We start from the raw sequence: 72,089 nt of genomic DNA, 5'->3' as shown, positions 1-72,089 counted from the left end.
GAAATTCAACAAGGATCTGAAATTCAACAGGGTCCTGTGTGTGGGGAGAAATGGCACCAGGACAGACTGGGGGCCAACCTTCTAGAAAACAAGTCTGTGGAGAAGGACTTGGATGTCCTGGTGGACAACAAGCTGTCCCTGAGCCAGCAGTGTGTCCTGGGGGCAAAGAAGTCCAGTGGAATTCAGGGGTGAATTAGGAAGAGCATTGCCAGCAGGTCAGAGAGGGGATCCTACTCCTCTACTCAGCCCTGGTGAGGCACATCTGGAGTGCTGTGTCCAGTTCTGGGCTCCTCAGGACAGACATGGAACTCCTGGAGCAGACTCAGAAAAGGACAACAAAGATAATTAATGGACTGGAGCATCTCTCTTACAAGGAAAGGCTGAGGGAGATGGGCCTCTTCAGCTTCAAGAAAAGATGACTGAGAGAGGACCTCATCAACGTACAAAAGTATCTAAAGGGAGGGTGTCAAAGGATGAACCAGACTCTTTTCGGTAGTGCTGAGCAACAGAACAAGAGGCAACAGGCAGAAACAGATGCACAGGAAGTTCAACCTGAACATGAGGAAGAACTTCTTTTCTGTCAGGGTGAAGGAGCACTGAACAGATTGCCCAGAGAGGATGTGGAGTCTCCCTCACTGTAGATATTCTAGAACTCTCTGGACACAATCCTGTACCATGTGCTCTGGGGTGACCCTACTGGAGCAGGGAGATTGGACAAGATGACCCACTGTGGTCCCTTTCAACCTGACACATTCTGTGATTCTGTGAATGACTTACTTTCTTCTGCTGTGAACAGAAAGGCTACAAGTTTTACTGGGAGCTTCCAGCTTTCAGAGCTCCTGCTCCTAGGATGCTGCTCAGCGACATCCTTGACACAGCTCTGCTTTCTGCTCAGGCCAGGTAGAAAAACCCACATCCCACTGCTGTCCAGACAGAATAATCCTCACTTCCTTTGCTGGTCCTTTGAAAGGACAGGATCTGCAGTTTTGAACAGACAGGTCCCTCCCCCGGTGGGGTTGCCTGAGTTTCTTCTTCTGTCCAGAGATTTTCCAAAAAAGGACATGTGGGAACAGCTACAGTTTTCTGATGACCTTCTTGCCAATACTGTGCAGCACCCACTGTGGTTAGAGGGATTCCAGGGTGTCTGGCAGAGAGAGTAACCTAGGAAAAAAGAATATGATAGCATGGAGGATTTATGGACCATATTATGTGGAGGAATTAGTATTTTTTTACTACCTGTTTTTTCCTGTGAACTTGTGGGAAAAAGCTTCCCATGTCACTACTTCCTTGGTCTCCTCCTGCTGAATCGATGTTTCTTCTGGCTACAATTTCCTCAGGTTTCTTTTTATTAAACTTTGCTTTTCACCCATGTACTTTGTGCCTTTTGTTGTTCTCTACCCTTGATCCTGGTGCCTGTTGCTTTGCATTAATTTGCATCTCTCACCAGTCCTAATTAATCCTCCCAAGTATCAAATCTCATTACACTCTACTTGTTTCTTCTTCTGGATTACTAATGAGGATGTTAAATAGAACACTTCCTGACACTTATCCCTGTGCCATCGTATCAAACAAACACTCTCCAGTTTGCTATATTTGCTATCATTTTGTTCCAGTCTTTCAGCCAACTTTGAAATGAGAGTGTTCCTTCCAAGCCTGATTTACATTAATTTATCAGAAAGACATTCCATCACTGTGTCAAGTGTTTCACTGCAGTCCAAATCTGGATGGTTTTGCTCTCTTGCAACTGTGTCCTCTAGTGCTTTTTTGGTTTGGATTCTTTCAAAATGAGAATGCCAGTAATATCATCAGGCAACATTTGTTGCTTGCTGCTCTGAATGTTTTGGTCGTCCCTGTAATGTGTCTTTCACTTCTGTGCCAAGACTCAGCCAATCTTTCCAGCAACAAAGCTTATCTGGTAGAATTATCAGGTACAGAGTATTGTTTCTTAAGCATAAACTACTTCCCAAGGGTTGGTGTCTCCATCAGCAAAGTCTGTATTTGTGGATAGACATCTGTATCAGTGGTACTAGATTTAGCATTGCACCCAGACTCATCATATTTTTGGTGATAGCTGTCCCTGCTGAATGATGCAGAGTTCTTTTTAACTGGGCATCATTTTTGCTCTGGTAGGCACTAATAAATAACAAGGGTTTTGAAGTGGAAAGAGAATTGAATAATGTTTGTTTTGCGTTCTGGTGTGAGAAAATGTGATATGTTTTTCACATTCAGCAAGACAAAACACACTCAGGTTTTATTCTCCTGATTAGCAAGAAGACCATGTATAATTAAAACACTGAGAGGTGCCTTCATATTTAGCATGCTGACTCACCATGCAGGGCACTCAGGCTGCCTTGAAACTCACTAAGTTTGTTAAAACATAAACATTGTACCCAAATAATTTGACAATTACTGGTATTGAGAACATCCTTCATTTTACCAATGGAAAATTGCACCTTTTACCGAGAAGGTAATTTTGATAAAATCAACACTTCAGTCTAAGAATTTATCAAGCAAATAAAGGTTGATTATCACTACTAGATAAAAGCTTCAAATAATCAATGATAAAGTACCACTAGTATGAAAATCTCTTGTTCTTTCCATTTACCAAATCACCTCATCTGTTGGTGTAACAATTACAGCATACAAGTTCAAGAGTAGTCTCAATATTGCCATCAGTTAAATGGAGGGGAAAATAGTATTACTGTGGAACATAGAAAAGCTGGTTTTTAATTTTCGTGTTGCCTTGGAACCTTTGAAAAGATTTTCTCTCTAGCACTGCACCTTTTCCTTCAGCTCATCGAGACGATGTTTCGTTTCTAACTAAAGCATGGCCTTGCAATGAGGATGCCTGCCACCTCATCATGAGCCACACGTACCTTTTACACATGAAATGTCCTCATTCTCTGAGCAGGGTTTTCCAAGTACAAAAAATTGCATCCCTACTCGTGATAATGTACGTCTTTGGACTAAAACTTCTGTTTTACTGACTAACATGGCAGGTGTGAGGACAGTACAGGGAGGCTCACACGATGCTGTTTGTTCACAACTGTGCCCTATTTTCTGGTCATACCCTTGGGTTGGTATTGCTTGTCTAAGAGGATCCATGCTTGAACAAGAGAGCAAACTGGAAAAGCCAGAGAAACAGATGGAAAAGAAAAACCTCAAGCTGACGTTTGAAATAAGCACTCATTCAATGAGAAAATGGATTACACGCCCACAGCTCTATAGTTCTGCAGGAGGGAAGAAATAAAAACCGAGTGCAAAGTTCAAGATGAATTCTGCTCCCCCAGCTCATCGTAGGATTTGGAGCTCCACCTCGTGGATGCTGGCCACCAGCAGTGGCCGCTGGGCAAGGATGCTGGGATCTGTCAAACCCCTTAGGTGTCTGCAGCTCAACTGGGCTGTCAGAGGTATGGACACATTTTCTGGTTATATTTTTACTATTGCTTTTCAGCGCTGATCAATGCACTGAAAGTGCCATTCAATCTATCTTAAATGTCCATGTCAGAGTCCCAGTTAGAGAAACCTCTGTGTCTGGGAGGTCTGTCAGGTAGTTCTTTCTGCTCTGTCATGAATCAGGATTGCTGATTGCCTAACAACAATAGTTAGAGGACAAGCACTTGCAATTCTTAAGCTAAGATGTTGCCCTGATCCTTCAGGAGGTAATGGTCAGCTAAGACCTTTTAAAGTACTGCAGTGTCCATATGCCATCTACAAAATACAGTCCACCACACACATCCCAGTGTTGTAGCGTATAAACTGCAGCCTTTACTTCAGAGAGAATCGGGACAAAGTCATGGGAGAAAGTGATGAAGCCTCTGCCAGGCATGTGTGCATCAGGAAGGGTGCAGGCAGAGGTTGGTACTAGGCTGCCAGAGAAACACAGAGTACAGTGGACTGTTTAATGCACATCTTCCACTAGCGTGTCTTGGGAAGCAGTGCCAACCCTGGCAGAGCCCACCCCCCACCCTCACCCACCGGCAATGCCAACAGCCACAGGGAAGCAGCATTGGTGCTGGGGGACTTTCACTGCTGCCAATGGCTGGGGTGCCACAGCAAGGTTCTCTATATTGTCAAGGCTCCTCAAGATGAGGGCAGGACAGCTGTAAAGACAGCACACTGCAGTGCAGGCAGGGGTGGGTGCAGGGGGCCAGGTGATGGTAAACAGTATGTGATATCGCTTTCTTTACATCAACCCACGAGCTTTCCCATTTAATTTCCTCCCTGCCCCATTGAGGAAGGGGACTGAAAGAGCAGCGGTGTCTGTCTCTCTGTCTGCCAGTTGTGGTCAACCCACTACAGTCCATTTTGATGCCATTTCTGGCTCTGGCGGGGGTGGAGGTCACTTTTCTCGCAGGACCCCATATAGTGCAAGGCTTCATGTTTGGGGCTAAACCAGTGTTGGTGCCACACCAGTATTCTGGCTATTGCCAGTTGGTGCCCACACCACATGGAGGCTTCCTCTCCTTCACCCTGCCCCAAAACAAGGAGTCTAGGCATGAGATGAAAATTTGGAGGGGATATGGAGACATTCCAGCTGACCAAGGGGATATCCCATGCTATAGGATGTCACACTCAGCAGAAAAAGCTCAGGGAGAGGAGGAGGAGGAAGAGAGGATGTCAGTGATCATGGCATTTGTCTTCACAAGGAGCCATTCACCAAGCTGAGTCTGTGCTTCTCAGGAAGCAGCTGGACATCTGCCTGCCAGTGGCATGTACTGAAGGAATTCTTTATTTTCCCCTGCTTACTTTTACAGCTTTTGTGTTCTTTATTAAACTCCTTTATCTCAACCCACAAGTCTTTTTGCCTTCCTTGGATTTTTTCTCCCATCCCTCAGCAAAAGTGAAAGCAGTGAAAGGAAGGGTGGAGGCTTGGATGCTGGCTGGAGTCAGCACACTACCACGTCATTAACATCTATAAATTATCACAAAGGTAATGGATCTGTTGACATCTAGGACTTGTCACATTTGCAATTGAAGGCAGGGAAGCCAAGAAGAGATACAAGACCCCTTCCCTGCCTGGACCTGTCTCAGCTTCGGGTTCTGACTCACGAGGGAGCTGATCCCCACAAGCAATGCTGAACCAGGAGCTGTCCGAGGACCAATGGGCAGGGCTTGTGGGCTACCAAAGGACAAGCTATAAAGAGGCAGGAAAACTATCCCTAGGCACGCACACTGGCATTACTGAATTTAGGGTGGAACCTGAGCCCAGCTCCTTGACTTTTTTTGCTGTTAAATTCCATATGGTGTCTGCCAGTTCTCTGAAGAACTATTTCCTTTGTCATTTACAAAAGTAACAGCTTCACATGTCACTGGGTGCTTCATTCTCAAAAAGCCACAAAACAAAAAGAAAAGTGTATGTCTTCAAAGCACTCCACCAATCACCTTTCTTAGACCAAACAGTCACAGAAATTTATTCCTCCTGCCTCGAACAGACATGTTGGGATTTGCCCAGCTATCACTGCTGGGTCCAGGCAAGAGTAGTCTTCCAGTTTTTAAGAAAAGACAAGTCAGGAAGGGCCCAGCGCCATTGGACTGGGGAGACAGGAGAGAGGACCTTGCAGGGCAAACAAAGCTGGCTGTGTGAGCAAAGATAATTCAGCTCCCAACAAGATAAATTAATTCCAGGGACAGCGGAAAACATTCAGCCTCTTCCAGAACGAGAGTGTCTCACCACAGGTAAATATGTGCTTTCTGGGGAATCCAGTCAATCGAGTATCATTAGAAACGATTCTGCATGTGCAGAATCAAAGCACATGCATCTGAAACTGCAGGCCAGTTGTCTCAAATTAGTGTTTCAGTAATCCTGCAACAGCCACCAGATTGGGTGTAGACCCACAGTTATGCTACCATAACATTGCTGGGAAGTTGAATGGAACTACATAAACAGAAATACTTGTTTTGTCTTGAAATTTTACATAATGCTTAACAAACCCTGTTCTCTGAAACATGCCATTACGGACACCCTGCTTTTCTAAGCTGCTTTCCATCAACCCATCTCCTTTGTCCTGCCTCTTCTGGTATTTGCGATATATTTGAAGACTCCATGTTAAGATACATTTAATCAAATTAAAGACCAAACCTTTTTTTAGATAGAAGCAAACACTTCCAACTAGTTCCCCACAGAGGAGATACTTCAGATTTGTATTTTACTGCTCAAATCTTCCAAGTTAAAAACAATCCCATCAAAGATTAATGCCAGCAATATTTATGGAGAAGTTGATCCTGAATCATTTTGTTGGTTGTTTTCACAACAAGGGGATATTTGCAGGTCTCTCTGTATTTTATATATCCCATATGAGATCCTGTTGCTAAGCAGAAAGCAAAATCAATAGAGAAGGCAAGATGTACTAGCTCATCTTTGAATTGCTGTAGACATTTCACTTCCTTGCAACTGTTTCTCTATTAATGGTTTTCTCCCGTAAAAATCTGACTTGACTTTGTGACTAGTATTTTATACCGCATTCTACAGTATATCACGTAAGACGTTATGCTAGTTGGGTGAAAGGTATCATTTGGATAAAAAATTTAAGACAGCCTTCACTGTTAAGTGACCGTCTCTAAAGAATGAATGAAATGGCATAAATTTCCTGGGCACCTGTCCCGGTCCCATCCAGCCCAGCATTCCCCCTGCATGTGCACTCACTGGTTGCCAGAATCTGACTGGCCTGGGGCTGGGACTGCCTAAGGATGTGACCCATTCTCTCTGATGTCACAACCCCCAGAGCCACATCCCCCAGCTGCCAAGCCCCAGACTTTCCTTAGTACTCAGTAGAAAGTGTCTCCAGTGTAGTATATAAACTTGTGTAAACTTGTGGCCATTTCCTCTTTAGTGGCAAAGTTGTGTTTCTTACAAGTGATTCCACTGCTAGAATTGGTGGTTTAACAGAGGTATAGTGACACCAGGCATTGCTGGCTGCAGCTCTCAGGCCAGCAGGAAGTATTTGGTGAACAACCACTCATGGCTAATTCTGTTTGCTCTCAGGTTGAGAATAATTCAAGCAAAAGCCTGGAAAATGGAGAGGTGGGAATGTAGGAGAGGTGGAAAAAAACAGAAAAAAAGGCAATAATATCACTATTTGGAAAAGACAAATTGTACCTGAAGAGTTTTACTGATGGCAATAGAAAGAGGCACAATTGCAGTTCATAGCCTGCTTTTTCATAACCCTGAGAGCAGAGGTGATCAAGAAATAGGAATATTTTATCACCTTTATCTGCACAGATATAAAACCTGACATTTTAAAATTCTGCATATTTGGATTTCACCTCTATTACTATTTTACTTTCAGTGAGGACTTTATTGTCCTCACTAACAAGATTTTCAATAAATCCCTACAGGACAACCAATAAATTCATAAACTCATGACTTATTTTAAGAACAGCTTGTCAGAGACTGAAACAGTTAATGATTTATGCATTCTAGGATTGCCAAGGGACTTTTGCAGGCTTCTGCAGGACTTTTGCATTATACCTCTGATTGCCCATCAAAGCCCATCCCCCTGCTCTGCCAATCTTGAAAGGCGGGAAAAACCATTGGCCAGACGCCTCACGGGAACTCAGCACAGACCCAGGAGATGTTGGAGGCTCGAGGCACAGCCCGTGACACTATCCATGGATATAATAACTCATAGCTTCTTTGAGTGTGGGGGCTGCCCTCCTTCACCCCCAACGGATCGAGGCCACCACTTCAACTGACAGACGTGGAAGCTGCAACTACCAAGTTTCATCATTGGACCCGTGGGTGGTGACTATGGACATCTTTCCGCTCTCAGCTTTTCTTTCCCTTACTCTCCCTTACCCTTATCCTGTCTTTCCTTTCTCTCCCTTATGCATTTTCCCCCCAGGGATTATCCCTATGATAGATAATATAGATGACAACACCCAAAATGCTAACATACCTGTTAAAACAAAATTGTTAAAATAAACCCTACCTATGTATGTTTTCAGATACTGATTATTCAAGGGAATTATTGATAAGAACCTGGGTTACCCCCCTCCCCTTTTTCTGGGGCAGGTCATAACACAGTTGTACTGGGTTGATGAAAACATTTCTGAGAATTCAAAATTACCATTTTGGTTACACATTTATTTTAAAGGCAGTGTTTTTGTAGAAGTCTTTTTAGAAGACTAAATACATGGATTAATTATTTTAAATGGCTCTTGTACAGTGTTCTTCCTCTTCATCTTTCATTTCAAGTAGGATGAAACAGAGGAGAGACTGGAATGAACTAAGAGCATGAATACATGAGAGGAGAGGAGAAATACATGGGAAAACAGATTAAAGCCCTCTCAGATCTACATAAAAACCTATATTTAAAAAATGTCTAGGTGTTCTCTCTTATTTTTTTGAACCTATGGATGAGTACCAAGACATTACAATAAATGATGAATTTAGGTTAAAATTCCAGAAAAGATTTCTTGTGTGAGGAAAGGGTGGTCTTGCTGGAGAAAACTCAGAGCTACGTTACCAGTGCTTCCTACCAAAGCCACTGTTGGGCCCATAATGTGCACACACGAGGGAAAATAATCCTAGAACAGAATAGGATCATAGGACAATTGAGGTTGGAAAGGACCCTTAAGATCATTAAGCCCCACCCAGCCACTACCAAGCCCACCACGAAACCATATCCCTAAACACCCTGTCAAAACGTCTACTGCACCATTTAAATCCTTCCAGGGGTGGTGACTCCAACACCACCCAGGATAACCTGTTCCAGTGCTTGTCAAACCTTTCTAGTCAAGTAGTGGTGGCCATTAGATGGTCAGAGAGGGAAGTGTAGAGAGGGAGGTGATGTCTGTCCCCTGTCTAGTTCCTTCAAGTCATTACTGCAAGAACCACGGGGTGTGTGGAAGCCTGTGGCTTTCACCGCCACCTTCCAAGGGCAATTCTTTGCGTTCCACCTGCCTGTGTGGGATGGTGCACTTCTGAGGCTTTGTCTGTAAGTGTAGAAGACCCTTCGGGAAGATTTTACTATGAGGAAATGAGGGGTTTGTGCCTAAGAAAGCTTTCCTGCCTCAAAAGAGGCAGACACAGTCTTAGAGGTTCTCTCCTCCTGCATTCCAGAAAACTGTCCCTGGAATGAGAAAAGAGAAGTTCCTGCAGACATCTTTCAAGGCCCAGGGGCTGGGGCAATAAAAACCCTGAGAAGAACAGGGTGTATATCTTTTCCTTGGCCTGTTGCAGATTTGCACCAAGATATGAAGTATTCTTGGCTTTGGAAATAAATTCTCCTAAATCCTTCCACTGCCAGGTATTTTAGGGGTACTTACGTGCATTGGACCTTTACATTTTGGTGTAGTTGCATCCCCCTATCCCAGAACAACCCAGAACAACGGTGGTGATGGAGAAGGTTGGGGAGTGGGGTGGTCAGGATGGTGTCTCCCCATGTCATCAGATGCCCTGACAGTGAATGCTGATCTCCTGTAGTTGCTTTCCTGGCCACAGTGACCCCGCTGGAAGCCTGCCTTGAAATACGGTCTGTGACAGAGACTGTCCTGCAGACCATCAAAGCAGTTCTGTGCACCCTGCCCTGGGTGTTGGTGTGTAAGTCTTGAGACACACTCTTGGCCAGGAGGTTGTGGCTTTGCAGGACCTGGTGGCAGCCCTGGAAGGGCTGAAACACATAGAGCTTGGAGCAGGCAGTGTTGGCTGCTCAAGAAGAGCACTGCCAGGAGCTGCAATGGTTTGTGGAATGCTCAGTGTCCCATATGGCTCATGCACAGCAGCTGGCACAGGGTACAGGTATGGTCTCGCCTTCCCGGGTTCCTGCCCTTGTCAAGGGTTCCTCCGAGGTTCCAGAAGCTGGGAGGAGAGTCCACGCGATGTGGACCATGGACTCTTCGCTGCATTTGGGCCTGGCCCAGGAGCTGCTGGGTGGGTGGCAGCCCAGCTCCAACTGTATGTGGGGGATCAGCAGAATCTGCTGCAGAGGGGGGTGCAGGTCACACAGACTTACATCCTGGAGGAGTTCCAACAGTTCTTAGACACTTCTTAACAGAAGCCTGGGGAGTGCTTGGCAGCACAGCTTCTATGAGCCTGGGACACTGGGGCTCTGTTTCCTTAGCAGTGGCTGACAAGGATTTATTGACTCCTGTGACTCCTGACAGAGTTCAGAGGGAGTATCTCCAGCTTCGAAATATGGAGGGCCTTGATGGCCAGGAGGTCTCAGCCCCCGCCCTGTGTCACTGACTGTGAGGTCTTGACAGTGCGTGCAGACCCTGCAGAGCTGATGTTGTCTCTCGGGCCCGGGTACACAAGTGACAAAGGTGCTGGTTTGCCAGGGCAGACAGGCGGAGTTCATGCCCTGACTGCGGGGTATAACCCTGGTGCCAGGTCGCTGACGAGAGCTATCCAAGAGCAGTTCATGAATGGAGTGCCGGGGGATTTGAGGTCCCTGCTCCTGTCGCCGGCCGGAACTGCTGGAGGTACAGGGGGTAGTGGCTCCTGGTTGTGGCTCCTGGACCGGCCGTGCGGGCAGCGGGAGGCGCTGAGCCGGCAGGGCCGAGGAGACCGAGGAGATCGCTCTGTCTGAACTGTCCTGCCGCTGACAGGGGCTCGGGCTGCGAGCAGACGTGTGCCCCTCTGCCGCTTCCTCCGATGCTTCCCGGAGCTGCGATTCCTGGCGCTGCAATTGCCGGCGCAAGCCGAGGCGGGGGGCGGTGGGTCAGCAGTTCCTGGCTTTGGGCATAAATACTGAGCAGGGTTTTGTCAGCTCCTGGGAGAGTATTTGGTTATTGATTTTAGTTAACCTGTGTTTTGTGAGGAGGATTCGTGCTTTGTCCTGGGAACTTCCCAGGGCCAAGTCCCAGAGTTTCTGACCAGGATCCATCCACACCTGGTGCTCCCAGCAGCAGAACTTAAGGCTAAATGCTCTCCCGCATTTTCTGCTTAATGTAACAACCCCAAGATGTCTGACCTCTCTATCTAAATTCTCCTCTTGACTCTAATTTTGTGCTGTGGTTTTTGCCTCAGGAGCTGACGGATGGAGAGTAAACTGCTGAATGCTTCAACATGCAAATTCCTGGGACCAGCCTTAATTTGTCCAATTTATAACTGCCTTGGTTTTGTGGGGATTCCTCTTCCCACCAGCCAACTGACTCAGAAGAAAACAAATCATTGTTCTTCCTGCAGAATTCAGAGTGGCCTCTGGAAATAGGTTTTTTTCTGGTGTGTTTTCTTTTTGAAGGATGTACTCAGTGTGATAGTCAGAGCATGTGATTGCTGAGCTGCAGAGTAAAGGTGAGCTGCCACAAACAGAACTCCTGACTCAAATTCTCAATAACTGGGTCTTGCTATGGAAGCAAAATCTCACATATTTTGTTACCCAAGAGTGGCTGTTCATTTGCTCTTTGCTTTGTTCCTCCTTGTTTGTATTTGTGATTAATAGCAGCATTTTTGATATAAGAAGATGAAGTTCTGAGTAGATAATCTAATAACAGCTGAAGATATAACCTGCAGAGGGAGAACAGGTTACAGGGCAGAGATAAAAAGTCATTAGTACTGTCCTCACACCTGCCATGTTAGTCAGAAAAACAGAAGTTTTAGTCCAAAGACGTACATTATCAAAAGTAGGGATGCAATTTTTTGTACTTGGAAAACCCTGCTCAGAGAATGAGGACACTTCACGTGTAAAAGGTACATGTGGCTCATGAGGAGGTGGCAGGCATCCTCATTGCAAGGCCATGCTTTAGTTAGAAACGAAACATCGTCTCGATGAGCTGAAGGAAAAGGTGCAGTGCTAGAGAGAAAATCTTTTCAAAGGTTCCAAGGCAACACGAAAATTAAAAACCAGCTTTTCTATGTTCCACAGTAATACTATTTTCCCCTCCATTTAACTGATGGCAATATTGAGACTACTCTTGAACTTGTATGCTGTAATTGTTACACCAACAGATGAGGTGATTTGGTAAATGGAAAGAACAAGAGATTTTCATACTAGTGGTACTTTATCATTGATTATTTGAAGCTTTTATCAATAGTGATAATCAACCTTTATTTACTTGATAAATTCTTAGACTGAAGTGTTGATTTTATCAAAATTACCTTCTCAGTAAAAGGTGTAAAATGAAGGATGGTCTCAATACTGGTAATTGTCAATTGTCAAATTATTTGGTGGCAGGACTTGTTGTATTTAACCTCCTCATTAATGATCCAGAAGAAGAAACAAGCAGCATGTAATGAGGTTTGATTCTTGGGAGGATTAGCACTGGTGAGAGCTGCAATTTAATGCAAAACAACAGACACCAGGATCAAGGGTAGAGAACAACAAAAGGCACAAAGCACATGGGTGGAAAACAAAAGAGAAAAAAAAGAGAAACCTGAAGAACTTGCAGCCAGAGGAAATATTTCTTCAGTAAGAGGAAATCTCAGTAACATGGGAAAAACTTTCAGCAGGTGAGCAGCCAAGTGGAATGTCTTGAGCTGGTGTCAGTTAGCTGCGCTGGCTTGCCAGAGGAAAAAATACAGCAGAGAGATGCTAAATACCAGCCTGAGGATTTACATCAGCCAGAATCAAGGATTAAAGAGTTCCCGTGAGGCATTCAGCCTGCTCACCTGCCTGTGGCACCTGCAGCATCGGTGTGGTGATGGAGGTGAACTCCCCCAGAAATGGCCGTGGATTACCAGCACCCACTGAAGTCACAATGTTCGCTCAAATGGGCCTGAACAAATTCCCTCCTGTTCACCAGCCAGTGTAATGCACATCTTTCTCGTTTTTCTGCCTATACTTGACAGCAGCATCTTGCATGCTCTGTCAGTCAGCAGCAGGAAGTCAGGGTGAGGCGAGGCAGCACCCCTGTCCCCAGGCAAAAAAAGATCAGTCTCAGGATTTAAGAGTTAACATTTTATTGAACTTCAGCTGATGGTGAACAGAGGGGCAACAATGGGTTCAATCACAAAATGGGGGTGTGTCACATACAGGGGCTTAACAGATTTTGCATGGAGACAATTGAGAAAGTTATGAAATACTCTCCAAGTAAGAAAGAGGGGTTCACGGCCCTGTTTTATTGTTCCCAAGTGTCCTCCCTTGGTCAATTTCATATCCTTACCCAAAAGAAGCTAGTCATACCTCTCGCCCATCAGGTAAAGAAATAAATGGTAGTAAACTCAGGGAAAGAACTAGACTTCAACTTACCAGAAGTCTACGCAGGAATCAACATTTGTGTCTCTAGAAAGACTGGTTATGACATTATTATTTTAAAACAAACTAACAAAGGGGGAAAGTTTCCATTGCAACACTTTAACCCAATTTCTGTTTAAAACCTATTGAAACACCATGCCTCAACACTTGTCTATGTGTTTTACACTGTGCCTCCAACACCTGTCTATGTGTTTTACAAAACATTTTCCAGAGTTCTGAGTACTACTTGGGCCACTGACAATGTGAACCTAAGACTTTAAAGCAGCCCAGTGAGCTACTTCAACTGACAGCTTAGAGCATACCTATGAATAAAAAAAAGCAAATATTTGGACACAGCTTTTCTCTGTCAAACCCCAGAAAGACTGGAAACCTGTCCTCCTAACCTATGTTTTCTTTCAGACAACTGGAAAGAGCTATTGTCTCCCTTTCATCCATGTTTGTTTGTTTGAGCTTTTTTGTATAGCTTGTAGTGAGATTCATGGTTTCATTTGCATTCAGGACCCAGGTCAGGCTGACACAGGGGGATACAAAAGGCTTCTCTTCCTTTTACTGTTGACAATTGAAATTGAAAACCACTGCACTAACGGGGACCCAAGGGGCAACCTGGTTTCAAGGAGGTAACACCAATGTCCCTGTCATGCAACAAGAAGGCATGCACCTTGCCTGCCCTTCCATCTTCAGGAATGCAATGCCTTTGAGCCCACAAATGTAAGGCAAAACTCCCATTGATCCCCATTACCTGAATGCATATTTTCTTGCAAGTAAACATTTTCTGGTTTACACAACAGGTTGTTTTGATGCCGGAAAGTACTAATAATATCACCAAAATTTTGGAAAAAAACTCCAAAATCAGATTTGTAGACATAATGCTTCCCTTTTCAATTGGCAGCACTTTGAAAAGCCAGACATGATGAGACATGCAGAGGTGGCTCAGTCTTGACCAAATAACGTGTGTTTTCACAGAATAAAGTAAACAATGCTTTACATTAAAATAAACAAAAAAACTGCATGAAATGAAAATTTATGCTATTTAATAATCACAGTAGTTTACAGTTAAATAGAACTGTTCTTTGTTATATTTCTGGCACCCAGGAAAAAAAATCTTTCATGTAGGCAATGGCTTTTTTTGCAATCCCTTCAAAAAATATTTGTTAGCATTGTAAAAATAGGTACCTACATGTTTAATTTTTGATCTTGTCCCAAGACTAGATATATTTCATTTCTACAAAGTATTGATTTCCCTAATATTATTAAAGCTGAAAACTCATGCAATGGAAATGCTCTCATCTTTCTCAATTGAAGTAACAATTTTATAGGAAAAACTGACAGCAAAACTCATCAGTGGTTTTACCCTGAATGTTTGACTTACTGAGAGTAGCAGCTTTGTTTTGTTCCCCATCACTCCTGCTCACACCCACACATCCTCTCACATCCACAGACCAGCACACACTTCCACCCACTGTGAGGCCACGCAGCATTTCTCCAGGGCTTCAGCTAGGTGGGAAGCAGTGTTGTGAATAATTTAATGGCAGTAAATGGACACAGGCAAATACCTTAAGACAACATGTGCAGTAGAGGCTGAAGTTGCACAGGTGAGTTTCTGCCTCTTTAATCCTCCAAATCCTGTTTGGTTTTGTGCAAATTCCTACAGCTTCTGCCACTTAAGGCAAAGAGTTTTCATTAATGAGAAAGGTCAGAAAACAGCCTTACGTTTATCCTGAAGTATTTCAATTTGCTACAGTATTTTTTTCAAATGTAAACAACTTCAAAGTAGAGGTACTGGCTTTCCAACATCTACTGAAAAAATTATTTCAGTAGACAAACCTAAGTCTTGAAGAAAGAAAAGGACCAGAAAAAAGCAGCTCCAGTTATGATATAAGCACCACCAACAGAAGTTAGCATTACTGAAGCTTCTTTAATGCAAAAGTGTAATACTAACATAAATAATCTCAGAGGAACTAATGTTCAGTTTTTAGTAAACAAGCCACAGTTCACAGATGTGTCCTGACCGAAGCAGACAGCTGGTGCCAGGATACTGCCTGCTGTTTATCAAATTCCTGTATTAATCTCCTAATGTGAGACAGCTTGTTGTGGAGCTACTGACATCTGTTCTTCACTTCAGAGCAGCTGGGGATACACTATAAGAAAAGATAAAAAGAAAATTAGGGCATGCAATCATTTTTTCAGAGTTTAGGATTTGGAACCGTAGAATCATTAAGGTTGAAAAAGACCTCCAGGAACACTGAGTCCAGCCTTTGACTGATTACCACCTTGTCAACCAGACTAGAGCACAGAGTGCCATGTCCAGTTGTTTCTTGAAAATCTCCAGGGATGGTGTCTCCACCACCTCCCTGAGCAAACTGTTCCAATGCTGAACCACCCTTTCAGGGAAAGAATTTTTCTGATATCCAAGGTGAACATCCCCCAGTGCAGCTTGAGGCCATTTCCTCTTGTCCTCTAACTAGTGGCCAGGAGAAGGGGACAACGCCCACATGTCTACAACCTCCTATTGGGGAGTTATAGAGAGCAAGAAGGTCACCCTCAAGCCTCCTCTTCTCCAGATTAAGAGTCTAGAGGGAAGTCCTGTTAGGAGAGGCTGAAGGAGCTGGGGTTGTTTAGCCTTGAGACACCTTAAAGTAGGGACAAGCGCAAAGCACATAATATATAGCAGAATCTTCATTCTAATTTCTGATTTCACTGGTCCTTTTTCACCAGGGGTACCCACAAAGGAGTTAGGAAAAGCAGCGCATAAATACATCACCAAAATCCAAATGAGGGGTAAGATGCTCCCTTCAGCAGCTCTGTCAAAGGCTTCCTCAAAATGAGATGGCCAAGTCAGTTTTATTTATGTCCCAATTTCCAATTTTCTCTGTGGAATGTCTTCCCAAAGAGACCTTCTTGAGATTCAGATCAGCATTTACAAATTAATGAACCAGAAGATTAGGACTACAGTTCATACTCTCCCTGCCTATGAGGCAAACAATCAAGATGTTTGTCAATCAACTGAGGCAAAGAAAAGTCAAAGCCCTGATTTATGTATTCCAAATAGCTGTGATTGCTGTTGTTGCAGCTAAGAGACTTAAAGCTTTAGCCCAGTCTTCTAGTTCCCTCTACTCAAAGACAAATGGCTTAAAAGAAAGCATTGAAATTAGTTTGTGCAGTTTGTGTAGGAGAATCCAAACACACCTGTAATCTTTCAGGTTCTGAAGAAGAAGAAATTGACTGCTTTTAAGCACTCAGCTGGTTTCCTAGTTCATGCTGCAATAATCAGTTCTATCACTGAACTGTAGGATGTTGTTAACAAGCCAGATACAAAGTCCTGGCTTTCTGGACACTTACTTGTAGGTGCAGCCAGGAACTCCTTTTCAAAACTTATAGACAAGCTGAATGTAATAATGGAGACAGTTCAGCTAGACCACAGCAACTGCATCACTTATTTGCAGAAAGACTCCTTGGTAGAGAGCCTGGCTTGTAGACTTCGTAAATTAAGTGTCCGAGCCCTGGAAGCTGGATTTTGTGACAGACTATCCAATACAAAAACCATAACATCCTTGCAGAAGCCAATATTAAATTTAATATTGAGTTTACACGAAGACTTCATACAGCAGGGGTGAAGTGCCACTCACTGCACCTACAACTTGCAGAATTCAAATGAAATTTCAGTGAGAGGAAAAAATAGCTGACAAAGCCCAGAACCTGCAGGAGCAAATAAATATGATTCATCAAAAATTAATCACCTGTGAGATGTTTGAAAGTGTACCTGAAGTATTAAATAATGCATTACATTGGGAGCATCAGATGCAATTGCTTTTGAATGAACAGGAGCAAGAGCTAAATAAGTTAAATAGTAAAAGGCAACAGTTAAATAACAAAATAGAATTGCAGTCCAGTGAAGAAGCAGATAAAAGCCAAGCCTTAAGTGAATATGTAAAGGAAGACACATAAAGAACATCTGGTTGTGGATTGGATGTGAGAGCTTCTCTTCACAAAATGAAAGAGAAAACAACTGTGATAAAGCCTGCATTCTATTACTCCATCTGTATTTCAGATATCCAAACTTAAACTTCACCTTAAATTTCACTCTTCTATGATATGTCCATGGACTTATTTTGTTTTATTGTCATACTGTCTACTTTTTATCTTATTTGATTTTAAATCACAAACTTGTGCATTAAAATCTTCTCCTGGAAACAATTACTAAAAAAAAAAAACAAAAAACAAAAAAAACCACCACAAACCAAACAACACAAAAATCACACACACAAAAACCCCAAACCCAAAACCCTGTTTCATTTGGTACATTTAAAATACCTGCATGATGCAGAAGTAGAAAAATCATAGTTAAAAGGCAGATTTAACAGATAAGATCACAAACGAGAAGTGAAGTTTTGAGATTTGTCTCAGAGGGTATGGACCTTTTTGTCTCTTGCAACAAAAACTTTGACCAGTACTTAGAAAGATGTATCCCTGACAACCTGATGGATGTGTGGTGTAAGACAAGACCTTGAGAGGCTCGGAATATTGTGGCTGATGCCAACAAAGACTGAAATCATCTGCATGTTAAGTGTGCCGACAGAGAGACTTTAAAAGAGCCTTTAAAAATCAAGCGTAGAATGTGCAGATGTGCTGGGAGAAGGAGAAAGTGCTTTTCTAGGATTCTGCAGGATGGATTTTATTCAGTCTGTTGAGCTGTTGTTGTTTGACATCATATATGCTCACACATGGGGTTTGAATCTCTCGGTTTGAGATGTTTCACAAGAACTTCTCCCTTTGTGCAGCGAAGTAAAAAGAAGGAGAGTTGTAACTTTGCTACCTGTCTCCTTCATCGAGGGAGAGGAGCTCCTGAAGACAATCCTGTACTCCAGAGAACACCTCGCTGTGAATTTTGTCTCGCAGTCGTCCCAAATCTTTCAGTGGTGTCTCTCCATAACTCGGGTGAAGAGTGAGCTGCCCTTAGGTCATCCATAGCTCCGTATGGCTTTCCTGTCAACCGGTCATTTTAATCTTCTGCGCGTTGGCAACTCGGCATCCCTCAAACGAGGCTGGGATGGCGCAGGGAGCGCTGGAAGGGCGGCGGTCCCCGGTGGCAGCCGCTGCGTGCTTCGGAAATTCCGCCCGGGAGCGTCCCCGGCAACCGCGGAATTTCAGCGTGTTGAGCTCGTGTCCGTCCCGTCCCGTGCTCGGCGTTCGGTCCCGCGAGCGGCAGAATTCCAGAGGTCCGGGTAGCGGCGGCTTTCCGGGAGTTCCGGCTCGTAATGCGAGCGGAGGGGCATCGACCAGATCGCGCCCCGCCGCCGCAGCGGAGCATCTGGTGAGTTTCACTGCAGGTGTGTTAGTTACGCCACGCTTTGCATGTTCTAAGTCAGTGCGTCTTAAGATCGCTGTTAGGTTTATCTTTAAGCGGCTTCTATCATAGAACGGTTTGGGTGAGACCTTCAACGATCACCTCTTTCCAACCGCCCTTCCACGGACAGGGACAACTTCCACTATCCCAGGTTGCTCCAAGCCCCGTCCAAACCGGCCTTGGACAGTGATGGGGCAGCCAATGTTCTGGATAGCCTGTTCCAGTGCTTCACCACCTTCACAAGGAAGAATTTCTTCCTCCTATCCAGTCTAAATTCAATGGCCTTGCTAGTTAGTTAAATGTAATCAGAAGTTTGGCAGGAGAATATGACACAACTTTTTTGGGTAACACACACCAAACATCTTGGATCCTCAACCAAACATCTTAAATCCTCAACCAAACATTTATTCTGCTGTTTTCTTTAATTACGGGACTCCTACAAACCACTCTTATGGCACTAGGATATTTTTTCCTAAGTGAAAAAGCATGCTTTTAGAAAGTATCTGTTTGCGTGCTAATAAACTACTGATACATATTTTAACAGATGAATATTGCATGTTCAAAATCATTAGCATTCACAGGTAGCACTCTTCTGATTTAGGTGTATGCTTTCTTTGTTTTTGTGTGGTTTTGGTTTTTTCTTTTGTCTGTTTGTTTTGTTTTATTTTGTTTTCCCTCTGTGTGACTTCAGAGTAATTTAAAGAAGTTTTAAAACTTCAGAATGATGTGGATGTGACAGAGAATATTTTGATTATGTTAGGAGACTAATTTTTTTTTTTTCACTACAGCTGTTACTTGCTGGGTAGAGTAAGTGAATTGTATTCTGGAGATGAAAAAGCAGATTTTGATGAAGTCTTTCACTTATACCTTTTTTTTTCCCTGCTATTCATTATTATTATTTTAGTAGCTGCCAAATAAACTGAAGTATGTCTCTGCTAGAGATTTTAGTATTTTTATGATATAGAAAGGGGTAATCTTTGATTCTTCTCAAGTAAAAATATATATGGCTAATGATGATCTTCATTTTTCCTCAGTTTATAGACTTCAAAAACTGCTTATTAGACATCACGAGTTCATCCAACTTACTTTCCACAGATGCTAACTGGTGAGCTCTACTTCCATATTTTTAGGTCTAGCTATAGGGTTCCTCTTTTTATGTTTTATTTATTTTCCAAATCCCTGAAATTATATAGTTCAGATCAAAGAAGAACCAAGTATGGTGTGATACATGCAATATAGTCACTAGATAACAAGAGTTACTTGCAGATGTGCAGACTAGCCCTCTGGCTTCTGTTCTTATAACCTGATAAGAGCTTGATCTTTGGTACAATAAAAGTAAGCTTTAATTCATTCTGTTTATCTTAGCTGTGAGAGCTATTGTCCCCATTTAGTCTGACTATACAAAACTGTCAGTTATATAAGAACAGTGAAATTCCACGAATAAGAACATTGCTTAGGAAATCAGACTACTGACTGCTCTTTCAGCAAACTTACAATGCTAGGTAATAAAGAAAATTTCTCTCTGTTACAAAATTCCTCTACAATTTTTTTCAGTTGTGGAAGAAAAGCAAGTGAAAGCTCTTTTTCTGCAATGGCCTATGTTGACTGTAACTCGCTAACCTGTGAAGTTGAATCTAGTTTTTGAGATACAAATAGTCTTTTTGAGGTGTAGAACTCAAAAGCTATTTCACCCGCTCATATGCTTTCCTGAATAACCTTAAAGTCTACTAAAATTGGTGACTTAGGTAAAGGTTGTAGTTGGTAAAATACATCTTTGGGTTCAAAACAAATGATTGATGATCTAGGAATATGTAAAAATGGAAGGAGAAAGCCTTCCCTGAATTTCTGTTAGACTGCAAATCATGCTTTGAAACTTCCCAAGGTGTTCTGCAGTTTTGTCTCTGATTTAAGCTTCTGAGAGCTTTGTGCTTGTAGCATTTCCACTTGCAATATGAATAAGGAAAGAAGAATCTCCTACAATAGGTAGTATGAAGCTTTCATTTACGTTCTGGCAATGCTGTGATGATTAAAGGAAATATCACAGAAATAAGAATTCTTGAGCCTATTTTCTGTTTTATTTGAAAATGTTTAAAAAGACAAACAAAACAATGAAGTGAATAACATAGTAATATTACACCATCTTTCCTGTGTTTTTTGTTTTGTTTTGTTTGGGGTTTTGTTGTTGTTTGTTTGTTTTGTTTTTCTTTGTTTATTTTGTTTTGTTTTTGGTTTTTGGTTTGGTTTTGGTTTTGTTTGTTTTGTTGTTGTTGTTGGTTTTTTTAAGTAGCTGTTTTGCTTCTGTACTAAGAACAAAAGAAGAGTTTTCTGCTCTATATTTTTAAGTTTCCACTAATGGCATTGTGAGTTAAGAAGCTGTGCATGAAATGTTATTTCAAAAAGGTGTTTAATGACTTTTTTTCCTGGTACTTACTCTGTTATGTTGTTCACTGTAATGCTCTAATACATATTTTACATTTCTGTAGCTTCTTTAATTTGCTATTATTTGTGATGTCATGTAACTTCTGTGTTGTTTTTTGTTTGTGTTTTTTTGTTTGGTTGGTTGGTTGCTTGCTTTTTTTTTTTCCTAATTTAGTGCTTTATTTTGGCTTCCCCCCCTCCCTGCTGGTCCAGTTAAATTTGCCACTGAGTAAGTTTTAGTATGTAGGTATTTTGATTGTGCTTTTTTTTTTTTTTCCAAATAGGTAATCAGAGAGTGTAAAGGAACAGCTTTCTTTAAAGCTGATTGTCATACAAACTAATGTAGCTTATTTAAAGATTTAAAGGTGTTTTTTTATTTACTTTACAAAATGGTTTTTTCCTTGCTTTCATTCCATGTGCTCTCCATGCAAGAAATATTAAATACCATCAGGTTTAAAGAAGTCAAATAACCTCCCTGCTGCCCACAAACGAATTAAATAGTTACCCTTTCCCAGATCTTACCCAGTTTTCATTTTGGGTTCTGTTTTTCCTCCCTAACCAGTGCTTTGCTAAGCTTTTGCTGCCTAGCTTTTAGCTACCTTGACCTGATTCTGACACTTCTTGCGTCATCTCTGAATAAGATGACTTGCCTTTCTTTCATCACTCTTTTCCGCAGCCAGGGAAAAACAAAAGTCTTTCAAACCTATAACATAATGTCCACAAACAAGCTTTTATTCAGTTTACAGATGCTCTGGCTCTTCAGGTTCTTCTTATTTCCATATCTTCTTATTGCAGTAGCTAAGAGTAACATTAAATATTTTGATTTTATGTGCCTTGTTGCTGATCTTTTACCCTTTCAATCATGTCAGTTGTTCTGGGTATGGCTGTTGCAGTAAATAATGAAAGCTAATAATGTGCTTATGTTTCTCATGCAGTACATGCAGTTTTTAACACTCCTTATCTCCTACATTTATTAAATATATAAAATACTTTAAGTACATGGCACGCTGTGGGATAATTACTGATGACATACAGTTATTCTAGTCTCATAGATGAAGTCACTCCTCTTTTTAAATTTCTTATTTATTCAATTATAAACTATTTATAGTCTGCAGCTAAAAAAATGAAATTTCATCCTTTATCAGTAGCAATGTCTTTAAAAGCAAGATTTAATCTAAATTACTCTTCCCCTCATTGGCAGCATTTGTGTCCTTTTGGCTACTCAACCTATGTGAGAAAATATATATCATCAGAAAAAGTTCTCAGTCATGAAAAATGTTAATGCTACCTGTATGAAAATCTGGGGGCAAAGTGATATTTTTTTATTTAGAAAGAATTAATTCACTACCAGCATACTGTCATTTTTTTAATTAATATTTAAGACTTCATGTAGACAAAGATATTTTAGTATTTACAGTTCTGTATTTTTAATTAAATTTAAACATGTTTCTTTTTTTATATTTCACATTTACTGCCCTTGAACTCTTGCACTTTTGTGTGGAGCAACTAATTATTACAGTCTTATATAGCTAAAATAATGTGAAAACTGGCATATATCAGACAATGTGAACACTGATTTTTGATTCCTGAAATAACTTTAAGTTGTCCAGTTTGAAGTTATAATTAAACTAGTTATATAAATATGTATTTTTATAATACATAATAATTTTTCACTTTAGATATAGAAGCTTGTTTTGATTCTTTTGTTATTGCTTTTAGTGATCAGGGGCTGATTCTCCTAGCTGCAGAGTAGATTTTCTTTTAACTGAAATAGTAGCAGAAATCAGGATACTAGGTAGTTTATAGGACTAGACCTCTAATTTTTATTGTATTTGTGATCAGTTGCTTGTCTGTAGTTGAAATGTATATATTTGTATCTTCTAAGACAAAGTGTGTAAAAGTGAGATTTGTTCCACATTTGTGCATTTATTTCATGGCAGATACAGTTTTGAGATGACAATCCACGTTAAAAAATGTGCCTTATTGCAGGGACAAACAAAAACTTGCTAGTCATTTTAATTTACATGGAATGATGTTTTTCAAGTGTCCTGGAAGTTCATCAAATCAATAATAAAAATAGTGAAAAGTAATAAAGAACATGTTATGCTTAAACCAACTTTGTTTATCCAAAGTGCATATCTGTTTCAAGTTCCTCCTGCTACATCTCTCATATCTTGCATGATATGCAATTCTGTATGACCCTTTTTTTCAAAGAGCAATAGTATGATGACAACTGCATGGCATAATTTTACTTAAGTGAATGTTTAGAACTTTGGGCCCACAACTGAATAACTGAAGTAAAGGAGCATTAAAACTTCAAGGGACTACTCACTTTTTTTTTCAAAAGCATTAATATTTTTCAGCTTACATGACGCATAGAATAGAAATCCATCAGACATGGACACTGTGGATGATTTGAAAAGGAAACTCCACCAGGCTGAAAAAGAAAATGTTGAATTACTTACTCAACGCAAGCAAGAGGTAAGGACTTTCTTTATTTGCTTTATTTTATCCTTGGAATAAATGTAATTGATTTCATTAAAATAATACTCTCAAGGGTTGAATCAAAAGCACAGCCACTGATTGGAAAATAGCTAGGAAATACCACTGTACAGACTTCTCGTACCTGTTCACAGGAATTGTTAGCACCTGTGCTGTCACTATTAATAGTTAAAGTTAATAGTTAAAGGTGTGTGTAGGTAACTGGAGCACTTCTCAACAGCAAAATGATGCAGAAGAATCTTGTGCAACCTCAGCTTTTGAATTCTCGATGTAGATAAGAGGTGTTTGGGTTGTTTGTTGGAGTGTTTTAATCCAGATAATTCCAGGGACACAATTTACAGAATCACCCCACAGTTCACGGGACAACGGAAACAGTAAAGAGCAAGTCATTGTAGGAGAAGCAGGAATTTCTTAATTTGGATACACACCCCAATAATAAATGGATATGGAACATTAAACTGGGTTTATTGGCTGGATTTAACAAAAAATGGATGAATGAGCACCCACATTATCTGCCCCCTAACAAACTGCTGAGAACAGAATGGTTACCTATAGTAGTAACATTACTTCAGCAGCACAGTTTAAAACAGGATATCAGCTGCCAGTTTGACATTAGCAGGTGTGCAAAGCGTGCCAAGTAGCAACAAACCTGAAGCTGATTGCAACTAGTACTCTACTCAGTGCTCACCTTTTCTTCTATTTGCTAGTGTGAAAGCTGATATTCAAACAAAAAAAAATATTAGTGAAGCATTTTCTTACTGCTACTTCATTTCAATACTAGTTTGCTCTGACAGCAGCAGGGAAAACCTTTGTAACAGGAGTAAATTATTTCCCATGAATGAAGTTCCTGTTAACAAGTATGTTGCTCCTTTGTAGATGTTCTGAAGAAATGTGTTTCACTTTCCACGTTCTTGTGTTGAAAAAGTTTGAATTTCACTTTTCTGGATCCAGTTTTTGGTGACAGTGACTAGACTATCTTTCTTAGTCCTTTTTTGAAGCATTTTCCATCCTTCCTTTGTTTAATATCATCCTGTTTGACAACAGAAAATTATTGGACTGCAGTTTATGTTTGTACATAGTGAGTTACTAGGTGTCTGATACCCCAGTATCCCAACATGACTATTTTTTAAGTGTTAAATAAAGTTACCAGAAAACTGCCTGTGGAATATAATGTTTCTGTTGCTGCATTTTCCCCTCCAAAATCCCAGCAGATGACAGTATTATAACTGTTATTTTCTTAAGATCATGTATTTTTGGAAAAACAGAGGGGTGTGTTAAAGGTAAATGAAATTAATCTAAGAATTTGATTAGTTTACATAACCCCCTCCGAAAATATTTAAAATGTACATAAATGTGCAGTTGCAAGACTGTATTTCAAATTCAAATGTAATAAGATGGCAGCTGTGAATACAATCCAAAATATCTTTAAAAAGTACTCTGTAGGTGTATTTCTGTAACACTTCGTTGCCAGTTTTCTGGAACAAATTTATTTTCTAGAAGTCCCAGTATGAAAAAGAGATAATTAAATTACGTTTGGAACTTGAGAGAGGGGAGGCTATTCGTCGAGGTCTGGAGTATGAATTGTCAGTGGCCAGAAAAGAGGCTCAGATGCAAATGTATGCCGCAGAAGAGGAGCTGTGTGTTGCAAAAAGTGAACTTGTGGAACTGCAAGGTAAGTTCCAAAAAAGCAAAGATGAACCAGAGGCTGTCAGCCTCAAGCTGGTAAAACAAATTTTCTAGTTCCTGCTGTTTTTCTTGGATCTCCTATGTCTTTTCTATCTGCATTTGTAAACTCACAAGAGTTTACAAAACTCTTGCTATCTCGTGTGACAGCAACATGATCTGCTAAATCCGTCAGCTCTTTTTCTCTCTTGTCCCTTACCTTCTCTTATTTCTTCCTTCAGTGCTGTCTGTTTACAAACTTATAATCACAGTGTCCATCTCCACATCCTGTGTCCAGCAATTTTTCCTTTTCCATTTCAGGGGGAAAAGTACTACTACTACTACTACTACTACTACTACTACTACTACTAATCCAGTAGTCCTGTTCTTTTTTTTTCAAACTATTTCCAATAACTTTTTTTTTCCAGGAGTTCCCATCATGATGCTTTTTTCTTTCATCTTTTCCAATGCTTCTAGCTTTTTGTTCTCATGTCTGGTTTCCACTCATCATCTTTGTTATTTACTGTTGTGACAGTAGTATATGGAAAGGAAGGTTTTTACGTAAACATTTTTTCCCTACTAGTTTTGCATTCAGAAACTGAGATTTTCTTAATCTTTCTTAAACAGAGAGATTTCTCATTCTTTCAAGGCAGTGAGGTGTATTTTTAGTTACCTAAGTAAATATAATGTCTGAAGAGTTTGAAGCACTCCTCTTTGAGATTTTAACCTTCCAAGGACGGAAAGAGTCTCTGAAACTTGCAAGTACTTATAGTGCCAGATATTGAGACAGTTGGAAAGCTGAACTTTTGCTCTTTTGGACAACACAAAAAAAAAAAATCTAAAAAATCTTATGGATTACAAACTGGAAGAAATCATTTTTCTGTCCATTTGGAAATTTCCCTGTGGTTGCAAGCTGAAGATGTGAACAACAATTTTCTCATACTTGGGAAAGTCAAGTTTACTTCTATGCATGCTCACTAGCTTGTTTGCCAATTTAGAAGGCAGTAGTAAGTGTGTATTTTAAAATACTTTAAATCTGATTTTGTGATTCACTTTGTGATTTGGAAAACTAATTTGCTACTGCATCAGGCAAAGATGGCGAGTGTCTGTGGTGGGAGTGGTTCTGCAGGGCAACCTGTGCAGAAGGATGAAGGTCTGGGTCTGCGTGGGACTGGTCCTGGTCAACTCCACAATATCAAAACTCACTCACCGCTGTGCGCCAAACTGCCCACCAGAGCGTGCACAGAGCCTGTACAAAGGGTGGCAAATGCCAACGGGAAGACAAAAAAAGAAACAACAGGAGAGACAGGCAGAGCAGATGCCTGAGAAATGACTGCCCATACAGGCACCAAGAGGCAGGACTCAAAAGGGTCTGATGCTGATGGAGGAACTACAGCACAGTGACCCCAGTGTGCTGGGTTGCTATAAGGTGTGGTGAAGGGACTGGAGAACAAAAAGGGGGTAGGAGAGGTTTTGCAGAGGCAAGGCAGTGTTTCTTGAATGCATGTGTTTCTCTCAATACTGGAGTCAGTAATTAGAAGTCTGCTAAGTGATAGTAAAGATTACAGTGGTTAAAATTTCTCAAACTTTTTTTTATTATGACAAGTGCCAAGGAAGCCAAGTTATCATTTGTTGATTCTCGGTTCTTTTTTGGTTTATAACTTATTGCTTCTTTTCCCCTGATCTCTTGGAGCCTTCCTCACCTTGTGTGATACTGTGATGTGATCCCAGCTTAGCTCCTTGGACAGAGCACTCATCTGGGCCTTGTCCTCTTTAGGATTTCCTCTGAATTGTTTTTCTGTCAATCTCACTGAGGCTTGACTTTCTGACATCTGACAGTTCTTTCCCATCTCTGTATCCACTAATTCTCTGTGTTATCCTAATATGTCACTTCTGTTTATTTTATCCTTCTCCAGCTAGAAAGAAATTTCAGAAAAATGGGATGAATTTGAAATAAAAATCTGTTAGAAAGTGGTGATCATCTAAGTGTTAATGTAGCTAGTTTTACCCAGAAAAATGAAAAGATAATGCAAAATATTTTCATCCAAAAGCCAGTTTGTGAAATTTAGGAAAGTTCCAGGTAAAACTGCTTATAGGTAAGGAAGTTTTCCGTGGCATTTAAGTTTTCACAGAGGGGTATATTCAATATTTCCCTATCTTGGGGCATTTGCTGGGCTGAAGATTTACATTTCCTGAACAGCAGTAAGTTTCCTTGAAAAACCTAAGCCTTTACTCACTAGCCCAACCTGCCCTAGGTTTTCCTACATCTTTTTCATGAGGCAGGTGTCTGTCTTTACTGTCACTTAAAAGGAGCTTAAAATTAATTGATGCAGACTAATATCTATATCAAATAGACATTTGGAAATAAGCTGGCGAAATGTTGCAGAAGTCTGCAATTAAGTTCTCCAAGGTATAGAGGCCTCACCTGGAAGAGTTAACTCAAGTTTTTACACTTTTCCAGGAGGAGAAGGATTTCAATTTGTAAAAATCACCAAAACAGCCCTATGTCCTTGTGTGAAAGATGCTATTAGAAACACAAAATTTGATTGTTTCTTTATAGTGAAGGTCATGCTCTCCAGTGCTGGAAGTGTTTATGTTCCAGTATTCCACAGGATATCAAAATACACAAAAGAACTGATGATCATTATCCATTTTTTTCTGATCATGCTTTGCAATGCTACTTGTCTTTTATTCTTTTTCTGTAAACAATAGTACTCAGTGGCAAAAATCAGCAGAAAGTGGCAGAGGCTGAGAAATCATTTTATAAGGCTCAGCAGAAATGGGAAGAAGAACACCAAAAATGTGCAAAGGAGAAGGACGATATTCGTAGAGTTTACCACCATGAAATTCTATTCCTTGTCAAAGAAAAAAGTGAAGCAGAAAGGACTGCTCAGGTATGATGTGTTCATAGTTGGAAAGTTGCATGAGATAGTGGCTGGAACCTTTTTGGTGCAAAGCATGGGGTCGTTCTGGTTTAACAAAAAAGAAATAAATCCCCCAAATAGCTGAATACTGCAGAATAGTTCTCAAGAACACTAAGGTTACACTTAGTGTGCTATAGTATTTCATGCTTTGCTGAAATGTGTTGTGGCTCTTTGTCATGGTAAACACCTAAACAAAGTTATTAGTGCACAGTGGTAGTGTTAGTGAAAAACACAGGGTGCACTCCAAAGGAAAATATGATTCACTAAGTGTCAACCCCTAACCTGCTTTCCATAGTAAAACCATCCAATTTTCCACTTTGCTTTTACTCCCTTGCCCATCACTCTACTCACAGTTATCTACAGTTCCAAAATTCCAGGAAATGAAAAATACATACAGAAATGTTAAACTGGACTTGACTGCATTAGTTGTTGTTTAAAAGCTTAATTCATTTAAACTTGGCAGATAAATATCAGAAATATCTGGGTTTATAAATTACTACTTTGAATGTATTCCAGTCGTTTGTGTTGTGTATTTAAGGCTTGATTTAAATTTCCTTAAAAGCTGGAGAAAGTAGATTTAATTATGGTCTTGATATGTACAGAAAAACAGGATTCTAAGCATGTATGCAAATCCTGGTTGGAAAAGCTGCACTTCATAAGCTGTAATTAAAGTTACCCTATTGAAATATGTCCCTAAAACACATTTATCATACTAGGAAATATTCAATATTTCACATACTCAGAAAAGTAATACCCTCTGCTTTCAGACAGGTTCATAGTGGGCTCTATCGGGTGTGCTTAGCACATCATCAGGTATGGGATAAAAGGTGTTGGGAGTTCGATAGTAAGGGCAATAGCATCACCTTGTGGTTAGGCAGAATATAATATTCCTTCACAAAAGCACTGTTTTTCCTTAAAATGCATGTGAAATTGTGTCCTTTACACACAGGGGTTTTTTTGTTTGTGTTTTTTTTGTTTGTTTCTTTGGGTTTTTTTTTGTTTTGTTTCTTTTTTTTGTTTTGTTTTGTTCATTTTGGGGTTTTTTTGTGTTTTTTTTTTGTTTGGTTTGGTTTGGTTTGGGTTTTTTCTTCCCCTCCCCCCCCCCCCCCCCCAAAAGAGTCGTGTTTTTCATGAGCAGATGTGTGCAGGTGACTACTGAGAGAGCCTTACACAGTCATACCACATCTGAAAAGTCCAGGCTTCAAGATTCTGAAATCCTACAACTCATGCTGACTTGTTTAACAAGCTTGATGTATTCATGACAATTTTAGTCTGCTAATGTTAATTACATTTCCAGCAGAAAATGTTTCTCAGCCTTGAGTATTTTAATTACTTTACAGCAAACTATGTATTATTTATTTCATTTTTTCCAGCTCACTCTTGTTAATTTCTAGAAGATAAACCTGAAGCAATAAATATTTCTTTATCTTTCCAGTATGGATAGAGTGGAAGTAGTTGTATATTTCTGTAAAAATGATCAAGTATTTTTTGCATGGTGGGAAGAAACTTGTTCACTGGCTTGCCAGTGGTTTGCCTCACAGGCAAAGCCAGAGGATTATCTTAAACTTAGTCTGTACAGTTATGGACTATGGGCATTTTGTCACAGTGACTCCACAGAGCTTCTGAGTTCAATAATGTTAGTAGTTATCCCATACTCTAACTTGATTCAACTTCTGAGTGCAGAAATTGAAGTGAGGACAGCTTAGTTTTATTATTCTCCTGTGAATTTCATGGTTCATGTAGATAATTTTTTAAAGTAATTCCATTTCTAAACAGAAGAAAATTCTTTTCAGAATAGCAGAAATTAAAATTATTTAGTCTGTGAGAGTAACTGTTTCTGAAAAAATATCTGATTTTATTTGAGGTTCTAGCAATTAAAATCAGAACAAAATAGAATTTCTGTCCCTACACATCACTTCATCAAATGCACTTAACCGTTTACATCATTGCCATCAATCTGGGAAAGAGAAGAGATTGGAGGAGCTGCCTTGTAATTTTTTAGAGAAACATTTCTTGTGGGAAATGTTTCTCTAATTTTAATATTATCACAGAAGGTCATATTTACCATCATTATCTGATGGTGAAAAAAGAGCGTGTCTGATGTTGGGTAGACAGTTCTAATGACATGTGCTAATGTATTAGATTTTAACAAGCTGTTCTGATGCAGTCTCTACTCCTCTTTTGAACTCTCTACTACACTATCTTTTTTAGAAAAACTCTCTCAATGCCTTATTATTAGCATTATCTTTTTTTTTTAGGACCTGAATGATGCACTGCAAAATATGCACAGGAAATTGAGGGATATGGAGGCAGAACACAATGGCTGCAGTGACATGCTGAGGCGCCAGGCCTTCGAGCTGGAATTCAGAGCTGACCGACACCAACGACTCATGAAAGAGCTTGAAGTAAGGCTTTGTCACTACTGCTATTAGTCTCAGTAAGCATTAGCACCTTGAACAACTTCATTTCTTGAGGGGTGGAACCTTCTAGTTAGGCTGTGAATGCCGTGTGCCTGATTAACAAAAAGTCAAACATCCGTTTCACATAAAAGGGATTTCACAGGTGGATGCTATTTACACTATGAATTTGGCTTGAGACTGGTGTTTGAACAGAAGGTGTGGAAAGTATTTTCACATATAAAGTGAAAATACTCTCAGCAATGTGGGAGTAGTGTTATTGCAAGATTTGTGAATTTTCACTACTGAGAATATTAAGCAAATAAAACTTGTGGGATGAGGCAAAGTTTAAGCCTTCTGACAGACCTTGCTATGGAGTAGGTTTGGTAATCTCTGTACTGTTTTTGATTTTCTCTTAAGTGGTATGTCTGTTTTCAAAGTCTTTTCTTTTGTGTGTATGTCTGAGATTATACAAAATTTAAATGTATTGCCAAGAGTTTTTATTTTAATGTCTGTTAATGTTTCTCTCACTTAAGTGCTTCTAATCAATGCTGTCTCACACCCTTGCTAGTTTGTTTTACTTTTCCAAAATCAATGTCTTCACTTGTATTTATGTAACACTAAATGTGCTCTTGTTAAACAACTTTTAATATTAACTTTTTTTTCTTGATCTCTGTGGTGTCACTTGAAACCAAGAGTCATTTTGGGGTGAATTTTTCTTTTCAGTTCAGTCATCAGTCAAAGTGAAAAGACTTTTTTGGGTAGAAAATAGTACAGTTAAAATTACATGTGAATTTCCATTATAGCAGTTCTGTAGTTACTGCTTTTGTTAAAAATATTTTTCCAAATGAAATTCTGTGTCCAGGCCTTTATCTGGATATATATATATGTGGTGATTGCTTTTGTGTTCATTGTAACTTGAAAGAAATTTTTCCAGTTTGGAGAACCTTTTTTTAAAAACAGTTTATTAATAATACAGACAAATTCTTGAACTGTTTGTAGGCAATCCAAATTTCCAAATACATTCTTAGCATAGTCATTTGCATTTTTGTACTTTTCTAAATGTTGTAAGAATGGACAAGAAAGATGTAACAGTTTAATTCAGAGAATCTCATTTTGCTTAAACTATGTACGCATGTACAGGTTTATGTACATTTGTACAATGAGATGTAGTGAATAACTAAAGTATTCAGAATATTTGTTAAAAAAGAACTTCCTGATAATTGCTAGTCAAAACCATAATTGAACAGTTATAGGTGAAGGAACTGAGCAGTAAAAAAAACCCAAACTTGATTATTGCTTTAAAATATTACAGAATTTACAGATGTTCGTGGTAGGAAAACTGTAACTAGGTTAGATCTGCAAAGCAATCTGTTCTGGGCACCTAAGCTGGATATTAGGTGCCAAAGCCGACGTATTTTTGAGATATTCTATATTTTCTTGTCACCATATTGTAGTTGCTCTATTGATACCCATTGTATTTTGGCACTCAGAGGGTGTAGATATGTTGCCTCAGTTGACAATTTTAGCAAAAAGCAAACGGTAGGGGAGTAGATATATTCTTGATCTGGCATGTCTGCTTTCTGACTCATGCTGCAGTTTTGATTATAAAAAATGCATCAAGAACATAATGCTACATCAATTTCTTTGAATAACAAGAAAATATTATTTTAATATTCTGGATATGTAGAAATTATTTTTATATGTATTTCTTGGTATGAACTTTCACAGTTCCAAAGTGCAATTAGTTCAACAGTAATACAACAGGTTGCTGTATGGAGTCACAATACACTGAATGAACAGAGTCATCTTTGTCACTTTACCATCTCTCTGGGTTGAAATACTTTCCAAATGTACTTTTAGGCAGCTACAGAAAAAACTAGAAAACTGGAAGGAGATACTGAAGCAGCGAGAGCAGCACATTTGGAATGCAAGTACACTACACGGATAATGCAGGTAAACTTTTTATTAAATATTTTGTAGAAGTTTACAGGAAAACTGTTGTTGAAGTTGTAAAGGTACGATCTTCCAAACATATTAAGACCACTTACTTGCTTCAGTGAAAACACTGAGTAGATTTTTTGCAACAAGTGTCAAAATTGTAGTAACTAGCATGTGAAAGTAGAGAATAGAAAAACGTCTTATTTTCAGGGAACTTTAAAATTAGTAAAATAGGTAAAAAAAAAGAAGTCACATTAATTAGTTTGAGAATTCTCAGCAACATATATTTCAGTGAGGGGAAAGGAAATGTTTCCCAATAGTTAACATTTTATTACTGTTTAAATATCCTGCCCTGTGTCTTTTAAATGGGCACTTAGAGCAATTTGGAGATACAACCAACTTCTCTAGGAGTGAGAGCTTAATACCTACTGAAACTGCAGTTCCAAATATAACTTTTCCAAGTACATTTCAGAATCAAAGCAGTTACCAGTAAAGTTTGATTATATCAAAAAATTTAGTATATATACCTGAATTTAAATTTTTGTACTATTAAACTGTATCCCTCAGGGTTTGACCTGCCGAGTTATTAATATAATAAATAAGAACAGTCCGACTCCTAGCTGGGTTGCAGCCAAAGGGGCTTTATTTCAAATGATAGTGCCTTTTTATCCCCTTGGGAACACGTGACCAAGTAACCAATGGGAATACAGACTCCCGTGCATGTCCTGGACTTCTTCTCCCGGGATGCCTCGCTCACATCCCCTGGACATGCCTTCTACATCTCCCCCTACAATTATTTAAGAGGGTCATGAAAACAGTGGAAAAACAACAGTGCAAATAACAGAACTATAAACTGTTATAGTTCTATAAACTATAACTACCATAACATTGCAGGTAAGAACTTTCCTATCAAATTGGGGAATTTCTCTAAATTATAAACTACCATAACATTGCAGCGACCCAGCACACCGCTTGCTTTGGCTTCTTAACAACTTATATCTCTATTGAAAACATTTCTTTAACCTTTTTAAACTTTCTTATATTACCTTAAACCTTTATTCTCCTAAGGAATATAATGCAACCTGGAAAAACAGCTTTACTAACTTAAGGACCTTAGCTCAACTGTGTCATACCTATAACTTATAACCTTTATTAGTCTCAGGGTTTATATAAACTTGGGAAATTCAACTCTTATTTCAAAAACAAGGTAAACATAGCAAACTAAATTCTCTTAATGTGACCATGTGGCTAAGGTAGTGTTATTCTTGTAAAGCATTTGATGTCTAAGGCGTTTGGTGATTAAGGTGCTTTACACAGTCATACAGCTCTTTTATCCATTCAATCACACTTTCACTGATGGCCGTCATTCCACTCATCACACACACACTCATGGGTTTTGTATAGACTCTGCATTTTGCCACACTGGTCATCTTCAAATATAAACCTGAAATTTAAACATTATTACCAAATGGTAAACATAACTGTGTTTATAAACTCTGCATTACTCTGATTCTTGCTGCTGTGATTGTGTGCCTAGGTAGGGTCTGACACATCTGGAAGGAATCCATTTTAGTTCTTTTCCTGTAGATACATGCATAACCCCTCCCCCATGGCACAAGGTCCACCAGTCCTGCCTACTACCCTGAAATTAGATCCTTTATCGCGACTGGTGGTCTAGGAGAGGAGAAAGCCTGAAGTCTGTGTTGTTTTTCGTGCCTACTTTTTTCAGCACTATCACAATTTAAAAAATTTATAACATATGTGGCTTTCCACAAACACTCTTGTGAACTACAGACGGATTCCCCCTTTTTCTGTTTTGGTAACATGTCTTTTAGGGTCAATGTGCCCTTTCTACAATGGCTTGTCCAGTGGGGGAGTGTGAAATGCCTGTAGTGTGAGAAATTCCCCAATTTGATAGGAAAGTTCTTTACCTTTTCTGATATGAAGGCAGGTCCATTGTTGGTCTTGATTTGTTTTGGGGTTCCCAGGCTAGCAAAACAACTAAACCAGTGTCTCATTACATCCTTGGCTTTTTCCCCAGTGTGTGCTGTGACAGTTATGTATTGTGAGTGGGTGTCAACTGTGACATGTACATATTTCAATGAACCAAATTCGGTGATGTGTGTGATATCTGTTTGCCATATTTCATTTGCCGTTAACCCTCTGGGGTTAACGCCTTCCTGAGATGGCATGGAGGTTATCTGTTGGCAGTCTGGACATGACATGATTATGTCTCGAGCTTGATTGAGTGTTATTTGAAATTGTCTCTTCAGTGAATGTGTATTCTGGTGGAAAAATGAGTGAGACAATTTTCCTTGCTCTAAGACTCTGGGCATGGTGTTAAACATAGCTGCTGCATCAGCCTCCCAGTTCCCTTCTGCTATGGACCATGCCATTTCTGTGTGTGATCTTGTGTGCATAATGCACAAGTCAAACCTCCTGTGATTAACAAGAAACCATACTGAACACATTTCAAACAACAGGTGAGGGTTTGCAACATCTTGAAGGAATGAACTTTCAAGACGGGACACTAACCCTGCTGCATAACAGGAATCTGTAACAATATTAACTGGTTGTTCTGAAAACTTTCCCAAGGCAATACGTATGACAGCCAGTTCCAGAACCTGTACAGAGCCTCGGTTCATGGTGTGTACCTCTCGTTCCCATTGTCCTGCATCAGGGTTTACCCATGCCACTGAAACTTTTCAGGTCCGCCCAGATGCATCTGTAAAGACCATGAGGCCTTTTACGGGTTCATGTTTGTATCTGGTTGTGGCTTTTAAGGGTAAATTATTGATTTCTGTCCACAGTCTGTGTTTAGGGAAATGAATGGAAATGTCACCATCATAGCCTGCCAAGGCAACCTGGAATCCTGCATCTTCGACTAGCATCCAGTCGAGGTTGTCCTTTGTAGCTGGGATGTAGATGGTTGCAGGATCCTATCCGTCCAGCTCCTGTAGTCGTTCTCTGCCTTTAATGACAAACTTGGCAAACATTTCATTAGTAGTCCACACAGTTTTAGGTGGTGTATGGGGAAGAAACAGCCATTCTAGGACCCTCAGTGGGTCTTTTTCAGTCTGATCCCACTGAAACAAAGCTGCAAATGGCTGGTACCTGCTGGGTAGGAGAGCAAGGCAGATTTGCTGTTCAGGATTTCTCCTTCTGCCTTGTCTGGCTTCGACTGCCTTGGCACATGTTTCTAACACCTGCTTTGCCTGTAGTCAGAGACCTGCTAGACGTTAAGTATGAGTCCCCCTTAAGCAGCTCAAACAGAGGGTGTAGCTCCTCTGTGGTTAGGCCCAAAATAGGCCTTAGCCAATTGATGGCTCCCTGAAGTTTTTGCAGTTCGTGTAAGGTTAAATGTTTTTTACCTCAAGCTGCACTGACTGTGGAGAAATTTCCTGCTGCGTGATTTTCCATCATAACTGCTCTACTCTGGCCTCAAATCGGGAGGTCTGGAGACACACCATCTGTGACACAGCTGTCGCCTTTGAGAACGCCCGCAGGATCACTCTTGAGGAGAAAAGGCAACGCAGAAAGAACCGTGTATTGCAGAATATACCACCTAAAGAGTCTTTCTGCTGTGCCTTTTGCAATCAGTTATGTCTATCTCGTATTGGCCTCATTAGCCACCAGCATGCTTGTAACAAATGTGGATAGAGCCTCCCTAAATCTTCGTTTGCGAAGTCTAGCCATGACTGACTGACTGATTTTCCATCCAAGGTAGGTCCAGGGCTGTGATCACTGGATTTTCTCTGTAGTGATCTGCAAACCTGCATCTTGGACAGCATTGGTTAGAGCAGTAACAACAGATTGTAACTCAGTTTCTGTGGCCGTGGTTATCAATGTGTTATCCATGAAATGCTATATGATGGCTGAGGGAAAACGCCTCCTGACGGGGTGAATAGCGTTTGCCACTACTGTCTGACATATCCTTGGGCTATTTCACATCTCCTGAGGAAGGACAACCTAGTGATACCTCTGTATGGATTGTGCATTGTTCAGGGCAGGGATAGAAAAAGCAAACCTTGGTGCATCCTCAGGGTGTAGAAAGATGGTAAAAAAGCAGTCTTTTAAGTCAATTACCATCAACAGCCATTCTTCTGGAAGCGTAGCAGGTGAGGGGAGTCCAGGCTGCAATGCTCCCATGGGCTCTATGACTGTGTTTAACTGCTTGTAAGTCCTGCAACATTCTCCACTTCCCACTTTTCTTGGGAATACAGAATACAGGTGTATTCCAGGGACTGGTTGTTGGCACAATATGACCTGCTTCAAGTTACTCCTTTGAAAGCTCTCTTAGATGTACAAGCCATTCCTGTTTCATGGGCCATTGATCCACCCAAACTGACTACTCGCTTTTCCAGAACAGTTTAATTGGTCATTGGGATGGCTGCTCAATGGCCCCTATTGAAAAACCTGGTTGCTTGCAGGAGCAATTCGCATGACTGTGCCAAACTGTCCGAGAACATCCCGTCCCCACAATGTACATGGAATGGGAGCAATAAAAGGAGCGATTTTTGCTACTTGTCCGTCAGGGCCCATCACTGTGTGTATTTGAGCACTCTGTCTGGGTCTTTGTGTGCCTCCCACCCCCTGAATGGTTGCTGCTGGGCAAGCAGTAGGCCAGTCAAGGGGCCATTCAGAGTCCTTTATTACGGTGACATCAGCTCCTGTGTTCACTAAGCCTGTAAATCGGTGCCCATCAATCTGGCACGTCATGCAAGGCTGTGTGTCTGTGATGGCCATTGCCCAGAAGATTTGTGGCTGGCCTGTGCTTCCGAAAGCCCCTGAACCCTGCTCCCCCTCCCCTGCAGGAGATGTACTGTAGAAAGGGATTAGTTGGGCAATTTTTTGACCCTTAGGGATGAAACAAGAGGGTGCAGGAGTCCAGGCCATAATTTGAATTTCACTATGGGAATTAGAGTCTATTACTCCAGGTAGCATGAATAAACTCATTCCGGTGGTAGAAGATCTCCCAATTAGTAGTGCATGCACCCCTGGATTAAAGGGACCCCAACACCTCGTAGGGATTAGTATTATGTCAGTGGAAGTTATGATGACTGGTTCTCGGTTGGATAAATCCAACCCAGCGCTGGCTGAGGTGGTGGGGCACAGATGGTGAGCCTGTTCCTGTGATTCGTATTTATTTGTTGTGCTGGGGCATGCGATACCCCCCCCCACCTCCAGTTTCCCCATTGTGAGGAGTTTCTTGGCCCTCTTCTCCTGTTTGGGTACCTGTGGGATGCTGCTGCAGAGGGTCTCCTTGGGCAATCCCTTTGAAAGTGATCTCAGGGGTCCCACAACTAAAGCAACCATTTCTGGGTCTGGTTCCTTCCTGTGCTCTTAGCTGAGCGCTTAAGGCTGTGGCTAAAGGGACAGTATGGTGTTCCACGAAGCCAACACCCTGGCAGGCTCGAACTAGCTCAGCAATGCTACAGCCCTCCCTTTTCAGAAGGGCCTGCAAAGCTCTTTTACAGTCTGGGTTTGCATTTTTGTATGCCAGTTGACTAAAAACCATTTCTCTGGCCTCATCGTGCTCAATCTGCCTGTTCAAAGCAGCTTGCAGCCAATCTAGGAAGTGAGAAAATGGTTCAGTAGAACCTTGTAATGACAGATTGCTGTCCTGGTCTGTAGTGGGTAATTTCCTCATGGCTTTCAGGGCTAGTTTCACAATTAACTTGTACACCTTCCGGGGGTAGCCTGACTGGGCATCTAATGTAAAAATCCCCTCCTCGATTAAGTGGTTAGTGGTTATGCCTGCTTGTGGGTCGTTAGCATACACAGCACAATTGTGCCGATAGTTAACCAGACACTATACTGAGTGTTAATTAACACCAATTTCAGTAGCGTCTTCCAGTCACGTGGGGTGAAGACATACGTTGAACTCAGCGTCTCCAGATATGCAAACGTATTGGTTGAGGACACACCAGTCTCTTACCAATTGCGTCAGTTCCTTTGTCACCTCATATGGCAGAGGCTGGAACTGGGGGCCTGACGTGGGCGAAAAACGGCTGGGCACGCATGGATAACCTGCAAATCTCCCACTCTGATTGCCTCCTCCCGACACTGTTCCCACCAGTCAACTGACTTTCCCCTGCTTGCCCCCTTGCTCCCTCCCAGTGTAACCATCCCTGGTCCCTCCTCCTCATCCTCCAGTGCCTCCCCTCCCGTGGCCCCAGTAAACCCAGTTCCCCAAGGCAGGGTGGTGGTGGATGATGGATGGGGCGGCAGGGAGGGGCTGGAAGAGACAGGTCAGTTTCCGGTCCGTTTAGCACGCAAGATGACTGCACCCGTGCTGGTGCACGTGGTCGCCAGTCATCCGCAGCATGGGGTGGCAAATAGGCTGGGTTCCCCCCCTCATCGCTGCAACGGGGCCCCATACACCAATCCCACGGGCTGGATTCCCACGTTAAAGGCTCTGTTCCCTCCCTGCAACTCGCGCTCTCATGGCTACCAGTGCCTGACCCATGGCCTGATTTCCTCCCTTCCTCAGCGAATCCCTTGGATCTATATATATTCGGGTTATCTCTGGTGAGCTCCACCCAGTTTGTGTATGGGATTTGGGCAGCGGCTAGCAGCCTGGTTGGGGGTCTGTGTGTTAGAGTGGGGTCAATGTCCCATTCGCTTATGGGCTCTGTGTAAGGCAGACATTATTATTGTCCAGGCTGGAATGGCATTATTAGCTTGGTGGTCTCCTGCCTGGGCTTTTAGTCTCATGCGGTTTCTGATTTTGTCCCAGATCTCTATGTGTAAGGCTTCTACAAGCGGCAGCTCTGGCGCCACAGATCTAATCCATTGCACCAGGTCTGTTAATTCAGCCCTTGTTGTCTGTATGTGATAAGGTCTCAGTAGGAGAGCTAATGCTTCTGTATCCTGAGATATTTCCATAGAAACTATGTTTCCCATGAGGGATATTATCTCACTCTGGCCACTTTTCGCTCCACGTGTGTGTGGTCCTGTTTGACTGCGGTTTTGGTTCCAGCTTGGCTGATCTTTCGTGGTTCCTTTTCCACTCCGGTGCTCCCTGCGGCGGCTGCTACTCTCTGGGTCTCTGCTGCTGCTTCTCCAGCTGCTGCAGGCAACTGGGTCGCTCCTGGTGCGGCACTGAGGTCCGACGGCAGCTCCGTCGGTGGTGAAGTCTCGGCGGCGTGGCGGCGTGCGGCAATTCCCAGTGGCAGTGTTCATGAGATGCGGGGCTGCATTCGGAGGCGGCAGCAGTGGCGGTCTGTGCGGCTTCTCCGCTTGGTGGATTAGCATGGTGGTCCAGGTGGTGGTGGGATCCTGTGGCAACTGCTATGTGTCTGGCAGTGGCGTGGGCGAGGGGGCTCATGTGGTGCGCGGGAAGCGGTCACTGCAGCGGTCCACGGCAGTGGCGGTCCGCATGGTCGTGGTGCTTGGTGCTTGGCGCTTTGGCGACAGCAGCGGTGCGGGGCTCATGGGGTCCCGCAGCGCGCGGGGCAGGTGGTAACGACGGCTGCAGTGGTGGCGTCTGCAGCGGCAGGAGCAGCAGCGACAGGGTCCCAGCTGAGTGGTATGGCTCCCCTGCTTGGCTTTTTGAGCGGTGGTCCCTGCAGTCGCTGCTCGGGAGCGGCCCCTGCCATGGGGGGGCCAGGTGCTGGCTGCTTATGCTGCCGCTCCCGGTTCCCGCTGCTCCGACCCCCACTCATGTGGTTGTTGGCTCCTCTCCACTTTTCGCTGCAGCTGCTGTCCTGATCTCTCGGCTTCTATTCTTCTTTTTCTTCTTCTCTGTTTCCATGCACTTTTCCCTATTATTCTTCTGAGCTCATTGCTAATCTGCATCTCTCAGTACCAGTTGAGAACTGACACTTCTAAGACATCTAAATTTGTTTTGGTAAAAGATTCCCATGTTCTGTAACGAACACGTTCCGAAATCTACTGATTCTCTTGCTACAAGGGTTTTTTAATTTGGGTCCTAATATAGGTTCTAGCCCCTGAGTCAGAAGCCATGTGTAGGGTTATTAATACAATAAATAAAAGCAGTCCGACTCCTAGCTGGGTTGCAGCCAAAAGGGCTTTATTTCAAATGGTAGTGCCTTTTTATCCCCTTGGGAACACGTGATCAAGTAACCAATGGGAATACAGACTCCTGTGCATGTCCTGGACTACTTCTTCTGGGATACCTCGCTCGCATCCTCTGGACTTGCCTCCTATATTGACCCAGTAAAGCAATTAGGGTTTATTTTAAAAAAATTGTGAAAAAGTTTAATGTTGATTGCTTGACTATTTCATACTAACTAACAAGCACTTCACACTGGATTTTTAAAAAACTAAGCAAGAAAAAAAAGGTAATTTCAGTGGTTTTTTTTTTCCTTATTTTCTGAGGAGCAAAAATAAGTATTGCCATTCTTCTGTCAGTTATTTTCTTATTCTTATGGCCTTCTCTATGTACAGGCACTTAAATTTTTGAAATCACGAATAAACAACTAGAAATAATTTCCTTTTCTTAATTTTCTCTCTACTTTTGCAACCTACAAAGGAACTGGGATGGTAACATTCTTTGTAGTTAGAGACTTATATTTTATGGGTAAATAATTGGTAAGATTTCTTCCTTGTTTGTATACATTAACAAGCTCCTTGTGTGCTTTGTTCTGAGTGGAAGTTTAGTCTTTATTGTTAATCCCACACTTTCGTGTATCTATTTTAAAAATAGAATTCCCCCAGAAAATTCAGTAATATTAATAACTGAAAACAGGAAAATCCAGACAGGATTTTTGAACTATATGCATTAACACATCCATATTAATACATGCGTTTAATGCTTTCTGTGTATATACTTCCGTATAGAATTTATAGAATATAGTTGCCTGTAAAGCAGAACAGAACAGAAAACAGTATTGAAGACCTTTTTAGTTTTTCCTGACTTGCTTTAAAATGCTTTCTTATCACTTGATAGTTAAGAATTCAAGAACTCGAAGAAGCTTTGAATTCAGAAAAGGGCAACTCAGCAGAAGCTCTTTCAGTGTTACAAAATATGAAGAGAGATTTCAGAAACTCAGCAAATGCACATGAGAGGGAACAAAACGTGTAAGTTTTCCTCTAAAGCCATTGTAAAATGGCAGTAGACAGCTTGAGTACCACTTATAGTTTACATTCCCTATAATTTCATTCAGTAGAAAACAACACAATCTAATGCAATTTGCCAAACCAAGACAAAGGTTTAGAACCTGGCAATCCATTAATAACAGGTCCAAAGCAAAAATGCTGAAAATAATTATGATGGGGTTCACCCTCTAGTGGTGTTTGGGAGAAGTGTAGGAAAACATATCTGGCAGGTTTAAAGAGATGGGTTTTCTATATCCACTTGTATTATTACAAAAACATTGTTTTCCACTTCAGTGAGCTACATGAATAGCTAAGGATACTGTCAAGAAGTTATGTATCATTTATAGTGGTTAATATTTGTTTTCATCATTTGAATAAGTGTAGAAATCTTTAATTGGTAAAAAAAAAAAAGAAAAGGGGATCAAGTGTGAGAGAGCAGATGAAATTACTTGGGATGCCTTTCCTGCTCAGCACAATCTGCTGTGTCTGTGGTAACAGACGATTTTTGGAACTTGGGTAGATATAGGATGTGCAGTATTGAGTCTTCTTCATTGGCTGAATCAATTATATATTGGGGTGAGAAAACAGCACAAGGAAGAATGGTGTTGGAAGACAGAGAACTGAGTAGGTGAAATAGAGGATAGTAGTTCATGAAATTTAGGGAAAGAGGAAGTTTAAGAAGATTAAAAATGAGTGGTGCGCAGTGAGGATATGGGAAGAGACTCAAGGTAATAGAAAACATTAGAAAACACAGACTTGGCCTCACTTTCAGTCTAGGATTATATGGATCAGTATACATAGGTATTTATGTTGACTTTCTCACGCAAGGATTAGTGGAGAACAAAAGAAACTGGTTTTCCTACAAGGAAAGAAGTTTGTGGCCTGAATAATTCCAGATTCATGGTTATGTAGATGCCTTTAGTAGGATAGTTCAAACCTGAGCTATCTAAGCACCTTAGAGCTCTTTATTAAAATTAGGCCAGAAGAAGTTTGCGTGTAGAATTGTGCATTTAGGTAAACCATTTAGAGTCACATAAAAAAATATAAAGCTTTTTTTTCCCCTCTCAAAGACAAGTAAATAATTTTTATGATAAAAATTTGTGAAAATGTTTAAAATACACCATGGTAGTAATCTAAGGTGGTGCTTCAGGAAGACTGTGGTCTTCACAGCTGGGAAACTGAATTAGTGTATTTCAAGATTTCCTATGGTAATAAAATAAGATCAATTAGTTAAACTGTAATCTCACTCTGTCCAGTTGTTTTTGCAGCAACATAGGCAACTCTAAACTAATACCTAGTTATTTGGTTTTTCCTTGAACTGGAGAAGACCTGTCATTGATTTGACATTTTATTAGGTTTTTGTTGTTTTGTTTTTAAAAAGCTCCTTTCTGTTCAAAACAGCCTTGTTTGGAGGAATGACTGTTGGATCATGAATTTTACATAACAATCTAATCTTTATGAACTTTTAAAAAATGTTAATTGGATATGAGAATAATTTTTGTCTAATATCCAAACACTACATATCACTAATTACAATCATCTGTTGCTTTAGGCAATTACTCTTGTGAGCTTCTGCCAACTGAGTTTTTTCAAAGCAAATGGTCTTCTCTGATTTCAGAGAATACAAACCCTACCATGAAAGTTAACACAGTTGAGTTTTGGTGGTTTTGTTAACAGAGCTGGAGGAAACAGAAGCAGCTTATCCTTACAGTTTTGTTAGTCTGGACACCCAAATTTCCAGAGGACAACAAAGATAGGTAGTGAATATCAAGATTTTTCTGAGATGGACACCAATATACTCTTTTCCCTGGAGGGAATTATGTGGGGTACTGCCTCATCTGTTTCCTGTGCCCTTTTCGTTCTTTGAAACATTGAAGTATCAGTAACATTGGTGAATATCAGTGATTGTTTTCACTAGACACCTTCAGAAACAGTACAAGAGCCTTTGATTTATTTACCTTTGAAGGCTGTGGTCCTTGTACTCCAGAGAGGGTCAGGATCTTGGCTTTTTTTCCTAAGCCATAGTTTGGCATCCTAATTTATTTTCCCTTTTTCTAGAAGAGTCACATGAGTTCGTCTTTAAGCCTTTGTCTAATGAATCTCCAAAGCTTCTTTGTTCTGAAAGGACTTGTTCCTTGACATTCCCAGGACTGAAATGAATTGCTCTATAGTTCCCTGGTTTCTTCTTTTACCCTTTTCCAAATACAGGTGTGACATTTGCCTTTCCCAATTTGCCAGGGACCTGCCCCAATTTTTGTGACCTTCCACAATTATAACGGGAAACCTTGCTGTGCCATTGGCCAGATTTGCCAGAACCTTTGAGTGTAGGTGAGCTGGCCTCTTCAATTTCTATGGGTTGAGCCCTTAGAAGTTATCCCAGACTCAATCCTCACCTATTGCTAGCAATGTTTCTCCTTTGTGAGCCCTTTTTCCTGATCATAGATGCTTGAGAGACCTTGTCAGAGAAGACTCAGACAAAAAAGACATTGAGTTTGGTGATCTTCTTTCTGTCTGCTGTTGATAAATTAGCTGGTTTGTGTAGAAGCCAGTCCATTTCTGTTTATTATATGTAATTTAGAAACTGTATCCAAATAATCAGTTGAATTCATGACTGGTAATCTAACACTAGGCCTGGTAACTGAGAAGAACACAACCACTTCTTGAGAAGTCTTTCTCAGAGGGAATATATGTTTCTTCATTTAATTAAAAAAGGCAAGCAACTTCAGAAGCATATGATATGCTAACATGATATGTGCCATATCTATTGATTATTTTTTAGAAGTACACAGTACACATGACAAAAGTAATTTTGATAAAAATGTTCTAATGTGGAAACTTTCCAGATTACAAAGGGAGCATTTCTCCTCAAGCAAGCAACCGAAAGAGATGACTGAGGAAAAGAAGGAAAACAGAGGTCTCTCTGGGAAACTAGACCTTACCAAAAGCAGCTCCAACATGTTACCAGAGGAAAGTAAAATGGTAAGACAAAAGGCCTGTGGCACTCACTGTTTAGGTTTTTTTATACTGTGAGAATAATCTGCATTTGCTGCGCTGTTTTATGTTACTTTTCTTTTTTTTTTTTTCATAAAACATGAATAAATATATCCGATAACTTGAAGAAGCTAATTTGAGAATGTATTTTAAGTGATATGCTGTGTATTTAACTGAAGAGTTATTTGCAGAAAGCAGTTATTTTAAAAGTATGGATATGAGTAAGTTGTGTTTGCATCTTTAATCAAGAAAGCATTTTGTAGATATGGATTATGATTTCTTGTGAAGAATGTTCTATCTTTCTACGCAAACTTTTTTGTCAAGTTTTATTAGCTACCATTGTAGACTTGTTTATTTCTATTTCATGTAACTTTTTTTCCCCTTTCCCTTATTTTGGTGTGGATTTGGCACATTGGATGTATTTTACTGGATTATTTTCTGATATCTTTCTCCTCTTATGTGACCAGTTAGGACCTTCCCACTGTCTCTACCCAACTCAACATTGACACCCAGTTTTTCTATCCTATTGCATAGCAGCAGGAACAAAGGAAAGGTCTTAGCATATCTAGAAAATCTTCTCTCCTTTCATTGTGTGGTAGCATTTGCAGTATTTCTACACTTAGCAACGTAAACTTTGTTTGGGTACTGGCTTGCAAATTTCTCCTTCTTCTCTCTCTTGGACCTCTGGGTGTGGAAGGTAAATGTGGTCTGTTCCCTGCTGCTGACAGGCATTGTGATAATCATTGAGAGACCTGCAGAAGGTCTTCAGATTTGTTGGTGTCTTCTGTGCAGCCGATGGAGCTATTCCATCCATTGTCTTAGTGTTATCCACTGCTCAGGAAGATTGGTAATTAATAAACTGAGGAAAAATAAAAAAAAAAATCCCCTTTTACCTCTGGAAGAATAACAGCTCCTTCCATGCAAATATTGATATGTTAAAAGACATTTGCTCTCCTAGTTAACCTAAAAAAGTCATTTTATCAGGCACAAAAGAAATACAAAAAGATAAAAGCAACTGTCTGCCCTAACTACAGACAGCAATTGTTGTTATTCATGACTACAAAACACGATTCCAAGCTGAAAATTATCTGCTAGAAACCTTAAGCACTTGCTAGAAATTGCTGTGATACTGTTTTCCTTTTTGTTTTGTGTTCCTTAGTAAAATGTACGTTATACTTGACAAGAATGCAGGACAAAATTCTGTTCATGGTCAAGGTTTCTAGTAGTGGAAACAGGATTAAATGGTATACTCAAAATTAGCATGTTACTGGAAGGTAAAAAACCGCCATAAAATAGTGTCTCTGTTAAAAGAACTGTCATTCACAGAGGGGATTGTTTTAATTGTTTTACTGGAACAATTTCAAAACACAGGACTGTCTTGAACATGTAATAAAAATAATAATTTTCTGAGGAGTTGTATTAGTGGTCCCCTATGAGATTAGGTATTTCTTACCTTGGATGGCTCTGTATTTTTCCTGAAGACTTTTGTAATCTTTTGGGAAGCAGGAGTGCCTGTATGTAGTCTTGTTTACTCAGCTTGGACAGATTTTGTTTTTCTTCTCAAAATGAAAAAGCAGAAGACTGTAGCAGAACCTGAGTACAGATAACATTAAATATACTGTTACTGGCCTTCACTATACCCATGCTAAAACTGTGTGAAAATGTCAGTGTGTTATCTTTCCTTAATTTCCCGCTCCTGCTTTCTTGATCTATTCACTATTTTCTTATATTTTATGCTATTGTTAGACATCCCAAATAAGTCTTTTCCACTCTAGTTTGATAATCTTATGTTGGTTTCTCACTGTACTGTTATAAAACAATGGTTTACGGTCTTCGTTGTTGTCATGTTTAAGATACAGCTTTCTATTTGTTAAGTTGTATATATTTACTAAAGATATGAAGGCTGGAATTTCTGCTACATGCTATTGTTGATGAAGTTTATTTATAACTTACATCAATTTATTATACTACGGACTAAAATTAGTGTAAATGAATGAGACATGGCTTGTGGGATTTAACTAATGAAGTCGTAAGCCTATTTTGGCTAGTTATGTAGTCATATATAATCAAAGCAAAAGCATTTTTTGAAAGACTTCAGAGTGACAGCATGTTGTGCTGCCAGGCCAGTCAGACAATTTTCTGCTTGTAGGTGTCGGAAGTGGGTACAGTTTGAATGTACCTGAAAGTATTAACATGAATGAATGAATTGCATCTACTGATAGCATGGAGGTTTTTCTCTGTAGCTGGTCATGGCTGTGACCCCTGCAGGACTGGGCTTTGTTTAAATACTTTATTTATATACTTTTTTTACAAAATGCTGTCTAATTAGAGAGTTTTCTTACTCTGGCTTCAATATGCATGACTGCAAACATTAACAAGGAATTGAGGAATTCTGTAAAGGTTTGAGAACGAGCTTTGTGGGCTTTGTTTTCAGCCACATGCAGCTCCTATTATACACCTAATGGATTTCTTTTGATTCTAACATTCCTCAGATACAACAGTTAATTTTTTCTGTTTGTTTCAGGAGGAAGTGCATGTTCTCCGTAGCTTATACCAGCATCTGGTAGAAGGCTGTGTGCTTACAAAGCAACCAGAAGTTCCCATAGACAGTTTGACTTGGTCAGAGCTTTGTGTCCTCGTGTATGAAAATATTGATACCCTGGTCTTAGACTTCAGGAGGGCTCAAGACAAGGTAAGTGTCCTTAGGCATCAGCTACCTCTGCTAAATTCAGTGACATTTGTCCACACCACAGTCTCATTAAAAAAGAGTTATATTCATCTTCTTTCAAAAAGAATTTGGACGTTAATAATTGAACACCATTAATTATGGCTTGTTTGTATCTCAGTTTGATGACTGAAGTCTGTATGAAGTCTCCAAGCTCCTCTTTCTGTGCCAGGCATGCTGATAGCACTATCCAGTATTAGCCGCAGGAACTTAATTAGAAAAAATTAAATTAATCTTACTGATGAAACAATTCAAGGAACGTAGTAATTTACAGTTTTAAAGCAAGTCTTTATTTTTCCATAATTCAGAAGAAAAACACACTTACTCCAGGATTACTATCTTTAAATTATGTGTTTATGTTTCAGAGGTACTATTTGGAAGAATGCCAGTGTGTGGTTTTTTTGCTTAATTGTAAATTTTGGGTTATTTTGTCTGTATTCAGAAACACAATAGGAAATACCTACTTTTATAAAACATGCTAGTATTTGTTTAAGGGAGAAGCTGTAGTTTTCTGAGTGATTTTAGTATGAATGAGCTTACGTGGCCTTTCCCTCCAGAAATCCCTGCATTTTTAGGACTTTAAATCAACTGGCTCCAGAGAGTAACATATGCCACTCTTTTTTTGGATTTCAGTTTGTGTTCTAGGTCCATTGATCAGCCCAGTCCTACAGTCTAATAGCATCATTTCAGGACTTAGCGCCCAGATATTTAGTTCCATAAGCATAGGAAGGGAAAAGCTCTTTCAGATGTTTCTCATCCTCTGGAATTGTGACCACTCCTGAGCATAGGACAGAGCATAGGACAGAGCTGTGGTTGCACTGAATTGTTTTAAATCTGCCCATCATTTAATAAATAGCCCAGCAGTCAAAAATTACTAAAGAGGGGTAGTATAAAATCCGGATTATGTAGATTTGATGCACATTTCTATTTCCCTTTTGAAGCAGAGGAGTAAAGGGAAGGGAGTAAATATTGTTGTTAGTGTTTGTAGGGCTTATGTCTTATTGTTTCTTCTTTTTTAATTAAATTTTGTTATTGAGAGTGATTATGAGGTCTTTGAAGCCCTTCACATGTACTTAGCAGCTTTTCTGGGATTTTTGGGCTGTGTTGTTACCTGTGTTGTACCTGCTTTCTTGAGAACAAAATCTTTCTCTTGCAGTTCTGTGTGATCGATCTTGAAAGTATCTTGTTGATATTTTCTAGTAACAAAGTGCAGGTGTGTGCATTTAGAGACCACTGTTAGCTTGATTTATTCCTACATTTAATTTGCATGGAAGTGGCAGTGCTAAACCACATAATGAATTCCTCCATGCTTGTTGAAACATCATAAATTAATGAGCTACTTGTGAAGACAAACACTCTGTATGCTGGAATTTCCTGAAGTTGTTTTAGTACTTAATTATAATCTGGAATGTCTTTGCTTTACAAGAAAACAAAACAAAAATATTAAGGACTGTTTTTTAGTTATTATTTGCAATCATCACAAACCTCTAAAGGACTGGTATACTTGGACTAATAATTTAACAGCACAAAATTTCATGCACTTTAAAAAAAAAAAAAAAAAGAAAGATGGGAAGCATCCAGTTCAGATTTCTGACAAAGAAGGCAACAAATGTCTGCAAGGTGATATAAGGATGGGAAAACTGAAAGTAAATGAAATTCTTTATTCCAAAGTATGTTTCAGTTTTGTTGTAAGTTTCAACTAATTAATCTGGTGTGAAAGGATTTTACTTACTTTTAATAAATGTATTGAAGAAATTAGAGTTTAGACTTTATGCTGGAATAGTCTGTGCTTAACTTAATATGTACAGTTAAAGTAGAAAGGCGCTTAGAGATAAAATAATTCCTTCTTTTTAAATGCTTGTCACATAGATATCTCACCTGGAACATGTTTGCAAGGACAAAACAGATACTATGAGGGATCTTCAGCAGAACCAAGAAGATGCTTTTCAAAATATAGCTGAACAGTTGAAAGCACAGGAACACTGTTGGCAGAAAGAAAAAAAGCATCTTGAACTGCAATATTCAAGTCTCCTCGCTGAAGCTCACGCAAGAGCAAAAGTATGGCACTGTAAACTTCTGATTTTTTTTTCCTTGTGAATACTTAATGGATTATTTCAGTAGTTTAAGTCCCTTTTCAATTTAAGGTTGCTTAGGAATTTTAGTTTATCTTTAAAGTAAAAAGAAACCAAAAAACCTTGTGCTACTATTAACTTCAGTTCTAATAAGAAATAAATGACTTTTTAAAAGCATTCTGAAAGGAATTTGGTCTACAGCCCTAATTCAGAAGCCTAATTTTGTCGATAGTTGCTAGTGATATTTTTTTTTTGAGAATGTTGAAGCTATGAGGTTGAATTTGCTTATTTTAAGACTTGCATAGGGCAGCAGTTACTTTTTCAGTGTCTGCTTTGCAAAGATTGTAGAGTAACAGTAATGTGGTGTCTGGGGGTAAATGTAGGTATGTACATGCTGACCCTAAGAGCCAATTAGCAGCTACAGTGGTAGATTTCAACAGTGTCAAAGGACTCCGTTTTACAGATACTACAATAAGCAGTGGTTCAAAAGTGTACAGCTGTCATCACTGATTGTTAGACAAGTTATTTGTATTCTAAAATGTTTCCTGTTATTCTACAACCACAATTCACAGTCTTTACAGTCACATTCTTTACACCTGTTTAAATTAAAAATGTTGTGAAATAGAGGAAATAGTTATGCCTTGTTATTTGTGACTTACTACAACTTTACTTCATCAAAAAATGCTGTATTTGATACAGATTTGGGGGCTGGAAGTCTTTGCACACTGAAAAATGTATTTATGGAGTATTTAATCTGTCTAATTATATGTTCCAGAGTCTTTCTTATTCTTCTCCTCTTGCTTACACTACCTTTGTTTCTGCTTTGTAGAGCAATGTTCTTTCTGAAATTGGAGCATGTAATTTCCTATTGTTAAGTTAACTCATAAAACTGTATTGTGGACAACCATACACTGTTGGACCTTCTCTAAGCTATCACAGTACTAGTTGATTGTTGTCAGAAATCAGGAGTCCATTTGTTGTTGAAGACTGGAAATTTTCCTCACACTATTGATCTGGTTTCATACATCTGATTCTGTAACTGTTTACTAGAAGAAATACTTTTATCATCATTACTAATAATTTTTCCTACTTTAACATGTTATTTGAATGTGAAAATACTATTTTCTTTTAGCTTTTGTCTAGGTGAAAATGATCAGGTTAACATTTTTTCTGGTTTTGTTTTGTTTTTTTTTCCCTGTTATCCCAGGAATACCAAGCAGCAGCACAGCAAAACAGGGAAAGAATGTATGCCCTTGAAAAAACCCAGGAGAAACTGGCCCATGAAAATATTTCTGTGAGAAATAGATTAACAGCTGTTCAGAGGGAGCGTTCATCTCTCCTGGCAGCCTGTGCACTGTTATCTGGTACCCTGTGTCCCCTCTACAACCGACTATGTGCTATGGCTTCCCAAAAAGACCTTCTCCAGGATCAGGTCAACTTTTACGAATTTCTGAACCAGAGGATTGAGACTATAGTTCATAATTTCCCTGCTGAAGAGGAAAACAATCAAGATGAAGCCAGACGAAGACAAAGGAGAGCCAAAGACCTGGTTTATGTATTCCGAAGAGCTGTGATTGTAGTTTTGGCAGCCAATAGACTCAGAGCTGCAGCCCGGTCTTCTACTTCCCTCTTCACCTGGACAAATGGCTTAGAAGGAGGCAATGGGATTCAAGTTTGTGTGGGAGAATCTGAAGGCAGACGTAATGTGTCACATAAGCTAATTGTTTTCTTCTTTTGATAAATGTTCTGTTAAATTACATGGCTAGCAAATAAGAAAGAGCAATATTATTATTACTAGAGTGTAAAGACATATTTAATGATCCTTTAACAAATATAATTTCTGGATTTATGATTTTTAGATTTCTTGAGCAACGCAATTTCACCTAGAAGTAAATACCTAGTCTGTTGAGCGTTGCAAATAAAGTTGCAACTACACACATGAACTCACACTTTTTGGTATCCTTGATATTTGTGTTATGGATTTCAAAATTAGGTGCTACTGCATCTTTGCTGTGGTAAATATCTTGTAATGTTCCTAAGTCATTAACACCAACATGTTTGGTGGAAGAATATTTCCTCTTCTTTTAATAATAATTTCTAAATATTTATTTCCTACTAAAAAATATACAAAAAGTTGGTTTCTGATTCATGTAGAATATTAGTATGGGACTTCTAAATTTTCTTTGGAGATCATGTAGTCTGCTTGTCCATTTCTTTTACCAGACCAGTTTATGCTTCCCCCCACAAAGGGTAAGTGGTATCAAAAATGACTGGCAAACTAGAGATTCATCTACTTTTCTGTTTCAGTAGTTTTGAAAGCATGTTTAATACAGTCTAAATAGTCCTGACTAGTTTGTGGCTTATATGCTTAGTTTTGGTCAATTTCTGAAAGAGCTGGAGATAGTAGTGTGCCATATCTAAGTGATCCTGTTATACTGATAGTTGCAATTCTGTTTCACAGGTTATAGAGATGGAGCTGACTGCCTTGAAGCACTTGGCTGGTTAACTAGCTCTAACCTCCATTCTGCAATAATCAGTTCCCTCTCTGAATTGCAGGATGTCCTTAGCAAACCAGGTACTTTTAAAAGTATATTCTTGTGATAGAAATATTAAAAAAAAACCCAAAACCAAAACCAAAAAAACCCCAGGGTGATCACATAATTTCCAGTTTCAGGATTTTAGGTAAACTATTCTGGATTATATCTCTGAAGAGCTGTATTGTAGAATAGATTAATTTTATTTCATTGGTGATATTTTATTCAGTATACAGAGTCATGAAGGCAGAAGGCTGGAGAGTGCTTCTGGAGTTTATTTGCAGTGAGAACTGATATAAGCTCCCTTAGTTCATCTGCACTGTTGCCATCCCTGGTTCTTTGTTAACTTGTATTTTAAAGTCATAGCATTTCTGTCACAGAGTAAAGGACATTGAAGGAGGGATACTTTATGTGAATAAAGGGAAGTAGCAGGACAGATAAGGTGACACATTTCCCAGAGGGCTAAAGAGTAAACTGGTACCAGAAGACTGCCACCTTATTTTGATTCAGTTGCAGATGCTTTCTTCTTTGATCATGTTACTTTCAGTAACCTGAATTTATGTCCTCACGAAGCAAAGTTTGAACTGTGTTTCAGATTCAACATTCTGTGTTTCAGAATATTTACAGGGTTCATACTGTGTAATTGAAAAAGAATCATGTATTACACCAAAAGACACTAAAAAACCTACTTGATGTTTCTTTTTTGTTGTTGTTTCTTAAAGATCCAAACTCCTGGCTTTCTGGAAACTCACTTATAAATGCAGCCAGGAGCTCCTTTTCAAAACTTATGGACAAGCTGTGCTTGATGCTGGGGACGGTTCCACTAAATTATCCCAGGTGCATCACTTACCTGGAGAAGGACTCCTTGATACAGAGGCTGGCTTGTGGACTTCTCAGAATAAATAACCAGGCCCTGGAAGCTGGATTGCATGAGAGACTGCCCAGTGTGGTAAGCATATTTATAGTGCTACTTCATGGAAGCAGAAGGGCCACAGAGTGTTACAGTGAGTCTCTCTTTATAGTATCATTAATTGTGTTTCAGATTGTTTGAATCCATTGCAATGAAGTCAACAATAAGGACAATCAGAAGTTGATTTGTAACACCCAAAAGTGTTGGGGCATGAATAGACCTTTTTTTTTTTTACTGTGAAAGGATTTTTAGAAGAGGCTTAGTGTATGCAAGTAAAAGATTTTTTGAGGTTCCATCAGAACTGTGTTTGCTTATAGGAACAAACTTGCTTTTGGTTTTAACTGTCAAGGTTCTTTTTCTTTAAAGTATTTCCTATTTTCCCATGTCTACCATGAGAAGGTAACCTTGTTCCCTTTAATTATAATGGAAGGATAAACTCTTTCTCTCATATTCTGTCTTTTATTGTGGGCCTTATGTGAAAACAGTACTTCCTTATAAACAGAATTTTCAGTAACCCTCAATAGATGAAACAGGTTCACATTTTTGCACTTGTGAGTGTCTTTTAGAGGCAGAGGACAAAAAGGCTTTGTCTTAATTTTCTTGGGTGTTAGCTGCGATTTATTTTATCACTAAACCAGCAAATTTTATAGCACATTACTTTGTTTCTATTGCCAACAGAGAAATGTAACATCCTTGCAGCAGCTGGTGTTTGAATACACACGAAGACTTCATATGGCAGAGACAAAGTGCCGCTCAATGGGCCTGCAACTTGAAGAATTCAAATGGAGTTTCAATGAGATGAAAAAGGATGCTGAAAAAGCCAGGAGCCTGCAAGAGCAATTAAATACATTACAGCATGTAAGCATATTTGATTTCAAGATTGTCTTGCTCATCAGAGAACTTCCCTTTTACACATTTTTTTACTTTGTGTTCCTTTGAAAAACAAATATAGAATCTAGTCCTGATAAAATTTTCCAGAAAACTTACCTTGTAAATGTCACTAAACTAGAAGTCAGATGTATTTAGAAATATCTCCTTTCCACTGAAGTTTCTTTTTGATTTGTAGGAGATATTCTTTGCAAATTACATGTTTGGTCTCCAGCAATCCAGGTTTTCTTCCATTTGTTGAAAATGTTGATGTGACTTATATAACCTGAAAGAATTTATAGATTTCACTTCAGCACAGTAAAGTCAGTTGGAATGAGGGTAGTCAGTAAGTGTGTTTATGAGAAGTTCATAAAGTATAAATACAGCCATTTAAACTCTACATGGATATTGCTGACTGTTATGATAGACATTTTACTGTGTCTTTGACTGTGAGTTATATTCTGAGATAGTTAACACAAATTTTAGTGGAGCTGTTTCCTTGAGTGAATAAGTTTATGGCAGGGGAAAAAAACCCTCTTCTACCTTCTCAGTGCACATATGCACCAAATTCCCCTGAGTCTTAACTGTCATTGGTTGCTTTAGTTAAACACCATGGGTTCATTAGCCTGTAAAGACCACTGTCTGACGGGAATGAGAAGAGACAACAAAAAAGGTTCCTTAACTAGTTGAAGCCCTCAGATAGTGAGTAACAGATGAGGTGCTTGCAGAACTGATGCCATTTGATGAACTCACTTTGATCCCTGTCATACTTATGGAACTGTGCCTTCAGTCCTTCTTGGAAGGGAGGAAACCTGTCTTGCTTTAGCATGCTGGAGGTTCCCTAAGCACCTTTCCTCCCATGCTTATTTTCTACAGGCTGAATTCAGAACTGAGCTCACATTTGAGCTTCCTGAGAAAGTGAATGGGTAAGGTTCCTTAGTCATGCTCTACAGGGGCACAGTGTAACTGAAACAGTTGTGTCCCAAAATAAGCAGTGTTTTCCATGGTTGTGTTGATCCTGTAGCCTAGTTGGTAGACTTTCCAGTGTGCCCCAACCTAAACACTTCCAAGCAGAGAATATTTACTAGATGATGTTGTACCCGTTCTCCTTCCTGTTCCTAGCTGGTAAAATGAATTTTTTTTTTTTCTCAAATGAAGAAGGCTATATGTGATCATTGTCAGTTTTGTTCTTAATGAGTTTTATTACTGTACAATTCTGGGATAGTTAGGTGAAATTGTCTCATTTTAGATTGTCAATTCAAATTTAGATTGTCATTCAAATGCAGATGATTTTACTTGAAGAACTGTTCCCTCTTTCTGGAACAGTTTTGGGAGGGGAGAAAAAGTCCAAGAAAGTGTTCACAAGGGTTAACAAGATATGCACTAAAATGTTGGACATTGATCTGTATATATTTCCTTCTAAAAATTGATATTTTGCAAACTAGAGTGCTAATTTGGATAGAATAATGAATACCTAGTCTTAACAGTACCCTGCGTGCTCTTTAGAAAAAATACTGTTAATAAGCTAGTCTGAGGTTTTATTGTTCAGTAACCTGTCTTCATGTTAAGAAACCTAACTATTTATCTTTAGCATGCATTTGTTTTAGAATTTGATAGGTTTGCAAGTGGAACTTAGAAATTCAGGTAGGTAAACTAGTGAATATAGTTATCAATACAATCAAATACAATTTATTTCTCTTTTCAGAGAATGATCACCCAAGACAATATACAGGAAGAATTAAATAATGCGTTACAGCGTGAGCACGAGGCAAGACTGCTTTTAATTAAACAGGAGCAACAGCTAAATGAATTAAACAATAGACTACAAATACTCTCCAGCGAAACAGCAGATAAAGGCCAAGACCTAAATCTATCCATAAGGGTAAGATTATTCTTCTGGAATAGTTACCAGAAATTTACCTCTCGTTAATATTGCATGTCTTGTGCAAAAAAATTACAGGAGAAAATGCACATTTACTGCTGAGTCAGAATTTTTGGGTACTCAGAAAAGATTTTAAACTACTTTTTTTTTTTCCCCCCTTTGAACTCTAGGTGTTGTTTTTAAACTTGGAGGAAAAGACTTTAATGAACTTTTTTTTCTCTCTCGCAGCTTACCAAACTCAGCTTTATTCATACCTTTGTTAATGACAGGCAGAAAGGGTCTCTACCTGTGCCCTGGCACTCCAACTGACAGACCCTTTTCTCTTAGCTAATTGGGTTTTGTGGCTCAGAATGCTGGTTTAGTTTGTTTGGGGGTGGGGTGTTTTTTTTGTTTGTTTAAGGGTTTTTTTTTGGTTTTGTAGCTCTTATTTTGCAGTACAGTGGAACAATCTAATCTTTAATAATCAATCTTGATCTTGTAAAACAGTGTTCTTACAAATTCTTGCTTTGAATTCTTTATTCAGTTTTTAAACGTGTAAGAGGGGGAAAAATATAATATTAGCTACTTTTGGTTTTGATAGCTTATTTTTAAACTTATTCATGCTTAACAGCTATCAATAACAAGGTATTTTGGTATTCATGTACTTTCATAAAGTAGGCTTGTTAAAGCAGTAATACTTAATTTCTTCACTTTATCAGTTCAAATTTTAATCTTGCATATTTTTATCTTTTTAATGGCTTATACCATAGAAACATCCAAGGTAGCTCATCACTGTCAAGGTCAACTGGGACTAAGTAACTATTTTATGCTACTGTTTTTTATTAGATGTGGTAAATCAGTAGCTCTGATTGCTCTGTGTTCAAAAAGAAACTTTTACACAAACACTAAATGGTTATCTATGCCAGACAGAAATTTTACTCCTGTTACAAGCTAGTCTTAATGCAGTAATTTATTTTCTTCCTAATGATGTTCATTGTGTGTATAGTTACTTTCTTTTAGAGATATTAGTACCTGTAATAAAACCAATCTATTTTTAAATTTGTGAAGTAAGTCATATAAATTGTTAATGAATTGCATTTGAAGTGCAATATACGTTAAATCATGTAGCTGCCACTGATATACCCCAAAATAGTCTTCAAAACATGTTTTAGAAGAAGATACCCTCCGTTTTGGGCTTGTTTACTGTGCTAATTTTAGTGGAGCTGCCACTGATTTACAACATCATAAGTCAGAAAAGAATCTCATCCAAATGCTTTGATAACACTCATAGAAAAATGTTTTCTGATATGAAGGTTTGGCATGTTTATTTTAACTATTTATTTCATTAAAATCATTATATGCACATTCTGTGTTCCGAAAACGTAGTGTCCTTTGCTAAAGACACACATCTAAATTCATTAAATTCAGGTGGAGTTTGGGATTTCTAGGCTTGTTAGAAATGAATGTTTTCCCTGAGCAGCCTCCCTATTCATGGGTGGATTTCAGGTGAAGGTGATAGACAATTTTGTGCCTTCTGTTCCTTTTCCTCTTCTTGCATTTATAGCCGCATAATGTCCCTGAAAAATAATTTCCATTATTTATATGTTTTCTTTTATTAATATTATTGCACACACTTTAAAAGTTTTGTTTAGTTTTACTTTGAAGCTGAGTGACATGTGAACATAGGATGTCTGTTCTGGAAGAGGTGTTATTATGTTGAATTATTCAAGAACGGCTAGTATATTTAAATTACTAAGCTCTTTAACTTGAAAGTACATACAACTCCATGGCTTCATAAAACATTTTTAATCATACCTTGCTAAACATTTTGATCTAATGTAAATGCAAAATGCGTTCTTTTCTTGTTGATTAGAATAGATATTCTCACGAGAACAAATGCTTACTTTGTAGCAAAGTGATGTTAAACTTAGCTTAAAATCTTTGAGGCACTGCAATTCAACCTAAACCATTAGAGGTGAAATGCCTGTGGCACCTAAACTTACTTGGATATCTGAGATCTATGTTTTAAACTATTATCTAGAAATTACAGACTTTGTGACAGCAAGTGGCATTATGTAAGTGACTAAAATCACTTTGTTTGCTAAAGCATATTTGTACATAGGCAATATAATAAAAATGGAGGGTTCTGAGTCAGTAATGGTTTTATGAATTCTCAAGCGAAAACTTAGTACGCAATGGTCCAAATCTACCTCGCAGCCAGTTAGTTTTCCACTTTGGTTAACTGGCAATGGCATAAACTGAAGTTAATTATTTGAGCTGACAAGTAACTCTGCTTTCTATCTGCTTTCAGAGTCTCCCAGAGACAGCAATGGATATGAGAAGAAAAGACCGAGTTCTGAACCACCAAAAAAGGCTTCTTACCCAAATGGAGCAGGACAGGCGTCGACTGCAAGAGAGTGTCCAAAATGCAGAACGCGCCCTACGTACAGCAGAGAAGTGAGTTCTGGGACCTTGGAGACATCCCTTAAACCAGACAAAACATCAGTTCCTACTTTCATGTGCAGGGTTTTAGCCTTGGCTAATGTGATGCTAGAAGACAAAAGTACATCTGCCTCTCTTCGAAATTCAGATATTGTCTTCTAAAAAGAAAACTATTAGCTAGCTCAAAATACTAGATGATATGTTTTCTGTAGTTATCCCATAATAGTCTCCAGATTCTGAGTGCTGAAGTAGTATGGGCATTTGTTTACAGTTATCCTAAGGATTTGAAAACATCTCTTTGGCAAATCCTTAGCAGTCTGTTCATTTAAGAAATCATTATTCTTTCTATTTCCACATAGTCTTTTTATAGAGAGATGCAGTTTATTTATAATAAGTACAGAAGCATCAGCTGGGTGACAGGTTTTAGCTGCCAAAGGGGCTGAAACCCATTTTGGACCTAGTCTTATCCCCAGTAGAAGCATTTTTCATATGGAAATTTGCCAAATAGTGGTACACGAACTATTTTTAGGGTTTGCATGGGAGATATAAAAAGGAGAGATAAAATTGTAAGAGTTTGAGTTATCAAGAATTATTTTATAAGACATGACAATTATAAAGCAGCAGAAAATTAATTTCTACATCAGTAGAACTTTAGTTTTATAAACTACTCACTTGTTTTTACTTTTCTTTTTCTTGTAATAGTGACAGAGAATTGATCATTACTCATATGAAAGCTGTGGAAACCACGCTTCAGATGGTAAGAATTTGAAGGGTTCCCTCTGATTTGTGTTTCCAAAGAGATCAGGGTTTTACAACCGCTTATCCTCAGGGAAGGAGGGGATTAGAAATTGTTTTAGAACAAATTCCTTTCCTTAGGGGTGAAGTTACCCTCTTCAACTTCTTTAATCTTAAAAAAAATGCAGTGAAATAAAATGTAATTTTGTAGCACACAAACTTCTTATTTTGAATATAAAAGTTACTACAAAATTCACTTTCCCTCAATCACTGACTACTGTTTCTGGTTGCCAAGGGTTGACTATGGAACATCCAAAAAACTGGCAACTGCTGTTGAGTTAACTCTCTACTGGGTGAGGTGGAGGTCATTTGCTGAGGTCACATACATGGTGGCCATAAAATATTTGGCTTTGTGTGTACTACTTAAACCTTTGATACATAATAAATGGAATAAGGAGAAGACAGTAAGTAATAACCTGTGGTCAGAAACTTAATTGATATTTTTAGAACACTTTTTAAATTGAGTAATAATATTAAGTTGTCTCTTTGACTTGTACTATTTTCCCAGGTATAGGATTATTTGAAGGTCCAGCGAAGCTGTATACATTAATTATTTGGGAGAAAGGTGGCTTTTTGGTTTGTTTTGGTTTTGGGTTTTTGTTCTTTGTTTGTTTGTTTGTTTGTTTGTTTGTTTGTTTTTTAACAGTAGCTCTAATGACTGATTGCGTTATAACTATTTTTAATCCAGAGCAGCATAGGGGGGGGGGGGAAAAGTGTTTTTTTATTACCTTAGAGTATTAATTTCCACTACATTTTTAATTCCTAGCAACATGGGAATCTATTCCTTATTTTAGATTCTGTGTTCACCAAAACTGTTGGTAATTTAATTTTCAGATATCTTTTTCAAGTCTCTCTTTCTTTTAACGTTCACAAAAAGTGACAGAACCTAAAATGTGTGTTTTAGCTGTAGCAAAATATGCTGACAGATAATTTGCTTCGTGCCACCATCATCTTCATACAGCTTCTCTTAAGCTTCTGAGGTGGATGTCATGCAGAAACTTCTGTGTTTTTACAGTGACATGGACAGACTGTGTCCTTGGCCTTCTCATTTGAGACTGGGGAAATATCCTTTTCTTTGTAGTGGTTTTTCCCAGCACTCTGAATTAGAGATTTATTTCCAATGAAAAATCAAATAGTCCTAAATTTATTCTTGGATTGGAGGTTCAGTCATCCATGCAAGTCCACTCAAAGGGCTCAAGTGGACCAGTTCATTCCCATTAATTTTCTGAAGGAGAATCAACATTGATACTGGGATTTTTTTCTTTTTAGGTCAGAGAGCAGACCTTGGTGCAAAGTGGTGCAGCAGCCACAACTGAGTTCTGCCTGGAGCTACCCAGACTGCAAATAGATGCCCTTCCAGATGAAGAACTGTGGGGCAGGCCAGAGGCTATAGCATTCCAGGTTAGAGTTTAAAACAATCCTGTTTCTTTCTTTATTTTTATTTTCATTTTCTTTTTTTTGTATCTGAGATAGAACAAGCAGCTAGACTGCTCTGAATGTGTGGAGAGTAAAAAGCTTCAAAACTATTGCAGTCAGCAGTTGAAAGACAAATACTTTCCATATATACTCTAGCACATGCTATTTCAGAGCTAATGGGAAGTACTAATTTTGCAGGTGTTAAATAACTGATAGGAATATGACCGTGAAGAAATGCACGTATACCTGAAAATTAATATCCCTCTATCCCCCTCCCTTTCTTCCTCTTCATATGAGCAAGACAAATTAAAAAAGAACCGCTTGTGGTTACTGAGGAGGTACGCAAACAGCATCAATGGTTCACAGTCCTGTCGCTGTGAAGTCCCTTCTCTCCCTGTCCCTTTTCTCCCTCTCCTCATCTCTGGTTACATTGTGCCTGTTTGGTAACTTTCTCAGAACATTATGGAGATTTTATTGTAAAATTTGCCTTTTATAACTAGGAGTCAGCTAATTGATTTTAATTTCTCTGTATGCAAAACTATATCCTGTGATGTTGAATGAGGTAAGAAGTTAATAATCACTAGGGACACTTCTTATTAAAGCAGTGGAATTGTTTGCGAACATGTCCTCTAGAATTGCTATAATCAATCTGTGACAGGCACATATGATCTGCAAGAATCCTCTTTTAAGACTAGCACCATAGCACTGGAACATTTTGGATGCTTTTTCTGATGAGAAAAGATATATGATGGTGTTAATTTGCTACTGCTGTTTCCTACACTTCACAATGACAAAACCTGATTGATTTCAGCTATGTTAACTTTTATTCTGAAAAGCAGTAGTGTGTCTGAGAAAGAGAAACAGCAAAAAAGGTTTGTAAATGCCTCTTTGAGGTACTAAATTTATTTTTGTCTATACTACAGATTTACATTCAAAAGGACAATTTCATATTATCTGAAGAGAAAACTATAACTTATAAAATGTGATCAGCTACTTTTAAGAAAGACTAATATTTTCAACTACTTATGGTAGATATAAAGTTTCCAGTACTGCCTAATCATTGGTACTCTGTCATGCTGCTAATTTTATTATCAATCTAATCAATATTACAACTGGGACATTCTTCCAATATATACATAAAACCAATTATATTTCCCAAGCTGTATTGTAATCAGATTATTTTGTCTGGCTTATAAACCTTGTTCGATTTCTCCAATTAACAAAAAATTCTCTTCCCTAATGAATTTGGAAGTATGCTATTTGGCATTTAGATATAGCTTGCTTGTCACTGATGATTTATTTTACTTTTCAAAGGACTTGATTCGAAGTTTTATGGACATCTACCAACTTGCAGCTAGTAGAATTGAAACATTACTGAGAGAATCTCCTCAGCTTCACACTGCAGCCCAAAGATCCAGACAACAAACATTCACCTTTCGTGAAAGTTATGGTAAATCACTTCTCAAGCAATTTTTGTCATTCCGATGTAGTTTCCTAGCCAGCATCTCCCTTCAAGCTGCATAGTTTCTGTAGGCAAATACAATAATACTTAATTATAAACATAATGGAGCAGTAAAACTAGTGTCAACAGAAACCACCTGAGACTTTTTTCAAAAGAGAAAGACACTCAGTCCATTGGTGTCATGTTAAGTGCCAGAGAGTGTCTTTCATGGGCCAAGGTCATAACGTATTTCATGTGTTAGGACATGACTGGGGGAATGCTTCCCAGATATTGCAAGAGCAGATTTGGATGCAGGCTGGATGAAAACTCTACTTGGCTTTCTCACTAACCTTTTCTATACAAATTTTTTTTGGATACTCAGTATCTAGGTATGTATACTTTTAGCTTGTTAGGCTATTGTAACACATTTGGAAATTACAGTAATTTGATTTAAATGTTACCTACAAGGCAAAAGGTTCTGCTAATAGGATGCAAGTGTAATTAAAGTGCAGAACCAAATGTAACCAGTTCTCAGTGACTGGAGCCTCCATATCTATAGTTTCACAGTGGCCCCTGCGTTTGAAAGTTTATGTTAAAGTTACTAATATAGCTGCACTCGAGAAAAAGAGCAAGACAGTTGAGCTGTTGAAACAGAGATGGCAACATCCTGAGGTGAAAAGTCACATGAGAAGAGTTGGTAGTCTGAATTTTAGGGCAGTCTTCCATTGGCAGGTGGTAGAAGCACAAGACTTCTGGGGTGTGAGAGAATTGCATTCTGCAGCAGTACAGCTGCGTAAACATCCCCAAAGGAAGGACCTTGCTGTGAATAAGTAGCGATGTGGTTTTTCAATAATGCTGTTCCTTAATTTCTGTGAATTCCTGTTGGAATAATCTGGAAGTCATAGACACACCATCTTCTAGCAGACTGACATTTAAAGAGTATTAAGTGTTTGATTTCAATTGATGGTAAAATAAATCAAAAAGTAAATGAGTACCTTCTGTGGTTAGCATGGCAAATGTTTCCTAGTGACAGTGATAGGGAGACTGTAAAATAACTTTGTTTACTTGATTAAAATGACCCATGCCCGAGAAATTATAATGATAAGGGTTAAAAGTTCTCTCTAAGTATTTGTAGCACTTCAAATAAAGTATGCTATTGTTTTCTAATACTTCCTGGTGCAGAATACTTGATATAAGGTCCTTGTTTCTATCTATTAGAGATTAATGTATGTAGTCAGGTGCCACGTATTTCAAATAAGTGCTTCAAACAAGAAGGATACACTTGCAAGTACTTCACATACATACCTTTTGTGAAAGGTATTTAACAGTAAATATAGATTCCCTTTTGATTTTTTTTTTATTCTTTATTCTATTGCAGAAAGCGGGAAAGAGTCTAAACATCCAAGTAGCTTCAAGCTAGATAGTCAGGCTGACCAGAGTTACGTCCCAGAGTTTTTGCTATTGCCAGCAGAAGCTGAAATGTCTTCCAGCATGAAACTACAAAGAGCTGGTACTCAGTCTCCAATGCATGTGTCCTGGGGTGTGATACCAGAGAGACCCAGTGCCGGGTCTTCAATGTCCGCTGGTGGGATACTGGACAGAACCAGAACTCGTTCTCCAATCCACATGTCCTCCAGTGGGATACTGGACAGAGCCAGTACTGGGCCTTCAATCCATGTGTCTCCTGGTGAGATACCAGACAGAGCTGGAACCGGGTCTTCAACCCACATGTCTGCTGATGTGATACCAGACAGAAGCAGTATTCGGTCTCCAATCCACATGTCCTCCAGTGGGATACCGGACAGAGCCAATACTGAACCTTCAATCCATGTGTCTGATGATGCAATACCAGAAAGAACCAGAACGCAGTCTCCGACCCACATGTCCCCTGGTGTGATATCAGACAGACCTGGTACTGAGCTTTCAATCCATGTGTCCCCTGGTGCAATACCAGACAGAAGCAGTACTCGGTCTCCCATCCACATGTCTGCTGATGTGATACTAGACAGAAGCAGTAGTCTATTTCCAACCCAAATGTCCTCCAGTGGGACAGCAGACAGAAGCAGTACTTGGTCTCCAATCCACCTGTCCTCCAGTGGGATACCAGACAGAAGCAGTACTCAGTCTCCAATCCACCTGTCCTCCAGTGGGGTACCAGACAGAAGCAGTACTCGGTCTCCAATGCACCTGTCCTCCAGTGGGGTACCAGACAGAAGCAGTACTCGGTCTCCAATGCACCTGTCCTCCAGTGGGATACCAGACAGAAGCAGTACTCGGTCTCCAATCCACCTGTCCTCCAGTGGGGTACCAGACAGAAGCAGTACTCGGTCTCCCATCCACATGTCTGCTGATGTGATACTAGACAGAAGCAGTAGTCTATTTCCAACCCAAATGTTCTCCAGTGGGATATCAGACAGAAGCAGTACTCAGCCTTCAATCCACCTGTCCTCCAGTGGGATACCAGACAGAAGCAGTACTCGGTCTCCCATTCACATGTCTGCTGATGTGATATTAGACAGAAGCAGTAGTCTATTTCCAACCCAAATGTCCTCCAGTGGGACAGAAGACAGAAGCAGTACTCAGTCTCCAATCCACCTGTCCTCCAGTGGGGTACCAGACAGAAGCAGTACTCGGTCTCCCATCCACATGTCTGCTGATGTGATACTAGACAGAAGCAGTAGTCTATTTCCAACCCAAATGTTCTCCAGTGGGATACCAGACAGAAGCAGTACTCGATCTCCAATCCACCTGTCCTCCAGTGGGATACCAGACAGAAGCAGTACTCGGTCTCCAATCCACCTGTCCTCCAGTGGGATACCAGACAGAAGCAGTACTCGGTCTCCAATCCATCTGTCCTCCAGTGGGACAGCAGACAGAAGCAGCACTCAGCTTCCAATGCACCTGTCCTCCAGTGGGACAGCAGACAGAAGCAGTACTCAGCCTCCAATCCACCTGTCCTCCAGTGGGATACCAGATAGAAGCAGCACTCAGCCTTCAATGCATCTGTCCTCCAGTGGGACAGCAGACAGAAGCAGCACTCAGCCTTCAATCCATCTGTCCTCCAGTGGGATACCAGACAGAAGCAGCACTCAGCCTTCAATGCATCTGTCCTCCAGTGGGATACCAGACAGAAGCAGTACTCGGTCTCCAATCCATCTGTCCTCCAGTGGGACAGCAGATAGAAGCAGCACTCAGCCTTCAATGCATCTGTCCTCCAGTGGGATACCAGACAGAAGCAGTACTCGGTCTCCAATCCATCTGTCCTCCAGTGGGACAGCAGACAGAAGCAGCACTCAGCCTTCAATGCATCTGTCCTCCAGTGGGATACCAGACAGAAGCAGTACTCGGTCTCCAATCCATCTGTCCTCCAGTGGGACAGCAGACAGAAGCAGCACTCAGCCTTCAATCCATCTGTCCTCCAGTGGGATACCAGACAGAAGCAGCACTCAGCCTTCAATCCACATGTCCTCCAGTGGGACAGCAGACAGAAGCAGCACTCAACCTTCAATGCATCTGTCCTCCAGTGGGATACCAGACAGAAGCAGCACTCAGCCTTCAATCCATCTGTCCTCCAGTGGGATACCAGACAGAAGCAGCACTCAGCCTTCAATGCATCTGTCCTCCAGTGGGATACCAGACAGAAGCAGTACTCGGTCTCCAATCCATCTGTCCTCCAGTGGGACAGCAGACAGAAGCAGCACTCAGCCTTCAATCCATCTGTCCTCCAGTGGGATACCAGACAGAAGCAGCACTCAGCCTTCAATCCACATGTCCTCTAGTGGGATACCAGGTAGACCCGGTACTGGGTCTTCAATCCAAGTGTTGTCCAGTGTGATAACGGACAGACCTGCTTCTGGGTTTACAATCCATGTGTCCCCTGGTGAGATATTGGACAGAACAAGAACTCTGTCTCCAATTCACATGTTCTCCACTGTGACGCCAGACAGAAGTCATACTCCGCCTTTAATCTACATGTCCCCTCGTGCAAAGCCAAACAGAACCTATAGTGTGCCTTCAATCCATATGTCCTCTGGTGCGATACTGGACAGAGATGGTACTGGCTCTTCGCTGGACATATCCTCCCATGTGTTACCGGAAAGAGCCGGTACTGGCTCTTCACTGGACATATCCTCTGGTGTGAGGCGGAGCAGAACCTTTATTGTGTCTGCGAGAAACATGTCCCCCAATGTGATACCACACAGAACTGGTACTGGTACTGGGTCTTCAGACATATCCTCTGGTGTGTTGATGGACAGAATCAGTTCTGAGCCTTCAGTGGACGCATTCGTCTTTGTGAGACCACACCAGTTTGGTGGTGGGTCTTCAATGGACACATACTCCAGTGTGACACCAAACAGATCTAGTTCGCTGCCTTCAATCAGGTCTTTCAGCCAGGATCTCTTATCCAGTACTAGAAAAACAGAAGGAAATCAATTTTCAGAGTCTTAGCTATGTCAGTTTCCCTTAGCTATATGTCAGCTTCCCCTTCAGAAGGAAAAAAATCTGTTAGTGTAAAATGATGTAATTAAAAAATAATCTAGCAACTACCTTGGAGTTGTAGTTTGGTGTCTGTGTGGTTTTTGTCTGTAATTTTATATTTTAATGAAAATACGCATTCATATCTTCACATTTCTCTGCTTCTCATTCTCTGTACCCTGAAACAGTTATTTTTTTAAGTTTTATTTATTGCAGTTAATTTTTATGTAGTATATTTTTTAATGTTACAAAACAACACATTTTGGGTAATTTTCTTAATTCTTAAAAAAATCCATTAGCTATTTTAGTCTATTTCTGTCAAAGTTGTCTCATACCTGTCTATTTTAAACCAGGACTGCAATACTTCATTAAGATTGAGAGAACTCTGTGAAGCATATGCAAATGACTTCTGTCATTTCATGGCAGCCCTGCCGTGGTTCCCTGAGCCTCTTCTTTTCCCTTGTCAGCTCAACCAAAGATATACATTTAGTTGCATACTTAAAGCAGATTGAACAAAATAGAAAAGGTGTGATGGCTCTTTTGGTGCACACTCACTGATCTTTCTGCTTTTTCAGCTGTGTAAGAATCTCATCCAGGCAAAGAGATTGCAGTGAGTGATACAAATCCCCTCGGCAGGAACCCAAATGCTCTATAGTTCCAGCTGAAAGCTTGCATCTGCACAAGATCTTCTGGCTGCCCCACTCTTCATTTGGTTTTGGCTGGAAATGCAATTGCACTTTCTTCCTCATCTAAAAGTACCAAGGCTGGAAAAAACCAGTCAGTGGGTGATATTCCAAAGGCAGTGTGGTCTGGAGTTGGTGAATGAAGGAGATCCTTCCCCAGTTCCAAATGATATAAATTAAAAAACCAACCAAAACATAAAAAAGACTCTCCATTCTTAAGGAACAACTGACAATTCAGAAGTGAAGGCAGAACTTATTTGCAGGGTGAAAAGGAAGAGAATCTACCAATGTGGTTGAGGTTTTATAATGGTTTTACTCTGAGTCCCACTCACAGCTAACACTGGACAAAAACTTCTGGAAGGGCTGATTTCTCCTGACTGTCATAAATTGTTTCACTGCAATGATCAGAGGCATCAGGCTGGAGGTAGGCTTGGCTGATGTTACAAATAGATGCTGCCCAAAGGAAAAAAAAAAAAAAAAAAGATGAACTTTTACTTCCCAAACTCAGTTCCTCACAGGCTCAAGCAGGATTTCTCCGGTTCCCAGAAATACACAGAAATAGGACTGAGAGGACCATCTGCACCTACATGATCATGCCCAGGACCTTGCAATCTCAGGCAGATGTGACCCATAATCCCCTGAATCCATTATCAAGGTGTCTTCAGATAACTGGAATTTTCTCCCTACTAGTTCTGTGGGAATGCTTCTTCCTGTCCAAGAGATTTGTTCCTTTCAGGAAACTCAAAATGCTTGCTCAGGTTCCTCTTTTCTGCAGACATGGGCTATTTTAGTTGTCAAAAAAGATGAGGAGCTGTCGTGGTTTGAATCTTGTTTTCCCCCAGAGGCTAGGAAAAGTGGTAGACCCCAAGGGGTGGAAACCCCTGGAAGTTTTGGAGTTCTGGCCAATGGGCGCTCCTGCAAAAATGTCAACATCCCACAATCTCACTGGAAAAGATGAGTGGTAGTTTGGGTTGTTGTAGGAGAGATGGCCATGTTGTAGAGCCACGAGGAAGGGGCTTTGAGCCCCTTGGGCCCTCTGGGGCCCTCCCAGCCCCTGGCTGGGGCCTGCAGGGACCTGGAACAGCATAAAGCTGGGCTAGGTGCCTGTAGTTATGCCAGGAGATGTTTTCTCCATGGGCACAGAGCAGCAGCCGGCACTGACCAGAGAAATGGTGGCAGAGAGCCAGGAGATAAGAACCTGAACCGGGGGAGCAGCAGAAACAACATGCAACACCGCAGAGAAGACTCCTGGAAAGAGAGCCGAGGAGAAAGAGAGCCAGCAGCCTGAGAGACAGAGTTCTGGGGGTAAGACTGTACCAGCCCCCCAAAACTCCTTTGAGATCCCTCTGAGAAAAGAGGGAGATGGACTCCTATTAAGGAGAAAAGTTTTATACATGCAGCACTGGAGAGAGAGGAGCTGAGAAGCTCAAAAGATGTCCCGGAGCTGGACCGGGACGACCAGATGGAATGCGGGGGGAGTTGACCTTGGCTCCCCCCCCTCGCACTGCTGCCACGGTGGCAGCCTGAGAGACAGGGCACAGAGGCCCTGCAAGGAGCTGAGTCTCCTGGAGATACCAGACCGTCACGAAGACACCCCTGTGTCTTCATGATATGACGTGGTGATACGACCTTGTCTGGGGTTACGAAGCCCACAGAAGACCCCTCGGTTGGAGGCGATGGGGCCGAGAGAGGCTTGAATACCTCCCTCGTGAGTGCTGGCAGAAAGCCAGCTATCAGCTGCTACATGTGGAGAAGACAGACAGACTGCTGCCTCAGAAGATGCTGCTGCTTAAGGACTGGAAGGGATCTGTCCTTCTTTCCCTCCTGGACTTTTATTTGGAGGGGAGAAGAGATCTGATCCACTGTAAATACATATGTCATGGTAGAGATAGTTTGTGATCATGTGTATAATGTGATATGGTATTTATTTGTACAGTCATTGTAATATATTCCCTTTCCCCCTCTTTGAGTCTGGTGTGTGTTTTGTCTGGAAAAACCCATCTCACATTAAGTTGAGATGTGGAAGGGGGAATGGAGCTAGGGAATTGGATTTGGGGACTATCTCAAACCATGACAGGAGCATAAACCATTTCTCAGGAAACTCCAATCCCTCCAAAAAATGTTGATCCTAGTAGGATTTAGGCCACGTGTTGTTGTGAAGACCACTGAGGTACAGGTTTTCAGCACCAAGACAAGAGCAGGGACACAAGTGGCAGAGCGCTGATGTCCTCTGCTCCGGGTTGCAGGGAGAGCAGTGTCTACATTTCCATCCCCTGACCCTTCTGTGCTGCCTGGCATGTTCCTTCCCAGCAGGGACAGCCCATTGTCATGTTCTGCAGCTCCCAATCTGCCATAAAACCTGACAGTAACCCTGTAGCAGTTCTCATCTGCTTGACCATGCCAGGCAGCAACTGGGGCTGGGACAAGTCGTGCTCAGCTGTCCCTGTTTGGGTGGCAGAAACCCCTAAGAGTAGGTCTACTTTTACAAACAGAAGTTGTATTTGTTTAAATTAAAATTCTATTAAATTGTATTTAATGATACTAAATTTTTAATATAATTATTATAATTAATTTAAATGGTATTAATAAAATTTAAATTTAAGTTGTATTAAATTTAAAATTATAAGCAACACAACCAGGCCTGTATTTTCTGGTCTGAAAATATTCTGCATCAAAACTCTATAAAATTCTGCTGGTTTTTCCAAGCAGCACTGAACACAGAGATTCCTTCATGTTCTGCTAGGGAGAATGAGGAGAGACTGAAGGAGCTGGGGTTGCTTAGTCTGGAGAAGAGGAGACTCAGGGGAGACCTCCTCACTCTCTATAACTCCCTGAAAGGAGGTTGTAGCCAGGTGGGGGTTGGTCTCTTCCCCCAGGCAATCAGCAGTAGGACAAGAGGGCATGGTCTTAAGCTCTGCCAGGGGAGATTTAGGTTGGATATTAGGAAGAAATTCTTTACAGAGAGGGTAATCAGGCATTGGAATGGGCAGCCCAGGGGAGCGGTGGATTCTCCATCCCTGGAGGTTTTTAAGATGAGACTGGATGTGGCACTTAGTGCCATGGTCTAGTAACCGCAGCGGTAGTGGATCAAGGGTTGGACTTGATGATCTCAAAGGTCCTTTCCAACCCAGCTGATTCTGTGATTCTATGATTCTATGAATTTAGCCTCATGTGGCCTTCTGTCCAGGTTGATGCCTTAACTACAGATATTCCCCTATTTCCATAGAGGAGAAGTGGCATCCAGCACGTTATGGCTGTGGCAACTAGAAGTGCAAGGCACACAACACTAGGAAAAGTGTTTAAGAAAAGAGGCCAGGTATTGCCCTGCGGTTAAGAAGGTGAAGCCCTTCACTCAGCTTAGTGCCCTCAGTGCCCTTGTCATCATTCAATGGTAATTGTTTTCGGATCAATGCACAAACACTCCATGGAATAGAAGAGCTGCACCTGCCATCTCCAGTGCAACTGCAATTTTAAAACAAAAATATAGAAAGAAAGGAAAAATCCAGCCCTAAGGTTTAATGAAAAATCCAGCACCTCAAAGGTATTGAGCCACTTAATTCCCATTATCTGTTTAGCACAGACAGGTGTCTCAATCCTACATATTTTTAGCTGGTAGAGACCATCTTCCCTGAACATCAGAAAAGAGTTTTTAAAACTAAGAAAGAACGGGCAAAAGCTTCAATAGTCCTTTGTTCTTTCTTAAACAAATAAGTAAAAAAATCTTTTTGAGAAAATCCGAGCTCCTTAAATATGTAAGAAAGGGAAATGAAGAATTATTGCCCTTTGGAGATGCCATTATTTTGCCATGGAGTTGGTTTTAACTGCTGCCTTAAGACTGAGAGCCAAAAAATTACTCACCAGGCAATTATTAGTAGAGATAAGATAATAGAGCAGTATTAATAGAGGGCCTTCCCCCACAGGGGTATAGAAACACGTGCACACGTGTCCAGGGGGTTCCACAATTTAAGGTATTATTCCATCCAATCTTAGATTTATCCACCCCTCAGGTCCTCCCACCGGCACACCCTTCTGGAAATTGAGGCAAGGGGTTCAGGGACCCCCTCTTCCTCATCTTCCTCTTCATCACAGCATGTCCAGTCCTTGGAACTCCTCCAAAGTTCTGGGTTTTGAGGGATGCTTTGACTATGATGTATCTTGTTGTTCAAGCCAGAGTGCAAATGTTCTTAAACAGAAAGAAGGCCTATCTTGAGGGAAGTCTAAGCAAGCGAAAGGAATTTAGAAAGTTGAATATGAAATGGGGTAATAGGGTTGGGTAAATGTGTAAACTACTGTGCTAAAGGGTGAGCTAACTATAGCTAGTCCTAAAATCTACAAGAAGCTAAAAATCAAAAAAATCCATAGGGATCAATCAGATGAAGTTTTATGACACACAGTGGCAATCGCCCATCTTTGATGGGTGGACCTGCACTAAAGAAGAAAGTCAGTCTCCACAGACCGTCGAGTCACAACATGCATTTTGGAAAATCACAAGGCTCTTAAACAAATAATCTTCATTTGAGGAAGGCTTCCTTGCCATGCTGCAAATAGTCACAAGTAAATATGAGTTCACATAAAGTTAATTTTTCCAGGGGAAAAAAAAAAGACATAAATAACACAGATGTGGAAGCTGAGTGTGCTTCTGTGAGCAGATTTCCTGAATCCCCCGTTTTGAGGAGTCTCAGCATTACACAACCCAGAGGGACCAGCTTACTCTGTGGGTGTTTATGTTCCCAGTGTCAGGGTCTGACGGGGCTGTTTGGGAGCTGCAAAACATGAGAATCTTTTCAGAATCCCATTAAAAAAAAAAAAGTTTAAATCAACTTTTAGGTTCAAGTGACTTGAAGGAACCACCCTACATTAAACACCATCTCTTTCACACCACACAGCACACGATTTTCCACAGTCCTTGTTCCCAAAGGATGGGGCCGGTCGGTCGCATCCGCACTGTTCCCACATGCCTGATGCCATCCTTCCTACAGACCCATAGTACCTGAGACCGGGGAATCCACTCGCCAGGCACTGCTGCAGGAATGGGAATTGCTGCAATCCATTGGCAGATCCTGGGAGAGCATCGCTATGTGGAACTACCGCTTCAGGTGAGCAACCTGGAGCAACATGGATCATCCTGCTCCAGGTGAGCATTCTGCTCCGGGTGAGCATCCAGGAGCATCCCTCCTGCACAGTGGGACTGCAGCCCCTGGGATAACGCTGCGGTTCCCAGATAACGCTGTGGCCCCATTGGACACCCCCTCCCTCCTCTGCACAGCCTCTGCCAGTGGCGGCCCCTTTGCCGTGCCAGGGTTATGTCCCATCCTTCCAAGCGCTAGGAGGGACTTGAACCCCCTTTTACGAGCTAAAAAAAAAAATCAACAAAAAACCCCCCTCACTTCCCCCTCGACCCTGCTTCCGAGATGCCCTGCAGGAATTTCACCAGGGACTCGAATCCACCCTTGAAACTGATGCTGGATCTCCTCAGGGGATTTTAGC

General features: G+C 40.3%; 1 protein-coding gene and 1 long non-coding RNA gene across 3 annotated transcripts; one reads left to right on the top strand and one right to left on the bottom strand.

Moving 5' to 3' along the window:
• Positions 1–18,313: 18,313 nt before the first annotated feature.
• On the top strand, positions 18,314–65,892 carry LOC127468912 (coiled-coil domain-containing protein 171-like). The gene is made up of 23 exons (XM_051782544.1): positions 18,314–18,450; positions 19,518–19,588; positions 23,265–23,382; positions 24,901–25,075; positions 27,778–27,959; positions 30,248–30,394; positions 32,249–32,341; positions 41,241–41,371; positions 44,233–44,368; positions 46,905–47,072; positions 48,975–49,163; positions 50,385–50,877; positions 51,639–51,752; positions 52,434–52,660; positions 53,300–53,479; positions 55,194–55,370; positions 57,661–57,806; positions 58,494–58,548; positions 59,856–59,987; positions 61,317–61,452; positions 62,822–62,953; positions 63,755–63,923; positions 65,787–65,892. Exons 3-23 carry the CDS (start codon positions 23,299–23,301, stop codon positions 65,890–65,892), a joined length of 3,372 nt encoding a protein of 1,123 aa, XP_051638504.1. The 5' UTR covers positions 18,314–18,450; positions 19,518–19,588; positions 23,265–23,298.
• Positions 63,455–65,799, bottom strand: LOC127468913 (uncharacterized). 2 transcript variants are annotated; one of them, XR_007903729.1, is made up of 4 exons: positions 65,212–65,799; positions 64,345–64,497; positions 64,090–64,293; positions 63,455–63,579 (listed from the first exon to the last, which is right to left on the bottom strand). It is a non-coding gene; the product is annotated as an uncharacterized LOC127468913 (long non-coding RNA). The 2 variants fall into 2 exon arrangements; XR_007903728.1 differs by having other exon boundaries at positions 64,090–64,242.
• Positions 65,893–72,089: the final 6,197 nt, after the last annotated feature.

This window comes from Manacus candei, unplaced genomic scaffold (assembly GCF_025592945.1).
Source record: "Manacus candei isolate 608988 ecotype Guabito, Panama unplaced genomic scaffold, ASM2559294v1 h1tg000016l, whole genome shotgun sequence".
NCBI lineage: Eukaryota > Metazoa > Chordata > Aves > Passeriformes > Pipridae > Manacus > Manacus candei.
Note: the sequence above shows the minus strand (reverse complement) of the source record. Positions and strands in the feature narration are given on the sequence as shown.

Coding starts and splice junctions, on each gene's coding strand:
- LOC127468912 (XM_051782544.1), top strand. CDS start 23,299: ATGGACACTGTGGATGATTTGAAAAGGAAACTCCACCAGGCTGAAAAA. Junction 44,369..46,904: donor TACCAGAGGAAAGTAAAATG/GTAAGACAAAAG, acceptor TGTTTGTTTCAG/GAGGAAGTGCATGTTCTCCG. Junction 47,073..48,974: donor TCAGGAGGGCTCAAGACAAG/GTAAGTGTCCTT, acceptor CTTGTCACATAG/ATATCTCACCTGGAACATGT.